The sequence below is a fragment of the Saccostrea echinata genome, unplaced genomic scaffold, assembly GCF_033153115.1.
Source record: "Saccostrea echinata isolate AGI-Se365-2 ecotype Australia unplaced genomic scaffold, CSIRO_AGI_Sech_v1 ptg000052l, whole genome shotgun sequence".
Taxonomy (NCBI): domain Eukaryota; kingdom Metazoa; phylum Mollusca; class Bivalvia; order Ostreida; family Ostreidae; genus Saccostrea; species Saccostrea echinata.
This window is the reverse complement of record NW_026889801.1, coordinates 2,312,596-2,384,684: the sequence shown is the minus strand read 5'-3', so window position 1 is coordinate 2,384,684 and position 72,089 is coordinate 2,312,596. Positions and strand designations below refer to the sequence as shown.

General features: G+C 32.5%; 1 protein-coding gene and 2 long non-coding RNA genes across 3 annotated transcripts in view; all 3 read right to left on the bottom strand.

The window, feature by feature from the left end:
* Nucleotides 1-16,709: 16,709 nt before the first annotated feature.
* Nucleotides 16,710-20,832, bottom strand: LOC133204160 (uncharacterized). The gene is made up of 3 exons (XR_009723564.1): nucleotides 20,748-20,832; nucleotides 20,538-20,666; nucleotides 16,710-16,788 (listed from the first exon to the last, which is right to left on the bottom strand). It is a non-coding gene; the product is annotated as an uncharacterized LOC133204160 (long non-coding RNA).
* A 22,607-nt stretch (nucleotides 20,833-43,439) lies between these two features.
* LOC133204262 (uncharacterized) lies at nucleotides 43,440-44,087 on the bottom strand. Its single transcript, XM_061340003.1, has one exon. It carries the CDS (start codon nucleotides 44,085-44,087, stop codon nucleotides 43,440-43,442), a length of 648 nt encoding a protein of 215 aa, XP_061195987.1.
* A 27,322-nt stretch (nucleotides 44,088-71,409) lies between these two features.
* LOC133204158 (uncharacterized) overlaps nucleotides 71,410-72,089 on the bottom strand; it is a 1,198-nt gene continuing 518 nt past the window's right edge. The window contains exon 2 of the long non-coding RNA XR_009723562.1: nucleotides 71,410-71,777. This is a non-coding gene — a long non-coding RNA (uncharacterized LOC133204158). The remainder of the gene's footprint in view (nucleotides 71,778-72,089) is intronic.

Sequence of the window (72,089 nt, the reverse complement as noted above, 5' to 3'; positions counted from 1 at the left end):
GGTATCTTTTTTGTGTCAGAACCTACTGCGATACGGGACCTCTGTTTATACAGTCTCATCTGAAGGACCGGTCTCCACGTCCCACAGTGGGATTCGAATCCGCGACGTAAGGTTCAACTCCTTATTCCGCGACTCTAGAGCAGACGCTCTAACCACTGCGCCACGCAAGCGACTATTTGTAATTCGTAAACTGACCCAAATTTAATTCATTTTTGCTTTTTCAAAGATTGTGTAAATTTCTACCTTATCAAGAAAGTTGTGATCAATTAAGCTGCATTTACCATTCCGGTAGATTATATGTTTTATTGATTGCTTCTTTATTAGGTACTGTTAAAACGAATCGACGGCTCAGTGAATTTTACTCGAAGTTGGAATGACTACAAAACTGGTTTTGGGGATGTCTTCTCCGAATACTGGATTGGTAAGGAAAAATTGGAGACGTTTTTTTCGGAAGATGGATAATGTTAAATGCAAAAAGGTTTAACTTCGTCCCTTTTTTCTGATTATTTTTTTTAGGAAATGACTTCATTCATCACTTAACAAGAAATGATACTTCCAAGTTGTACGTCTCAATAACTCATGTGGACGGAAGAACGTTTTTTGAAAGATACAATACGTTTTCGATTTCCGACGAAGCTAATGGATATTCGTTGCATTTTGGAGGTGGCTTTGGAACACTTGGTATAGTATAAAGTTTTTACTCTTAAAGTTACGCTTATAAAACATTCATGTACCTGCTATAGTGATTATTATCGTGCATTTTTAAAAAAATATGGAAATGCTTTCGGTGTAAATATAAGAATATCGCCAATTTAAAGACCGCTCGTCTTCATGTTAAGACACTAAGCAATTGAAATTACTTATGAATTTATTCACTTATTCAGCACCGTACATATATTTCACAGAGTTTTGAATTTCCTGCATCCAATTGACATTTTTTTTTATATTCTTCATACTCTACCCAATTTTGGATATGTTGCACTTGTTGTTGCACTTGTTGTTTTCAAAATAAAGCATATAATGAATAAGAAATGCATCATAAATGGAAATTTTATAAAGATGTACTTTTGAAATCAGGCTTGGGGCGAATTACTTTTTAAAGTAATGCCCTACATTACAGACCCTGAAACGTGCTACTATCCCATAAAAAGCGTGCGACTTTCGTGCGCTTTTCGTTTCGTGCAAACCGTGTTTCGTGTAAAACGTGCAGCGTGTTGTGTAAGCTTCAAAGCGTTTCGTACAAACCGTGTAGCGAAGCGTGTGAGAAACGTGTAGGATTCATTCGGAAGTCCTTTTATTTTAAATATGGCTATTGTTGGATCAACATGTCATTCTGTGTTGTTTGTAACTAATATTATTCGGATGTATCATATACCGGTGGCATTTTAAGAGTAAAAAAATACAGAAACAACAAAATAATATTACTCGGTAAAGTATTGCATATTTGTTTGATTTTCTTTCTTTTTTCTTTAAATAAAGATGGACAGTAAATGTGCTAAAAGTAATCAATTATATACACATCAATTTTAAGGTATTTTTAAAGGGAGCAATACTGAATATTTTTTTAAAGAAAATTCATTACGAATCCGGCCTTGTCCTTTTCATTCATTTATTTGAATCTCTTCACCATTTTACAATTATGGGATATAGAGATTACAAGAACATATCGGTGATTAATAGAAAATAATAGATAGATAAGGCAGACCTGAAAAATAAAATGCAAAATTTAGTGCGTTGCTATAAAATGTGAAGCATTGGAATTCTAGGCTGAGGAGTATAGTTAATTGATTTTCTGTAAAAACGAACATAATTTTCTTAAATTACAAGATTGTGATACAAATAATTTTGAAACGGTAAGTCATTTATAGTTCATTTTATGCCTAAAATTGGTTGATTAATAATAGTCATATTAATGAATTATAATTCACATGCATCAGCAGATACAGGTTATACAGGGTATATACAAATTAGGGGGGGGGGTGGGGTGTGTGTGATCAAATGGAAACACAAACCGAGTTTTTCTTATAAACAAGTGTTTTATATATAAGTTTCATTTCAAAGAAAATTATTGCTTTTTTCGGGGTGCGCCCGATGCACCCCTTAAAAAATATATTGGAATCTTCTTTACGCTTTCAACACTCTTCCTACGACTGTGATCAAGGTTATTTACAAAGCGATCAGGGATTCCGCGTGCCGGGACTGAAAACTTGTTCTGCTATTATCTCTTGTCAATCATAGCTTAGATGACACCCGACAACAACGATTGATTTTTAATTCGTGAAATTAAATGGTTTTATTAGTATTAAATGGTTACAAATAAATACCCGTGGATCTCATTTCTTAAATTTATCCGATTAAGTCTGTAAACTGTGAACTGATTTGCCAGTGTATTCGTGAATAAAAACAAGTTGTGTTTGTGAAACACTGATGCCCCCGTATGGCAACTTATAGCAAAGGTTAAACTTTCTCAAATGCAAATCAAATATGTTGGTACATAAAATAAGGTCTTGTCTCGGGGAGTACATTTGTGATATATGAAAGCCTTAGCAACAACCATTGAATAGATATGGAAAAGGTTGAAGTTTTTCAAAAGTAAGTCAAACATCAAGGTCAAGGTCAAATGGTCAAAATTAATGATGCCAACAGAATTGCCTTCTCACAAGAAATACACAAGTGAAATATGAAAGCCGTAGCACCAATTGTTCAAACGTCATGGCCAAGGTTAAAGTTTTTCGACAGTAGGTCAAACTCCAAGGTCAAGGTTAATGGATTATAATTGTTGGTATCCAAAGGAAGGTCTTGTCACAAGGAATAGACATGTTAAATATGAAAGCCCTAGCACCAACTGTTCAAAAGTTATGTTCAAGGTTAAAATTTTCCAAAAGTAGGTAAAACTCCAAGTTCAAGGTCAATGGTTCAAAGTTGTTGGTATCAAACACAGGTACTTGTGGACAGGACCCCCCCCCCCCCCCCGAATATACCCCAAGGGTCAAAAAATATTTTTATTTATTTTTTTTCATAAATTATTCTTCTAGTACACATTTAAAATGTATTCCATAAGAAAAATCAAAAAAAATAAAGCAAATATAACGTTTTACTAAAAAATCATACCGTGGTATTATAAAATAGAGAAGGTAAGTCACTTCCATTTGTTTACCCCTCTTGGATATCAGGCCCAAAATATCATTTACCTAATACATGTCACCCAAATGTGTCATGATATCTTGTTTCGGTAGATATTTTTGTCTTTAATCGTGCTATTTAATTGCCCAGGCATTCCATAATAATCCGTCTATTCATCGTCAAACGTGAAAAATGCTACAAGATTTGGAAATGTCAAAGTAGAAATTACGGAAGTGATGCAAAAACGACACCTAGCGTGTAACTCTCGAGTTCCGAGTGTTATAGAATTGAGGGAAAAGCTAGAGGTTCACGAAAAATTTCGGGAAAATTCTGATAAAGAAGTCGAAATTGATTCATTAGAATTTAATTCTGCTTAAGATTTTCGAGATGAGCGAGGGTAGTCGTCAATATTCCCTTTAAAGGATGTTATCACTGATACCAAATAGCGTTTTAAAAATCGCTTGAAAGGTGGTGGGTACATGTATATTCTTTTTATTTGATAAACACAATGCCTCAAAAGAGAACTAAAGAATCATAATACCTATCCCCAGACTTCTCTACCATATAAAATTTTAATGATAAATTAAAGTTTAACTCTGTAATGAAACGGTATATTTACCATTCTGAATAAAGTGCATTTCATGAAGTACATGTATCGGGTCCCACTGGAGATATGGATATCCTTAATTTTTTTTTTCCCAATGGTATACTTACTAAAACAAGTACCCGTTAAATTTAGCCATGTACAGATTTGAAGATACAACAGTAAGATCTCGGTAACCCCCCCCCCCCCCAACTTTAAAGTTGGAATTTCTAACATAAGAAAATTACTTGGCGCTTATACGCTTCCGTACTAAATTATTCAAATGAAATTATTTTTTTACTAAGTTAAAAAATGTTTAAATCAATCAATAATTAAAAAGAAAAGAAATGAAAATCTATCCATTTACAGAATTCATACGCAATTTTTTTTTTTTTTTTTTTTTTTTTTTTTTTTTTTTTTTTTCAAATCAATAACTGAGTTTATTTGTTAGTAATAAAACGACTTTTTAAAATCAAACTACAATTGTAAAACAATTAAATGCTGCAAAAGATTACGAATTACAAATATAATTATTTTTTTCACTGCGTAGTTTAAAGTCTAGTGAAAAAGGTTTGTACACAGAGGATGATAAGCATTTCATCGGGCGGGTAACATACACAATCACAACTATTTATTAATTTCAACTGAACATTGAGTATTTTATCTGTTAATATAGTACTGGTGTAGCGAGTTCTAATCTTAATCTGAATGATTGCTATTCTTAACTAATCTTTGATTAATCCGTAATAATTTAATTAAAGTCCGAGATATTCCGAATAGAAAAATTAGATCGAGGCCAAAGCGTGTGAGAAACGTGTACAAAGTGTTTCCTGCAGGCTTTCGTGTAAAGCATTTTGTGTAAATCATGTAGCGTTTCGTGCAAACCGTCTAGAGTTTCGTGTAAACCATGCAGCGTTTCGTGCAAAACGTGTAGCGAGCATGTACCGTGCGTGCAGCGTGAAAGTAGGATAGAAGCACGTTTCAGGGTCCGTTCCATTACTTCTAGAATTTGCATTGAAATTACCATTCCTCTAATGTCTAAAAGTAATGAATTGCATATCCATGACTTTGGTAAAGTAATGCATTACCATCATCATTACTTGTTTGGTTTTCAAAAGTAGAAATACAAAATCTTTGCAACTATTTCCATAATCAAACCGAACAATCAAAACTATATATGATGAATTGATTCAAGTTCGATTATGACGTACTTGTATTTATTATACTGTTAAAAACCTAAATATTTTTTTGTTTATTCATAAGAAGAAACTTTTTAATTGCCAATAAGATAAAACCATGTACGAGGGTTGTTCGGAAAGTTCGTAGACTAGCGGATTAAAATTAAAAGCGCTCAAGATACATCAATGATTTTTTTTTGTTTAAAATTAATTAGCATCACCTTTTTTATTTATATAATAAACTATACATCACTAGTTATATTTTTCAATAAATTGTTGATGTTTTTGAAAGCAACGGTATGTCCAGGCGGCGTACCTCGAAGATTACGTCTTTTTCTACCTAAATGTAACTGAGAAAAAACTCTTTTTTTTTAATATGAGCATTTGTCATCCAAAAATGCCGTTAATTCACTCATGTGGTATGACATAACTGTACCGTAAAATTTTCAATTTTTACTCCATTCAGTAAGTTCTATGAAATTTTATCGTAAATTTTATATGAAATGTCCAAACAATTAAGGGGTTGTAATGACGTCAGAAAAGAGGGTGGGTTTCTTTTTCATACATTCTATAAAGTTTCACCCCATGGGGAAATTGGCATAGACCTAGAATATATCTAAATGGGCCACTGAAAAATAAAATGCATTCAGAGTACTTGTTTTTAAATGCCGAAAAAGATTAGAGAGACGAGAGATGTAAAAGTTAATGTCGATTTGTAATAAGGGTGTTCAAAGTTTGTCACATCGAAAAGTGACGTTGTTCATGTGTTATTGATGTTGAACTCCGAGAAGCAAATATGCTTTTATAATCAAGTTAGGATCTTTCACTATGTATAGATTTATTTACAATATTATATGCATTGATATTAGCTGTTCATGACATTGTAAAATCATATAAGCAAGGCAGGATTAAATCTTTACTTAACTCCAAGGAATCTCATTAAGATAAGTGTATGAGGTAGAGAATGCGGACATTGAGAAACAATGACGTCATGAAACTAAATGGCGACAGCGCCGGGTGATCATATAATGACTTTTTTTATTTTATGATAATTAGGTAAATATTCAAGGTATCAAGCTAAATTTTTCAAAATTTCTTTAACTTTTGTTGTTTTATGTTCCTTAAAAATTTTGTAAGCATAAACTACATAATATATTTATTTTATCGCATCAGTCCACGAACTTTCCGAACATCCCTCGAACAACATACACTTTTGTATAACTATTGATGTCAGATAACATAACCTTTTTGTGTCATTTTCGCCTCCTATGAGTCATTTGAATTTATCAAACATGAATTGTTTTGATCTAGTTACTTTATGAAAAAAAAAAAAAATAGAAACACTTTGACAAGTAAAATGGGTTGGACTTTTTGCTCAAATAAAAAAAAAAAGAAGTGTGGCTGTCTTCTACTCCTTTTAGTCCAATGGATTTGTCATGGTCAGCTCCAATAAGAAAAGCTCAATGAATGTTTCATAAATAAAGCCAGGGGAAAAGGAGTTGGTTTTTGAAGCACTTCTAAAAACAGTGCATTGTTTGAATTGTTAGATAAACCAAGAGGCACTGTGCGTTTTGTTGACATTCAATTCATAAAGAAGCAGTTAGCAGAATATAGTGCACCTTAATTAGTGTATCTCATTCTAGAACTAATTTTTAAAACAACGTATTTCTAAACTTCATTGAATATTCTTTGGAACATAACCTGCATATGGTGTTTATATCTCCCAACTGATTCGATAAGAAAATGCCTTCTCTGAATACAATAAATTTTTTAACCGAGGCAAGCTACTGACAGATATGTTGATGTTACAAGGATTTCAACAACAACAACCCATTTAAAGTCAGCTTTTCGCAAATTCTACCGCCGTTACATGTATCACATTGTTTATAAAAATCATTGGGTCGTATTTTGTCTGACATGTTTCACACTATTTGTTAGGTCATTGCTTTATTCTTAATTCAACTACGGAGAACTCCGTCTAAATGATCAATACATAGTATTCAAAGTGGGGGTCCGTGTTTTTGCCCTGTTCATGATTGGTTTCGTTTATTGGATTGTAGAGACTTATCACTGTTCGTTACCTCATCTTTTACATTATCTAGAGCTTTCTAAAATAAACATGACATTTAAATGTTTGTTATTGTAATTTAGATAGAATATGTAAAAAGTAAAGTATATTCATGCAGAGATTTTAATTCAATACGTTTAATTCATTTTCATCATTATTTAAAAAAAAAATATTTATTCTAATTATGATTTCAATGTCCATTTGTAATTTAAAACAAAATAAGTACACAATAAGTAATGCATTGCAATTCTTTGTAATGCCTGGATTACTCTAGATTTGAGAAACTTATGCATTTCATCACTATTACATGTTACATGTATGCGAATGTTTTAGCATCGAGCATAACCAGGATTACTTTGATTTCATGTAAACCATTGCAATACATTACCATTACATTTAGCATTATTCCAAGCATGCTATACGTGCATTCTTATTGCGTCGTATGGCTTATTCGTGCTTGTTTGTAATTAGTGCTTCTCATTTATCAGGCGATGCGATGACTGCAAATGGGTTTCCATGGTCGAATCTGAATGGAATGAAATTTTCTACCATCGATAAAGACCAGGACGAGTCACCTGCTAACTGTGCTATAAGCAAGGGAGGAGGAGGCTGGTGGTATAAAGATTGTTGTAAAGCCCTTCTCACCGGTCCATACGGAAGCACAGATTGGGGGAAGCCTTGGAGTCCGACATTCAATAGTGGAGTTGACGTCCGTAGAGTTGAAATGATGGTAAAGAGGAAGGCGACAAAGTAAACAAAAAACCTCATTAAAAAAATGTGGCTTGAAGATGTAGAAAAATAGTAAATCATTTCTTTCCATTGTCTATTTTTCAAGTCATACATTTTAAACAGGGATATCCTGAGAATTTTATAGATAAACGGATGTTGAAACATAAAGAAAAACTGTTATAATGTTTGGTAATAAGTGATTCTATGCTGACAAATGTACGTATTGTATCTTTGTTTACCCATGGTGAGCCTCAATTATTTCACTAACACTGAATTCCCGTATGTTATCCCTTAGCAATACATGATTTTGATTGGATAAGACATAGAATTTTTTTTGTGAATGATAATTCAGGTAAAAATCTAAGACGCAGAGAATATTTTATTCAGAAGTTTTGTTTCCCCAACCTCCTCACCTAATAAACCCCATCTTTGTCCATTAATTGGAAACATTCGTTTGTTTGTTTGTTTAACGTCCCTTCGAGAATTTCACTCATATCGAGACGCCATCACTTGCCGGTGGTGGGCTGCAAAGTTAGACCTGTACTCAGCACTTACAGCCTTTGAGCATGGTTCTTTTTTTCGTGCCAGCACCTACTTCGACACGGGGCCTCGGTTTATACGAACTCATCCAAAGGACTGGTCATCGTGTCAAACAGTGGATTCGAATCTGCGTCTTTAGGATCAACTCCTTACTGCACGACTTTAGAGCGAACGCTCTAACCACTGCGCCACGCGGACGATCTATAAACAATTGAGCTTCTTATCTGTTGGTTTCATTCATGTTACATTGTTTTTCTAGACTGATCGGTACAAGGAATATCGGTAATACATTGTAGATGTGTATCTTATAATTATGTGTAATTCTAAACTTCTCTCATTTTTTTTCTCGGCAAATTTATATTAAATATAAAATCAGTATGTCCATTGTATGAAGATAAAGTGAGCTTTTGAATGTTTATGATTTGAAGTACTTGATTGCAATTTTGTTATTTGTTTTGCATCTGCTTTATTCACATTTGTACTGGATATATAGTTACATGTAGTCTTAGGAATACTTTTTTGTTTGTTTGTTTGTTTTATTTATTTTTTATTTATTATTTTTTTGTTCCGATTACATGTATCTGGCCTGATTGCTTATCAAGACTTTTTGTTCAATGAAGTTCATTTAAAAAAAAATATACCCCGGTATTGTTTTTTATGTTGTGAGGGTGTAAATAAAGGAAGAGGCATGAATATATTTTGATGTATGTATATAAAGGCGTCGATTAAATTAGTTACAGTTTAGAAACTTAATTTCATAACATTATCAACAACATTATAAGACCACTATTGGTTCCTTAACTTCAAATGTATTCAAAACTCATCACAAGTATGTAAAAAAAAGTCGCTCATAACTCTCTCATAACTCCGATTGTATCGAAGCATCAGATTTTTTTATTTTTAAATTTTCATTTACAATATCTAACACTTAGTAGATTGTTATAAACATTTACCGACGTCGATAGCTTACTTCAATTATTTTTAGTTTGATTTTCTTTATTTATTTAACTTATTTTTATTCATTTATTGTTTATCTATTTTATTTAATTTTCTTTTTCTTTTTTATTTATTTATTTATTTTTTTTTTTTTGGATGTTTGTTTGATTTTTTTATTTATTTATTTTTTTTTGGTTTTGTTTTTGTTTTTTTTTGTTTTTTTTTTTTTTTTGTTTTTTTTTTTTTTGTGTGTTTTTGGTTTTGTTTTGTTTTGTTTCTTTGTTTGTTGTTTTTTTTTTTTTGTTGTTGTTTTTTTTGGGTGGTTTTTTGTTTTTTTTTTTATTTGTTTTTTTTTGTTTGTTTTTTGTTTTGTTTTGTTTGTTTGTTTGTTTTTGTTTGTTTGTGGTTTTTTTTTTCTTGTTTCTTTTTTTTTTTTTTTTTTTTTTTTTTTTTTGACACAAAAGAAATCCTGTTTGACATACTGAAATTATTTTGTTATGTATTTTTTTTCATTACCAAAACTTTCTTTGAAAAATACGACTGCCATCGTCGCAAATCAAAATGTACGATCCTCTCCAATTCTGGCCGTGGTTGAATGGGAAGAGAATATTTCGTACCTCATTAACGTATAGAATAAGTCACATACGGAAAATGTACTTTGACGCGACCCAATCGCAGTTTACGTATTTATGTTACACGCGACCTAATTGCAGTTTACATAACAATTCTTGTGTGCTGTTGAATGCAATTGCTATAGGACCAATTATTTTCATTGTTTTAATATGATGACATACATAGGAGGCATGATTATGCATGATAGCGATACTTTATGTGATCAAGCAGCCGCGGGTAGAAGATAATATGCTATTATGACTTCACATCTAGGTAGTTGAGAAAAGTTACTAGAGCTGGTACATTGTGACATTTTACGGACAGCCTTATCCTAGCCGCGAATTCTCAGTAATAGCTTTTTTTCTATGCTTCAGTATGATATAAATCTCAGGTTTAATTATTAAAAATGGACGGAGTAGACCGATATCATGTTTTACATATAGAACTAAATAAGTTCAATTCTTTGGAGACTGGAATTGAATTAATAGGTTCACAAGCAAGTAATAGGTCGTCCTAAAGTCTAAGGAATAAAGTAGACCATTGCGTCATACATATGTGTACCAAATCATCATTGTAATCTGTCATTGTATTTTATTTTTTAGATTTGAATATTTAAAAAAAAGTATATAAATGTTTGATTCATAATTCATTACATAAACTTTTCGTGATAATTATGAAATCTAAATGAAATGTATGGAGATAACAAACAGTATTCAAGCTCAAAAATCCATTAAACAATACAAATTTTGAAGCAGAGCAAACACGGACCTCTAAAACATCAGAGGTGGGATTAGGTGTATGAACTTTGAATAAACACAGAGGGTTCATGTGACCGGTTGACAAGGGATGCTTACAAACTTCTAGGCAACTGATCCCACCTCTCGCATATCCATGGGTCTATGTTTTGTGATCTGTTCACAGATTTGTATTGAATCCCTAGCTTCAACATGTAGAGTTATCGAGACTTCGATTTGTAAAAGTTATGCGTTATCAAATAAATGCTTATGAGCAAAATGTTCTTTAAAAATATGAAAAGACTCATTATACCTCAATGGAATGTCAATTTTTTAAATGTATCGTACTGGCTACTGCGATGACGGATGTTAATTCCTCAACCACCCCCCACCCCCACCTCCATCGTTCTCATAGGAAACGTTAGACCTAGCAGTTAAGTAGTTGGTGGAAAATTTCTTTTACCATGCAGAAAAGTCTATCCACTTTCAATATGCTTTCTTACATTATACTATAGAACTAACCATGGATCTACATGTATTAAGAATGTCAGGTTTCCAGACTAAAACTTATGACTACAGAAACAAAGCAGTTTATTCATTTTGATTCATCAACCGTATATTCCTTCTCTAAATAAAATTAGTTGCTGGAAATAACAAGCTTATTAATGTCTGTAATCAAATTTAATTCAGTTTTAAAGACTTCGTTTATTCAAAATGATTGCTTATAAAAACAGCTTCCTGTATCTGCATTTTATTAATAATTGAAAACCATCTTGGAAAGCAATAAGACCTTTATCTATTTATTTTTTTTTTTTTAAATAATGAAACTTTTTTTCTCTGAAACGTGAAAATGTTGCATTGTACAAATAGCAAGGGTCTGAACTGTGAAAATAGTTTTCGCTCTTTTTACTTGTTTTCGTCCGTTTGACTTAAAAAAATACAACAATGATATATGAGAAAACATAGCTTGATGAGATGGTGCGATTTTGCGTGTTGAAATGCTGCAAATTATTTAATTGCCAGTAGAATAACTTAGAAGGATAGAACTGTTCATGAAAATAATGGATGTTAGTTCCCTTTCGAAATTTATCTTTTATAAAAAGCTCACGCAAAGATGTTGAAAAGGACCTTCATTTTCATTCCAAAATTTGTAATGCAACTGTCAGGGCTAGTGAATTTCAAAAGAGAATTCGCTTTCATGTTTTTCTTTTCTTTTAAATATTTAAATATTAATTTACATAATAATTTTCTCTTTGTATTTCCCCCACGAAAATATCTTGATGGGATTCTGTCCAGCATGATCAATATGATTTGCATTACATTTTGGAACTATACATCATCGGCAAAAATGAGCTTATTATTACCAACTCACAATTTTTACCAGAATGAATAAACATATTACAGGAATCAAGGTGAAGGTAAATAGTTGTATAAATTTGAATCGATCTTACTTCATGTTGATGCCAGGGCTTTACACAAATCAAAATGTTCTCCTATCAGTTTAAAAAAAGAGAAATTTCGTGATCATCACAAATTCATGATGCACATAGCGTAGAATCCTTTTCGTTTAAATTAGATTTTCTGATACCTTTAATTCAATAAAATAAAAAAAAAAAAAACATTGTATTTTTGACAGTATTTTGTTTATATCTTTAAATTAACGTGATAAAGACTTTGATTCAGTTTTCTTTGGGCTGAAAGAGTTTTAAGCAAGTAGAGTAACATCAACTTCTTTTGAATATTATATTCGCCAAACAGATACTGCATAGATATCTCTAATAATTCTCTTCCATCACATGAACTGCCTGTCAACACGCTCAACCTTTTAGATGAAAGGCAAAAATTATGCGAAAACAGGTAGATGCGCTGATCAAAGTGACAGATACATGCATGCAGATCGATTACTAATTCTTAACAATGCTGTTGAAGTATACTGAAAACAGAAAAGAAGTGATTGTTTTTCAAATTTGTTAATCTCTTATTTGTATTAATTTACTTTCTTTTTGTTTTTAATTAAAGTCATCATCTGTGGTATGTGGTACACTAAAAATTATGAAATTTATACGGGGTCTTTTAGAATTCAACCATATGTAAATCGATTTTCACCGATCGATTTTTTTTTCTTTAATTGTCATTAAAACTTGATTTAAAATACATCAGCCACGTAGTGTAGATATTTTGTGATAATAAAGAATACATACATTGTACAGAGAGAACTCTATTCCCCAATTCGAAGAAAACTGGACTTCTGATTCTCAAATAACTCTTATTTAAAATACAACAGTAAATGTTTGGTAATTAACTTAGAAAAAGAAATAAAAGGATCTTTGTAACAAATAAAAGAAATGGGTTGTATGAATACCTTTATTCATTAAATACATGTACTGCACTATTTATTCTTTCAAATGGTAAAGGAGCTTGAGAGTCAATTAACACATCCACCACCCTATGTTCTTCTTGTTAATGCAAATTATAGTTCTGTATTTTTTTTATCTAATAATTTGTCCAAATAAAGATACATGTATCATTTTTAGCCTGTGCACCTTTTTGGTAATATTGTTTGTTTGTTTTTTGTTTAACGTCCCTCTCGAGAATTTTTCACTCATATGGAGACACCACCACTTGCCGGTGGAGGGCTGCAAATTTTGACCTATACTGGGCACTAAGGGCCATTGAGCAGTGAGGGATCTTTTTTCGTGCCAACACCTACTGCGACAAGGGACCTCGGTTTATACGGTCTCATCCGAAGGACCGGTCTCCATGTCCCGGTTTGGGATTCGAACTCTCGACGTAAGGATCAACTCCTTACACCGCGACTCTAGAGCAAACGCTCTAACCACTGCGCCACGCGGGCGGTCCATTTTAGTTATACATTTAGACTTAAAGGATTGCGATATCGTACATTAAATTAGCCAAGTAAATACATAAACACCAAATAAAATATTTGTTCACAAAGCTAAATGAATTTCTTTAGATTTGCATTTTACGTGTTCAATGAGAAAAAAACAAAACAAAACAAAACAAAACAAACATTTTTGATGAAAAATCATTTTAAGTTCCCATGAATGGAATCTATGTTATTATTTTTATTATATTGACATTCTTGAATCGGTAAGACTGATCCTTAAGTTTTAAGCGAAACTGGATGGAATATGAAATTGGTTTTGGGGGATATCTCCTCCGAACATAGGATTGATAGGAATAGTCTGTTGTTTTATGGCCCGAAGTGGAATAATGTATAATAAATGTTTTATATATATATATATATATATATATATATATATATATATATATATATATATATATATTCTTATTTATTCATTTCAGGAAATGATATAATTCATAACTTCACAAGAAAGAATAGCTCATTGCTGTAAATTTCCATAAGACTTTTCAATGGCCAAAATTTCTTCGAACAATATGATAAATTTTCATTTTCTGATTAAAAGCGTTGGTTTGCTCTCCATTTTGAAGGATACCTCAGGATCACTAGGTTGTATATCATAAAAGTCTGCTTACCTATAAACATATTCTTTATCCTATTCAAAGTTTCTTAATGCATTCTGCTGTGTGTGTAATTCAAATTTAAAAACATTATATACATATATTTTTATAAAGTAGTAGTGATTTATGTATTTCTTTAACTGGAACATATCCTATATTTTGTATTAATTTACCAAGTAGGCATTCACCAATTATCACATTTTATATATCCATTAAATTAGCATACAGGGGGTAGATATGTGTACATGTTCTGTGATCTCAATGTAAAAAAAACTCTTTAATTGTGCTTGTAATTATTTTTTTTCGTGGCACCATAGTGTCAACATTTCAATTTTGTATCTGCATTTTTGAATTTAATTACATGATAATTGTCTATATTTCCTTCGGAAAAATCCCTTGATTCAATGAAAATAGTCAAATTTTAACACATGTTTCTAATGTGATAAAAAGTATTAATTTATACACCTTAATTAATAATCTGGAACAACAGCACACAAAAATAGAAGCTTTACTCTTGTAGGTAATAGAATACATCACCTCCGAGCTGTGCAATACTGGATGAAAGCAGGGCACATGTAATCAATTAAGAAATTTTAAAAATAAAACTGCAACATTTCAAATTCTCAAAAAAGTCCATTTAACACATGACACTCTGTTGAATATCATTACTGAGAAATTTCCATAAGATTACCGACATGATGTATTTTTCGTTTTAATAACACTTAAAAGTTATTTTTTTTAATACTTTTTCCCACATTCATAGTAGCCACAAATCTGTTATCTAGTACTAGTTAGAATATTTTAAAATTGACGACTAACTTGTTAATAGTTCTTTACTAAGAATATTTTCACAATCAACCTCTTTTGGTGGATGCACTACATTGCACCTGTTTCGGGTATAACAGTACTAGTAGACGACAGAAATCGATTCCTCGCTAATTATGAAAAATCTGCCCGTACAGTAATTTCATTTGAACATTATACATGACTTCACCAATAAGACTTTGCACGTATATCTGTTATCATTCTCTGGAAGCACATTAACTACTTGCCATCCATTTTATTTATAGGTACAAAGGAAACATTTAGATTAAAAAAAAAGGAAGGCGGGTTTTCTTGTGCCTATCAAACTGACAAATATGTTGCCATTAAGCAGTTCGAAATGCAAAGGGGCTAAACAGTTGCGCTGCAGTTAATAATTAGTTAACTTTAGTGCGGCCGTATGGGTGTATTTTTTTCTGGTGACTTTAGAGGTCATTTTCAAACTTTTCCCCATATTGATTATATCCTCAGAATCTATATCACAATCGTATTCAGACTGCTCCAAACTTAATGACAAACCTGACACCAGTTCTTTAATTGGAATGTTTTTTTCCCTGGAAGTTCGAAGTTAACATGTGCTGGTGGATGCAACGAATGAACATTGTACCCACTTTCATCTTTTATTTGATATCAGCTAGAATTTTTAGCAGTAGTAATGCTTCAAAATATTTCTGTAGATTATTTTAAGAAATCATTTCAACATTGTGCACGGAAATGAAAAAAAAAAATATAAAAAGCATTTTATTTTTGGGACAAAAAGTGTAGAGATTTTGTGTTCTTTGAGAATTTCACATTTCGCAAAAAAAAAAAAAAAATCTGCTTTTAATAGTCATGACTATCCTTCGTTAAAATCCAATTCCTACAAAACAAAATATAAATGCAATTATATTAATGCAGTATTTTACTAGTCCATTAACCCATATATTTTTTGTGAACCGCTCTTATTACTAAGACCACCATCTCTTATGCACCTTCTTTTTATTCACTGATTAACTTGCAGTTATTCTATGTCTTTTATATATAATTACTTTATAAAATTTAAACAAGAAATTATAGTTTGATAAGAATGAAAAACTGTTCATATGTGTAAGGAATAGCTGACATGCATTTTGGGTCTAAAGTAATGAAAAGTCGATGCATGCCGTACCACGTACGAGAATTGCCCAAAAATCTGTAAGTCGATATCTCATTGTTTTCCTTTTGCTTCATTTTCCAATGATATACTTTGTTATAGATACTTGTAAACAGTTACATAATACAAAAATCTTCACAGAAGTGTTACCCTTGAAATGCACATATGTCTTTTATTCTTAAGAATAGCTTTTTTATGTTAACAAAACATGGGTCTTCCGTCCATCGCAGGTATAAAAAACTCAATACACTAATTATGACAGATTCCTCCAGATATTATATTCTTAGATTTCCTCCCGAAAACTTCTTACATGTAATCACATGCTGTTATGCTAAAAAAAAAATCAACAAATAATTTTGATGACTGAAGAAAATTGTTTACAGACCCAACTGATCAACGTTTAATTCATACGGCAAACACATTTTAATTCAAAAAAGATATTAAATAAATAAAACTGGCGGCAAAATTGTCATTATCATGCTTTATAATAACATTACTTGCAACACGTTACATTCATTCCAGAATTACGTCTCATGAAGAAGACATGGCTATACAGGATTAAAAAAAAAAAATAAAAAAAAATAAAAATAAAAATAAAAAAATGAAAACACTTCACATCTCTGTTGTTACACGCATTCCTGGATTACGTCTCACAATAAAAGTTAGCATATAGAGGATTATTAAGAAGACCGCAACGCCTCCAAGACTGATAATACCATTCACCAAGTAGTTCAATTCTGTCTTTGTACCCGTGGCTGTGTCAGATAGATGATCCTCTACTGCATTTGAGTTTCCGAGCATATGACTGGGGCCTCTTGAATATATTGCTAAATTGCAAAGGGGTAAATTGATGAAGATGAGATAAGATTTCATTACGTCTTTTCAATTATGCTATTCATAACCAAAAACCAAAATGACAATTTCTTTATAACCTGCGTTATAGAAATTTTAAATGTTGATATTGGAAAGAATGAAATACATAAAAATCCATTTAATCATTTTGATTGCTCAATTACATTGCAGTTTGTTGTATTTCCTTGTTTGTATTTTTTTAACAATAAAAAAAAATAAAAATTGTTTCACAAGATATGTAACATGTTACTGTGATAGTTGAGTAAATTACTTCTGATAAAATTCCTTATTATATTTGTATTTAATATAATTTTATTTTTTTGAGAAGTGTAGACCAAGTTCTTCCCTTTAAAATATTGTGATATATGTATTTAAGGAACTTTACTGCCTTTTCATTCAAGGTAGTTCATAACAGGTATTTTCCCAAAAATTCCTCTTTTTAACTTTCATTTTTGTTCATAGAACTTTATATATAATATGAAAGAAATTTAAACTCACATTTCTGCCCACAAAATTTGAAATATTGTTTATCAGACCTCTGTGCAGCACAGTAAAGGCTACAAAAAGGAGCTGGGGCCTAATTTATACTGGAAAAAATAACTATGAAATGAAATAATTTGCTACTTTATATTGTAGGAGACCATCAAACTACATCAAAACTTACTACAACATGTTGTTTTGTGGTTAGTTAAATCCCACATAACAAGGTATAATCAAGTCACTGATCGCAATGTACTTGCCGATGTGACGTCATTTCGTAAAACTTGACGCAGTTTGTATGCAGTGAGAGGCGGATCCAGAAATATTTTCTCAACGAAAAATGTATTCTATAATTAAATAAAATATTATTTACAGATATTTTACATGCCATTAACTTGGATTCAATGTCTTTTTTATGATATTATTCATATATTTTACTTACATTTCCTATTTAATTTATACTGCCGTATATTTGTATGCAAGTACATCGGTGGGTAATGTAAGGGTCTCAAAAAATCGATCTAGTGCAAGGGCATACACTCAATGGATCATAGTAAGCTTTTACAAATAAACTCTAGAAGTATTAAGGTATTTGAAAAGTGCTGTGATCCTGTTGAAATCTTGAAAATAATTTAATTATATCTATATTTAATGTCGTTGACCAGCATAAAATACAGCATGCGGTCATACAAATACGTTTTTAACAATGAAATAGCAGAATCTATACAGAATCGCAGCACTTTTCAGAAACTGCAATGCGTGTTGAAAATATTCATAAACTAAATTTCGAATTTTGATTTGATTATGCCCTTGCACTAGTGAAATTTATAGGTGACCTCAATACTGCAAGTAAATGTACTAAAATCACGTGACTGCCGCATCACGTGACATGTTTAAATATAAAATCTAATCGTCCTCAATATGTAGTTTTTAACCATAATTACATTTGTCCGATATAAATAAAGTACTAAAAATAATCGCCATCCTGATTATGAATACATTTTTAATCACAAAAAAGTTGTCGATATTTCCATTGCACACCTTAACTGTGCTGCGTTAAAAGGGTAAAATCAAATATCAGACATTAGAATGTGAATTACCTATGAATTTCCATTTTATATATAACAGATGAGCGTGATGAATTAAGAAAATTTACCTTTCTGTTAAAAAAAATTAGCAAAAACATTGATACCACTATATGTGAGTTTACTGTGACTTAGGAAAAACAGAGGTTGGGAATTCCAGATTCACATGTAAATGTGATATACTTAATGTTTTCTTAAGCGAAAATGATTGAAATGATACAATGAATGAGATATGTCAAGGGGAAAAATAAGGGGTTTCAGACATTGTAGAGATTTGCAGAGGTCTGTATGAAAAAAATAGAAGAATCAGTAAATGACGTCATAATATTTGGCCTTTGACCTCCTAACATGACATTGACCTTCACTGTATATGGAGAATAGAGGCTCCATTTCAATATGTTTAAGTGTTAGATTTCTACTGTAAATGAATCACGATGTAGATTTTATTAATGTCAGAGAGTAAAAGGGGACAAATCCTCTGATAAGAGAGATAATTTCCCAAGTATTTAAATAATCCTGAAAGTACGCATAGTTTGTCATAACAGAATTTAGTGGTGGAGATCTTTCGATAATAAATTCAATCAAAACCAACACAGGACTGAAACATTGACATATTTCCTTTTGCCTACATTTTTTATAGTTCTTGATTATATTTTCCTTAGGGTGGATTCAACTTTTATCAATTCTAAGGTGTGCTTAAAATGTCTTTGTAGTATTAATGCACTCCAAAACAACGGTAGAACTTCGCAATTACCTTGTTATATGAAATGAGTATGAGTTTTGGCATTCTGATATCGGCTTATAGACAGTTTTATGAATAAGGAGTAACTTTAAAGCAAACAATAAATACGAATTAGTTTCTGTATCTTGCAGTATGTAAATCATGAGGGATATTTTAATATAAAGTTTTTATAGCAGACTCTCAGGTTGTAATATCTTATATATTACCAGAAATATGCACACGAGCTCTGTATAAAACAAATACAAGTATCCAGAACTAAGACTAAGGCTGCTATGATTAAAAACTCAAAGATACAAAAACATTTAGGATTTTTTTTCTTGTTCCTTTCGCACAAATATTTCGGGCGCTATTTCCTTGTGATATATCTGCAAGAGTAAGGTTAAAATTTTTTCTCTACATAAAGGAATATTAAATATACCATTTCCTCAATTATGTTGGAAGTATTTTTGGTCGATTGCTATGCATCAGATATACATGACATATTTGAATATACGAGGGTTGTCCCAAAATTCCGTAGACAAGCGTCGTTTTGTAGTAACCCAGTGTCATAAATGAATGAAACTTTCAAAATAACTATAACTACTAACAACTAATATTTTTAGTGTAAAACATTGCGTAATTACGCAGATTTTACCTATTTAAATTAAATTATTCAATGTATGGTGTAAAGAGGCGGCGCAATATCAAAATTTGCTATTAAAAATCGGTATATAAAATGTAAAATCTCGCAAAAAAGAAATTTCTTGCCAAAATTTCTTAGGATAAAAATGATAGTTTCTCAATTTACATAACGATTATAAATTATTATGCCGTCTTTGGTTGTCTTCAAACTAGTATATGAAGAAACTCTATCAGATACAGCTAAGGTTTCTGTTGGAAGGAAGGGACTCGAAGATATCCCCGAGAAGGTAAGGCTAGTAGAAGCGGATCCTAGATATAAAATTAAAGGCATAAGACATATTACGTCTTGCTTTAAGACACCAGACTAAGAAAAAAATACCCCTATTCCAATGTCACCGACTATTGCAAATAACATTACATTGGTATACTTCATGCCTAAAAGAACTTAACATTTTAGGTTTTTATTCTTTCTTCTTATCTTTTTTATGATTTAAACTTTAAATTCTGCTGAAAAATATCCTGTGATTACATTATTGGATTTTCTTCCTCCTACAAAACCTAAACACTGAAAGGTAAGTATTAATGGAATATTGTTTATTAACGCAAATACAATCAATAGTGTGTCGTCCAGTTTTAGCATTTTTTGTCAATACCAATAAGACCCCTACTCCCTCTAGAGGAAATACATTCTCGGAAATAAAACTGTACGTATCAACAAGATAAAAGAAAATACGGAAATTTAAGCATTTCATAAAAAAAAAAAAATTAAAAAAAAATATTTCTCCATCCTGTTTACCTTTACATCCTTTAGAGGGATTACAATGTTCCTCGGTACAGTTGCAATATAGTTGACATTTTTTTCCGTAGCTAGGGTATCGGCAAATCTTCTCACAATAAGCACCATACATTCCAGATTTACACCCAACTGTAAATACGTATAATTTATAGGTTTTAACTTGGAATAACTATGGACAAAATCATTTATTTGAACTGCATACTTTAGTACCTGAATTTGTCTTGCAGCCGTATGCATGATGGCAGAGTTCATTAGAACAATAACATTTTGACTTGCACTTTTCACCAAATGTTGGAGGAGGGCAAGTTGATCTGCAATCTTTACCCCAAAAACCGTTCATACAAGCTGTGAAAAGATATCAGCAAGTAAAATGTGATTATGATTTAGCACCTAATATTTTAATCATAATGTATTCATTTTCCTTTTCTTCTGTTTTTTAAGGATTTTTATGATATACTTATTCGCTTTAACAGAGTTACAAACGTGTGCATTCTTTCAAAGTCTCATTCCACATATTTCCACTGCAACATATTAGCCCAGTCCTCCTGAAAAAAAGTATGCATGAAGTCGCATAATCATAAACATACCTGTATGTAAGATTTTTTTCCCTTAATAATAAATCATCACTCAATAGGTCAATATTTAATCTAATATCTAAATTTAATTAAAACAAAAGCAAACTATCAATTCATTTTTGGTCTGTAAATGTCGTTTTATAAGATTCGATAATATTCCTCTGTGTTTTTAACTGTATTAATTTTTAAATAGTGTCTCAATGTTAAATAAGGCTGATATTCAAATTTCCACTTACCCTCCGCATAATTGTGATGTAGAAACTAGGAAAAATTGTAAAATAAAACATGAAAAAAACAACAAAACCCAAACAAAATACATTTCAACGTGTTATACGGCACATTCAAGTTAGGCTGTATTTCCTTGTAGTAATATTTCAATATTGATCTGCACATAGAAATTGTTTACACTCTACATGACGTAACTTTTATGAATTTTTCTCCCTAAATAGATTTAGGATATTTGTTTTATATGTTAAAGCAATTTAAGGATAAACATATGTAAATAAATATTTACTGTAATGAAGGAGAAACTTCAGGAGTTCTCTACAACAGTATATTCGAGAGGTGGTGTAAATCAGACGTGGATACTTAAAAAATCTCTAAGGAACTTTGAGAAAATTTGCAATCACAAAGTTTTACTAAAATCAGTAACATCAAAACTTACGACTTTTCAATACTTTATACAACCATATGCATTCCCCATCATAAATTGAAGTCCAGGCTTTCTGACACCATTTACAGTTGCTTTTTCAATAAATTTGGAACTCGTAAATTCATGTATACTTACCCTTGTCATTGGTCATTTGCAAAATCATTTAGTTAAAAAACATTCTGATTGTTTACAAAAGTACTTTGAAATTGATATTAAAAAGTTGCTTGAGTTTCTGATTGACAATATGTGTAGTTTTTGGAGACAGGTCTACCAACAATCTGTTTTAATTCCAGTGGGTATCAATTGCGCCCCGTTATAAGCAGAGCTATATTTTGTATTCATACGAGGCAGAATTTATTCAAATTTTCTACATGAGAAGAAGAAAACACGTGCTGTGGCCTGCAACTCGACATTTCGATATATCGACTATGTATTATCAATTAATAATAGTTATTTCCATTCATATGACGACTCGAAATATCCCAGTGACTTGAAATAAAAGATACCACAGAGTCTGACACATCTGTTTCATATTTTGATATTTTACTAGAAAAAGACGTTAATGGTAACCTAACAACAAAGCTTAATGATAAACGTGACAACTTCAATTTTTCAATAGTCAACTTCCCTTACTTATGTAGCATTACATGTATACCCTTATCATCTGCTTATGGGGTTTTGGTCTCTCAGTTGATTCGATAAGCAAGAGCATGCTCTACGTATGAAAAATTTCTAAAACGAGGTAAACTATTGATAAACAAGCTGATGAAATAAGGATATCAACAGTCTCGGTTGAAGTTATGATTTTGCAAGTTTTATGGTCGATAAATAACCTTGTCAGCACATTCAACCTATTATTGAGGAAATTGCTGACTGACGTCTTTCATACTAATTGTTAGGCCATTCTTTATACACTGGACTGTTTACGGATTTTCCCCGGCTTTTTTTTTTCGATCATGAAAAGGTGCACACGGCGGGTGTGACCTGTGTGTAAGGGATGCTCACTCCTCCCTGGCACCTGATCCAACCTCTAAATTTTGAAGTCGATGTTTGCTCTGCTCCAAATTTGTATCGTTTACTTGGACTTTCGAGATTGAAAACTCTTCGTTATCTTCATATTTCATGCAAACGCAAATTCATTCCCTTTTTTGTAGGGAAGAGCACGTTTTGCGTACAGTTCAAATTTAAACCGTACAGACTATGGACAAATAAATTCTTAATCAAGTTCCAACAGTCTCGTATAAAGTCAAAATATTGAAAATTCCAGTTCTTTTAGTGTCCTTTCTGCAATAACAATCTTAAGTTGGATTGAATTTTGAGTGAATATAGGGTAATTCGCAATATATATATATATATATATATATATATATATATATATATATATATATATATATATATATATATATATATATATATATATATATATATATATATATATATATATATATATATATATATATATATATATATATATATATATATATATATATATATATATATATATACATATATATATGTATACATATATATATATATATATATATATATATATATATATATATATATATATATATATATATATATATATATACATATATATATGTATACATATATATATATATATATATATATATATATATATATATATATATATATATATATATATATATATATATATATATATATATATATATATATATATATATATATATATATATATATATATATACATATATATATATATATATATATATATATATATATATATAGATTAGCTGCCCTTTTAAGAAATGATGAACGATAATTGGTGTTTTCAAGAGATATAGTAGCATCGAGGGCACAGTTGCCTCAAAATAAAAAAAAAAAAGTACAGAAACATTTGATTACATGTGATTTACTTTAAAAGGTAAGAAGTTGACAAAAATTTTAAATTTTCAAGTACGGAATAAACGTTTATAAAACAATCCTTTAACATCATTATGTGCCTCTTTTTGTTTCTATTCCATAACTTAGACAGGCGAAGAAACTGAGTTGTATAAACAATGGAAACTTAATTATTTAAACATTTTTATTAAAGTATTTAAAAAAAAGATAAATAAAATAATCTTCTTGGAAGTAGTGAACAGATTTTTTTTTTTTTTTTTTTATAAATTATGATTTTTTTATGAAACTTTAAAAAAAAAGTTTACAAATCATGGCGTATCTGAGTTTAATTCCCATTAGAATTACATAGGGTGTTATTATCCCTTCGTAACAAAGTTATAGGGGATAAAGAAACGTGCATATATATAGGTGAGTGAATGTGTGCTTATATCGGAAAATATATTTTTTTAATATCGGGATCGATGTGTTCTTAGGGGATGCCCCGCTTTAATTGCGCGAGGTGCCCTTCTGAAACTTCTATATAGATCTTTTTATATTTTAATATTACACGTGTTTTATATATTTTATAAATTGAGGTAGAGTATTAATTATAAAAAGAATAACCTGTGTGGAATTCAACAAGTATTACATGTAATTTTTCGACTGAATAAAAACAGTTCCTAGATCCTGTCTAGACCCCAACCCCTCCATTACTAGATCTGCTCTATTATAGTATGAAGATAGTATGCGACTTTCCTCATGAATAATTACATACTAGTTGCTTAGAAGAAAAACAACTCTCAAGTTGATATGTGTCAAAATGATTAAAGTTATTTTAAAAATGTAGTTTATTAAGAATGTTTGGAAACTGAATTTGATGTATGCGACGACATTACGTTTTCAGTAAGTAATGTCAACGTTGTTTTGAAGCAGCCTTACTAAAATGCTCATATAATACTGAAAAAGTGAGATATTTTTAAAATTTGTTTGTTTGTTTGTTTGTATGTTGTTTAACGTCCTTCTCGGGAATTTTTCACTCATATGGAGACGCCACCACTTGCCGGTGGATTTATATTTTATAATTATATAGATGGTGTGTGATCCTAATTTTTTTTTTTTTTTTTTTTTTTTTTTTTTTTTTTTTTTTTGCATTAGATCATTATGTGCAAGATGGCCTGGATCAACTCATGATGCTAGAATCTGGAGAAATTCTGCTTTGTCTCAAGCATTTGAAAATGGTAGGTGCTAATTTAAAATGGCTTTGAATTGAAATAAAACATGTGAAATACTGTATAATAACTCGATTATTGATTTCAAAAGTTTTAAAATATAATGTACATACTAGTGTACAGATATCAGTATAACCATTAAATAATTATGGAAATTTCTATTCATTAGATGTACCATTAACATTCTCCTGCAATTTAATTTACCTTGATTTAATTGAATTTCACTTAGGATAATTTATATATAATATATTATATAGGTACTCATGATGGAATGCTGCTCAGAGATTCTGGATACCCTTTTTCCAGGTTTTTTTATGACGCCCTACAACACCAGCGGAAGAAAGATTTAACGCAAGTCTATGTCGAACAAGAGTTTCCATTGAACAGACTTTTGGTGTACTGAAGAGAAAATTCCACGCTCTACAACAACAGGGTTCAGAACATCCCCTGATCAAGCAATGATTTATATCACTGCATGCTGCATTCTTCACAAGATCAGTATAGAGAGAGGGGACAAGTTATTAACAATGACTGCAGAGACATTGATCTTGGAAATGTTAGGCACCAAGATGTTCATTGTATACCACAAAGAAATGATGGGATTTTGAAGAGAAGGGTCCTCACAAATGCATTCTTCTGAGACTTTTTCTAGATAATGCCACAAAGATTTCAGTTTCTCAAATTTCTCTGTATTTGAAAAACGAATGAGCTGCAATCCTATAATTGTTTGTCTTTTTTTCTCATGTAATGAAATTATTGTAAATTTTAACTCATGTATATTGTATTCTTTTCTTTACCTCAATATTACATAAAGGTTATCTTAGCAAGTGAGGAATAATGCCTGCTTTGTCTGTTGGTGCCTTATTCACAATAATGATTTGGACAGTGTAGACTCTTACATTGTACAAAAAATACCCAGATATGGAATCTATCCTATGTGCTGCTTCAAGTTTGTTCAACTGAAGGACAATACCCCCTTTCAAAGGGAGATAATTAAGAAATAGTGAAAATTTGGTAGGGTCATTTGAAAAAAAAAAACTTCTTTTCAAAAACCACTAGACCAGAAGATAAATCTAATGCAGAGTACTCCTGACATTATGTAAACTGAAGTTCTTTCGAAACCAGTTAGGAATTAAGGATGAAATTCTAAAAAGAGCTGCCATCACCAGTGGATTTCTCTGAGCTGTTCTGCAGAAGATTTTATGTGATATTTCTTCTATATATTCCCATGCAAAATTGCGTTCACCTATTGATGCCCCTCTCTAGCACAAAAAACAATGCAAATATAGATTTAAATTTCATTTACTTTGACCTATCTAAATAACACAGAATAGAATCACCTCTTTTTTTCCCCTGCTAGATCTTTCATTGTTACCTTAATATTCTCCAGAAAATGAATGTGGCATCAACTATACATTAATGAAGATTTAAGATTCTGTTGACAACTGTTCTAAAAAAATTGATAGGATGCTTGCATTTTGCAAATGAGTTTTTGTTTTTGCAATAATAACACCTCCTTCTTTAGACATATTACATGTGTAATTCCCTTTCATCTTTGATTCTAGGAACTTCCTCTTCAAGCCTCTTGTTATCTAAAATGAGATTTTTTTCCTCCAATTCTTCTAATTTTCTTCTTTTTGACCCATATTCTATAAAATTAATTTTAATTTTAAAGACTATTCCATAAAAGCTTTTGAGTGAATGCAAATTATAAATGTTTAAAGTGTACAAACCTTTCTTCTCTTTTCTTTTGATATCGATGAGCTTACATTCCTCACCCTGAGGTGTGCAGTCTTATAAAAATTGAAATAAAAAAAATTAAAACAAAACTTTAAAAAAGAAATCAAGCCACTATTACAAAAAAATTCTAAATCACTTTGAAAGGACATCTTTTACCATTCATGAAGGCTCTGGGAAGTAAAAGAGTTAATCAGTTATACTTTTTTTATTTTTGTGCCCTTATGTTTGCACAGAGAGAGAGAGAGAGAGAGAGAGAGAGAGAGAGAGAGAGAGAGAGGATACACTGTACCTCCCGATGTGGAGTTTTCAACAAGCTTAGATGCAGGTACAAGTGCAATGCTCATTGATGAAAATGGTTCTTAAAAAATAGTTCAAAATGATTTGATTAGATTACAAACTTAGAGAGGTTTAATATTAATTACTTAAATACAAAAGCTATTTCATCTACCATCTGTGTCTATTACTCCCTCCAATTAAGCCTTCCAAATGTGGTTCTCCACTAGAGAGCTTGAGGAATGTCTCCTCTCCAGGGGTAAATGGTGGGAGCAGGGGACCTCCATCAGTTTTCGGTCTTTTCACCTCATCTAAATTATCTTTGCCTGTTTAAAAGAAATCATCTGCAAATTTGTTGGTGAGTCTAGGTATGGGTCAGAATTTTAGAATTGACTCAGTCATATTTCATAAATATTATGCATGAAACTCATTGTACACTAACCTTACATATTTTTTTTTTTTTAAATTGAAATCCTATTGTACCAATTTTGATCAAGATTAAACACATTGTTAAAAGAATTGTAGAAAAACATATGTACAACAAAGATTTTTTTTCTTTTTCAGAATAATTTTTAGAATTCAAAGCATTTAATATTTACCAGTGTCATACACAGAATTATAAATGTATTAAGTGTTTATTATGATATTCTTACTTCTTGATTTGATACTGAATTACTGTAATTCTTCTTTACTTCTTGCACATCTCTTCTCATGGTGTCAAATTGTCTAAAAAAAAGAAGAAGTAATATACAGTATTTAACTATTTCTGAACTATACATTCAGTCAGGCTATAATAAAACACTCAGAAGTGTATATAAGCTGAATTATAAATATTACATGTAATTAATAATGAAAAATTGTATGCCTATGGGTCAATGTAGATGAATAACAATGCCAATGACTTATCTAAATCCATAAATTTAACCATTTTAAAAACACGGTATATCTAGCATTATAGTCAAGCCTACAAATGTAGTTCTACCCTAAACTATGTATAAAAATTTGATTTTAAATTCTTTTTAAGATGATTCCTGACTAATATAAATCTTTGACTCAATCCCAATTATGACCAACCTATAATAATCGAGGAATGGGAGTGGGATGGGTAAGGTGGGGGGGGGGGGGCTTTCTTTTCTGTGATTATAGTCTTTTGCAAAAATAGCACTTTGAAATTATTATTATTAAATTATTATTTGGTCAAAGTCCCCCTCCAATGTTTTCTCGTTGGGGGGGGGGGGGGTTGAGCCCCGTTCCCCGTCAGATACACTTTGAAAAACGACCAGCAGCGTCCCTCCCTGTATTTCAGGACTGACATAATTACAAAAAAAAAATCCCCATGTAGTGAGTTCTCGTCATTTTATTTAGTACATATTTAGTAAATATAAATATTTTTTTTTTTTTTTTTCAGAACTGCACAAACTGAAGTCAACTACATGTGTAACTTTAATGTGTTAAAAATAGATTTAGAAATCCCAAAGTATAAAAATAAATATGCAATATATACAGTAATGTCTGGTAGACCTTGTATTTACAATTCGCGACAAGTAAAGTAATTTCTACCATTCTTACGAGTTAAGAGCATCGGCAATGCACTGCCACTCCCTCTCCCTTAATTTAGTTTCCCCTTCGCCCCACTTCCCTTCTAGGACACAAACAACGTGTCTGCACGTCTATTAGGACCACCTCTTCCCCACTGTTCCAATTTTGAGACCGCTTTCTCTTTTCCATTGATGTCAATATATAAAGCAAACAACTTTTTTTCACATATACGTATTTTACCCCCCCCCCCCAAAAAAAAAGGCAGACGATACGAGTGACGATACGTGTTATTTACAGTTAACCAATGTGGTCTTACCTTTAGACAAAAAAAGAGCTCCTCTTCAATCAGCGAAAAACAAAATCCGCAAAAACAGTCTCGCAAAAAAAAAAATCTTGAGAAAATTCTCAACTCAAGTCTTGAGAATTACTCAGCTGAGAATATTCTCAAATCGTTTTATGGTAATTCTCAAGACTTGAGATGAGAATTTTTTTTGAGAATTCTTAAAATTTTATGGCCGTGGGGCCTGATCAAATAAACTTAAGAACAGAAGGTTTTGATGCAATTTTGCTGATGAAAACATCAGAGGTTACAACAGGTTTCCCCGTCGACCGGTAAAACCCACTGTGCTCTCTCTCTCTCTCTTTTTTTTTTTTTTTTTTTTTTTTTTTTTTTTTGAAATACATGTATGTCGACCACCAACGAATGCAAATGAGATTTAGCTGACCCCGCCCATTATGTGACGTAAGCGGTCCAGTATCTCATCGAATGGACCAATATCTCACTCTGCGGTCAAACATCGAGTTTTTATGCCCGCTCAGTAAAACATTGGAATGTTAGACTTTTATTAGTATTGATTTGTATAGGAAAAATTTTTAAAGGTATAACAAATAGCTGTATTGACCATGAAATTTGTGAAATGTTGAATTTAAACGAGATTGGAGATACCCTTGTAGCATAAACATTTGTGTCAGTAGCGTCTTTGATTTAGAAAATTAATCGAACAAAGAACATGCTCTTATGTATCAAATCAACTGTGAATCATGAACTCTTCATGAAAGTGATAACGGTATATTGCTAAATATATGATTTTTAAATTTGAGATGGAAAATTGAACTTTAAATCAAATGTTGAATATAAATGATTTTCTACAAGTTTCACTTGCTTTCTGATTGCGATATTGTTTCTCTACAGCCAGACACGTGATGGCAGCTCTTACTATTACACTCACAGTTACTTTCACATTTCCAACCAAACTTTGGGAAAGGACAGGGGATAGAACAATTCACACCATAGAATCCATCCATACAACCTTACAAACACAAAAATACTAAATAAAATAAAGAAAATACAGAAAGAAAATGATATGATGAAAAAAAAAAAAACTAATAGAAACTAAATTGTTCCAACATTCAGAGTAAATACTACATACGGATACAAACATTCAGTGTACCATTCCACATATAACAGATGGTTGTTCCTTTGGGTCTAAAAACATATTTTAGGCTATATATTCAACAAACAGCAACGGAATGCTTGAATGCACATTAGTGAAGATATTGTTTGGAAAGCCTGACACAAACTTTCAATTTAAAGACTGATGATTTATACAATTGTCATATTTAGGATAGTAAAAAAAAAACTCACTCATCACATCTTTGTGAACTTGATACTTTCCACGCTGTTAAAGGCATATTAAAAAAAAGATATTTTTTCGAAGCCATCGCTGCATTGTTTTTTCAAGCTCCTTTCTCCGAAAGATGATATATTTTCAGTTTATTTTATTTTCTTTTGTCATTTGTAGTATATTATTAGAAACAAAGCTTATTTACTGCTGTGTCTCATCAATAATAACGCCTATATTTTTAGGAAGCGGGACTAGAAGTCTTTCTTAAGCCTCATCAAATCTAAATTGAATGCAAAAATTGCGTCTTATGGGCATGAATTACCAGTAAAATTTGCTTAGTAGCATAGCATACTTTACTTCCATTAGAAAACATAAAGTATACCTATGCGCATGAGGAAGAATATACCTTTGGTGTGATAGGTAAATTCAATGGCTAAAGCTCTGTGATTTTGTTCTCAATTCTTAATTTATACAGACTATCTTGTTACAGCAAATAATATCGGAGTGTCAGTATTTGTTATAAACGTAAATATATTATGTTCATTATCGGTAAGTTCATCATTCTTGAAATATAGGGAAAGAAAATAACTTTAGTGTAAACGAACATTCATTATACTAGTAATCTCGTTAGCTGTAACTGTATATTACTAAGTCATATTCTATTTGCTGCAATAATGAAAAAAAAAATAATAAAGACACGGTATAAAGGTGTCAGAGCAGGGTAAGAAAGTGCAGGACAAAGCATGGAGCATACAAAAGATTACCGTCTTTATGCATGTTTTGTCCCTATTCATTTAAAAGGCTTTTGGTAAACGCAGTTGAAAAATATTAGTGAAAAGCACTGTGTATTCATTGCTGAACAGTGAACATGTAACACATATAAACCACTTGAAAGACTACTTTTAAGTTTATTTATCAATAGGTGCTCAGTTTAACGATCTCTCAGACTTCCTCAAGTCACAAAATACTGCAAGTTACGAACCCAAATCCATACAAGATCCCTTTCCTTACAAAATCCATTTTTTTTAATATTAAGCTTGAATGATAAACGTTTATATGATATGAAAGAAGGATATCATGATGTCATACACGTGCTATATATTTTCTTATTATTAATTCTCTTCACTTCAAAATTTAACGGATCTAAGTAACATTAACAGCTCTGAATATGTTTGAAAAATGCGACAATATTCAATGTCAAATAACTTTGTTTAACGACAAGCATTGAACATGCTAGATAACTTAGACAGTTCACATGTTTCAGATAATATAGTGTTTTCCGAGGTTATATGAACTATTTTAAAAAGCAGGTCAGAAGCAAAGATTAAGGTTTTCAGTTACCCTGTTGTTATGCAAAAGGCTATTGTGACTAACAAAAGTGAGCAAAATATTTTAGCTCACAGTTCAAAAGATACAATCGTATAGGGTGCAGCATCCATAGAGAAAGCTACAGGGATTGACAGAAGGACAGCTAGGCGGACGGACAGATAATTTTTTATGCTAGGCAAAATGATCCATAAGTGTGGGTCTGCTTAGCATGGGATAAAAAAATATTTTAACACTCTGCTGTAGGGATTGAATACAATGTGCAGAATAGGTACGCATATGCAAGGTTATAATTGAAGGATACTGCAACTACTCAACGATTGAAAGAACTAAGCACTACAGAGTTTAATCCTTTTATGTACCTGTTGCCGTGTCAATGTGATGCGTCATTTCTTCACTGGAATTTCTGAGCTTGTGACTGTTTGTGCTTGAATCTGTGACTACATTGCAAAGGAGAACATGAAGTACGATTATTTAAAAAAAAATATTTTATTAGGCCCTATAAAAAATGTTCCCATAAGCGTTACTTCGAAATGGAGCACTGAGCAGGTGTTTTATCAGATGAAAAACTAGATTCAGGTTATTACAATAGCTCCAAATTTCCTTCCTCAACTCAGGAATATACTGCAAAAAGTATTGTCATGTTTATATGCATGATTTCTTCTTCCATACGATGTTTAATTATACCTATATCGTATGAAATAAAACATAAAAGTGGTTTTTCATGCAAATGTTTCTTTGGTTTGTATTGCAGATATAAAATTCATGTTTAATTTGTTCAAGCGCGAAGATATAATTTACTATTTTTACCATTTAATCAACTATGGATTTTAAAACGTAATAGTATTTAGAATGAATTCAATTTTAGAATTAAAAATTAAATACTGATAGATGTGTGATAAAAATGTCATTTGCCTTCTGATTGCGGTGCTTGTTCTCTACAGCCGAACACATTATGACAATCCTCTTTTTTACATTTACAGTTCCCCTTACAATGCCGGCCAAATGCTAGGAAAGGACAAGCATTAGAGCAATTCACACCATAAAATCCATCCACACAACCTTATAATTATGTAAATAAAGGATTTAAAGAAATACTTATAAAACACAGATTGGTCAAATAAATTCTAAAATTCGGGAATTTTCAGAGAAGATACGGATACAGTCTTCCAGTGTATCATTCTCATTATACCCGAAACAAAAAAATATTGGCTCCTGTTGGTCTGTAAACAAGTATTAAACAATAACCAACACAAATTTAAATGTTGCTTATATACACATAATGATTTTGATTGAAAATAAATGACCGAGATTTTCAATATTGATTGAAATACTTTATACCTTTGTAATATTAAGACAGATAAAAAAAAAATACTCACCCATTGCACCTTTTTAAAGACTAATCATGTTCTCATTTCATTGTTTTAGGAAAAGCTAATCTATTTCCTGTTGAGTGTATTTCCTGAATCTGCTATGAACGGTCATAGAAATGCACAGTACTCACAAAAATATATTCTAACCAATAAGAAATAAATTTCTATTCAAGTGTTTTTCTATCAAATTACGCTCAGGCTAATTGATAATTTAAATATCAAATGAAGTACGTTTGGAATTACTCATAAACTGAAAAGAAAAATAAACGATTTTTTAATGGTCTACTTTAATTGCGTATGTTCATAGTTAGAATAATTTTGAATTTACAAAATGTACTTGAACTATAAATAATGTCTAGAAATGGACATGCGATAGAGAATCACTTAACCATGATTCCAGCATGTTCTATATGAGCACGAATCTGCATATGAGCTTCGAATTGAAAGTCATATAGTTGGAATTTAAGATATGTTGAACCTTTTTTGCAATCTCCAGTACTTTTTTTTTATGGATATCCGGCAAGATTTTGACCCTGAAAGATTCCGAGCCTTACCGAAATTCTAGGAGGTCTGGTTAATGAATTACTGATGAAAAGACACCATCAGAATGAAATTGCTGAGCAATTCAATGTGCCCCAATTCACAGTATGGCGCTAGAACAAAGCCTCATGTTAGCTGAAAGCGTTTAAATCCGCCCAAAAAGGGGACGTCTTCAGGAGGGCAACGGAACAGGTTTCAAACTGCAAGTGAAACTGCTAGTAGCATTCCTGGGCCCTGCAATGCCAGAATTGGATAGAAACGGTACGCAATAGTCTTATTGAGGTAGGCCTCAAAGCACGCAGGCCATTCCTTTTAGAACCTATTTCCACATGAAAAGAACTCATGTTGCCAGGGTAAGCCGAGACTTCCATGTGACCAAAAACGTACGGACACAGAATGGTCATCACTAAGTCTTGAATGGCCTCTACTTGAACAATCATGAATCGAGAAATTTGACTTCTTCCATATTCGATTTTAAACGCCATTTATAAGCTGAGACAAACCTTATAGAAGAGTGAAACATCATCCCAATTCGAAGAATCCACTATCTGATCAATTTTTGCTTTAAGTGATACCAGTTGCTGTAAATGCGGGATTAAGACACACGCGATATATATTAACTTTTGAGAATATTAACATTCTGACCCCTTATCCTCTATAGTCAGCCATTGCAGTGCAGTGCTAAAATGGCGTTTGATTCGAAATTACGTCTTGATTAAAGAAATAACCCGTAAAGTTGTATTTCGCTACCATTGTGTCGCATAGTAATAAATGCATACCTTTTATATGATTTGATTTATTAGAGATTTATTATATTGTACATCTTGTTCTAATTTTAGAGAGATAGAAATTATGGTTTTTTTTTCTTTCAAGGAATATATGTCTTTGATGTCTATAGGAAACATAATTCATTGCATGGTTTACCATGTGCAAGAATTGCCCTTCAAATCCATAATTCATTGTTTCCCTTATGTCCCATTTTTTAATTAATAGGCGGAAAAAACATGCATCCACACAGTAAGTTTATCATAAACTTACAGAATATACAACAAATTGTATTCGTTTTGTTGCTACCTTACTTAAACAACAAATTGTAGTCACTTTGTTGCTACCTTACCTTTCTTTCTAGGGAAAAAATGTAAATTACAGCTTATTATATAAGTATAGTGTTTAGAACGGATAGTTTATATCGATATTTTCAATTACAATATATGCGTACAATCTACATGTAAAGTAGTGATGATAGACAATATAAAAGAATTTTATTATAATCAGTTTTAGCCAATAACATTGCAATGTAATACAAGTCAATCGAAAAAAGATGAAATTCATAAAATTTGCTACTTTAAGTGAATGAATTACTTGATCAGGGGATCTAACTCCACGTACATTGTACTATGATTTCTTTTGTCAGACAGAATGTATCATTGTATTGTATCATTGGAACAGTGATCTTTTATTCATGCAATTGTTTAAATGGAACATGCTTAATCTTTTTTCCAGAAATATTGCCATTTTGAAAGAATATATTTCCTTTTCTCAAAGCCAGAGTTGGGATCAGGCTCCTAGGAGGGGTAAGCATCCCTGTTTACCGGGCACGTCAGCCGTTGGCCCTGTGTATTGATTAGGTATACGGAGTATGTCAGACAAAATACAGCTCAATGATAGGTTGTAATTACAAAGTCTTTATAACGATCGTAGACTTTGCAAGAAGCTGACTTTAAAAGGGATTCTTGAAATCTTTGTGACATCAACTTATTTCTTAAAAGCTTGTCTCGATTTAAAAATTGATCCTACTCAGAACGTGCTCTTGCATAGAGAATCAGTTTGAAGACATAAAAAACATTATGTATGGGTTGCTAGAATATTACATCATCAGTAGACTCTTTTTTATTTCAATTTCAGAGTTTTTAAAAGCAGAGTCAAAATGATTTTTAAGAATGTAATTTTGTAGACGACCAAAAACAAGATAAATTCCATCGAGGAAACAGTTTTCTTTGATGTCAAAAAGCTTTATATTGTGAGGAATTTTTGTATAAAGCGTACAGGAGACAAATGTTTTGATAGTTTTGATGTTTGGAAAATTTGTGAGTTTTGAATTTTTCAAAAGTTCCTTGTTTTTTCTAGAACAGAAATTTGATTTACATCTCTTCTTGAATATGCTGTTACACAAAACGTCTGGGGTTTCTCCTTGAGAGCGGTTAATATTTTTGTAAAGAGTAAGGATCTGGGCTTGGTTGAAATATTTCCTGGACTCTACTATGTATCTTTGTTTGTAAGGATTTGTATGAAGTTTTAGAATCCAGTGTAGGTACAGTAAATCAAACTCACAATTATTGAAATTTTCGAAACTGCAGCTCTAATAACGAGCCTTACAAACAAAGATTTTATTGATACAAGCTTTATCAGCTGGAACCAAAACATATTTTTCGTTTAGTTTAATTAATTCTTTCATCACTTTGTCTTCTGAAAACGGAATAATAGTTTGCACTTTGCCTTTTAAATTCTAATTTTATTCTTAAATGTATATCTAAAACTCTTAATCCATTCTTACAGAGTGTGAAGGTCTTCCTCTTCATTTAAGCCCGTCGTCTAGCATACTAATCGACAGAATAAGAATTAGAAATGAAGTTTTCTTTTCGCCATTTGAAGGATCTGGTCTCCCTGAGTTTAGAACCTTTCAAAATGACATCTTTTAAGTCATTCTGATATATTCTTACATCTCAAGTATAGATTTGTCGAGTTGGACTACAGTCGAAAGAACAAGAACAATAAGAAGGATTTTGTTTTAGTTGATCAATATCTACATGTACGCACTATAGAGTTTGTTTATAATTAAAAATTTTGGATGCTTCGGTTAGGGAATATCTGAAGGAAATAAAAGAGGTATAATTCAACATAAAGTATAGTGGAATGGAAAACTGAATGATTTAATGATAAGGAATGTTGCCATTGTTTGCAGCATTTATACCTTTATTATTAAATTTACGCTTACAGAATCGATGGGTACATTCGAATTTATTATCTTCCGCATCACGAAGCGGTTTAAAGAGCCTATGCAGCATCCACAATCATAGACACTACTCTGTATTCTAATGTTGAAGAATCCACAAATGGACTTGCCTAAGTTTTTTTCGAAAAAAAAAACATAAATGTTTCAATGGCACAGAGTAAACTTTAGTGCGAATATAATATAGACCTAATTGTTATTGACGAACGGTAATAGCGAAACAAAGGAAACATCATGAGAATTTGGCATATTGTACGAATGATGTCCATGACTGCTCTTACGTTTTGGTGCACTAACCACAAGTCTACCTACATTCACATTGGCAATGTTCGTGCTTGAAAGATTTCTTACATTATTGATGTGGTCATTGCAACCATATGAAAATGCAGAGCCCTGTTTCCTAATTCTGTAATCTTTTAGCTGTCTACGGAATTGTGTATTTAGATAAGAGCTATTTGTGGGATGGTAATTTTTTTTTCTATAAATCTTTTCCTCATAGATATATAGAATGGTCTTGGTAATTGAAATATTTATAAAGATGTTGTTGGGTCCCATTATTTATTTCAAACCGGCTTCTCTTGTTTAGTGAGCCACTGGTTTCTTCAATATAAATAAGGCCACGAAGATTGCATTCTATTCAAAAGATAATGCAAGAAGACTAACAACTCCAATCTTTACAAATTATTATATGAAATTATTAAGTGAAAACTCTGTCCTGTGAAATTGCTATTGAAAGAAGTTCCGGTTCAAATTCTAATTATTTAAACATGGATTTATTAACGAATTCCAATTGATATAAATATACGTATTATAAACTACATTTGCAATTAATTTCATATAAAATTATGAATATATTTCAGTTTGAAACAACTACAGACTGTTCTCGTCATGTCAATGACAAAAGAATCATCAAAGGATGATGTGCCAAAACTACTTTCTGCAGCCCCTTTTCTACTACGAATTATATTTATATTCACAACTTTTTCATTAAACAAATACACCCAACATGTTAAATGCCTTTTCCGAAGCTAGTTCTTGTTCCTTAAACAGCTGAAGAAAACAAGAAAAACTTGAGTTGAGTGAATATGTCATTTATTGTCAGATAAATGACAAGAGTGAACAAAAGCACATAAATTATACAATTACCTACAATTATGTAAATTATAGCTGGGATAAGGGCAAATGATGAATAATTTCAACTTTGATATGTTACATTGCGACTTAGTGCTTATCCCAGCTATTGTTATATAATGATTACAAAGTTTGTGTAACAAGAAGGTGGCGTAAACAAAAGGCACCTCTTGTACATATGTATATAATTCAATGAAACAAAATACAAATTTGAGATAAGTGTTCGATCACAAAGAGAAACCCAGTTTATATGACTAGCAAGTGTTTAAAAACCAATAAAGTAAAGGATAATCAAGGCAAAAAATTTTCAATGACCCAAAAACTTTGAAGTGTAAAAATTGCCTATGGGAGGAGGAAGGGAGGTGGAGGTTAAAATAACCACAACCTCGTGTTTCCACCGGATTTCATAATTGGGAATTCGATCCCGATCAAGCTGAACCCGATCTTAATACAACATACAAATAATTACCGTACATTATAAGTTAACTATGTCAATTACAATGTAAAAAAGCTTGTATATAAAACATTTTATGGGACATAAAATTGTATTTATATTCACAACTTTTTCATTAAACAAATACACCCAACATGTTAAATGCCTTTTCCGAAGCTAGTTCTTGTTCCTTAAACAGCTGAAGAAAACAAGAAAAACTTGAGTTGAGTGAATATGTCATTTATTGTCAGATAAATGACAAGAGTGAACAAAAGCACATAAATTATACAATTACCTACAATTATGTAAATTATAGCTGGGATAAGGGCAAATGATGAATAATTTCAACTTTGATATGTTACATTGCGACTTAGTGCTTATCCCAGCTATTGTTATATAATGATTACAAAGTTTGTGTAACAAGAAGGTGGCGTAAACGAAAGGCCACACGGCATGCTAAATGCTTGCATGACGCATGCAGCGCCACCCAAGGAAAAGGCATTTTATGGAATTACTTTGTACAGACAGTTTGCCAAAATAAAACTAATTGGTGAACCTTATTTGATTGATTTCAGTAATAGGACAATATTCATTTTAATATTGCTGTAGAAGATTTAAATGTATAACCCTGTTTTTATGAATACAATGTACACATACTGGTGCAAACACCTGTACCAAACATATGCAAATAACATAACATTGCATACCTCAATGACTAAACATGTACATGCATGGACTAAATATGCAAATATATGGTAACCCCATGCATATAGTTATCTGACTATGTAACAAAATTAAAGAGCAAAGGTTGCTAAAACTTATGACTAGAATACAGTACATACGAGCAGTCATATTCTGACCTCATACATAATATTTAATAACAAACTTATGTTGAGCTAAAGACTAAAATACAGTTTATATGAGCAGCCATATGCTGACCTCATGCACATTAGCTCACAAACTACACAAGCAAAATTTATGAGTAAAATATGTGGAGCTCATGACCAGAAAAGATATGAGCAGCCATATGCTGACCTCATGAACACAAGCTCACAGTCTAAGTAACGCAAAACTGGCAAAGATCAGTGACTAGAATACAGTTTACATAAGCAGCCATATGCTGACCTCATACAAGTTCAAATTCAAACTGAATCATATTGAGTTGATGACTATAAGAGGTTTACAAATTATCTGTGCAGCCATATGCTGACCTACGACTTAATTTATACATTTAATTAAAAAAAAAGGAACCAAACATAAGTTTTCATCAGAAGCTAAATACATTCTGTAATCTTACTTCTTAATATAGAGAACAGCCATATGCTGACTTCTCTATTTATGATAATCGGTGGCAGTACATGTATAAGGGGAAATATTTAACTTTGCAAGCCTTAAGACCAAGTTTGAAAATTTAGAATTTGAAAGCATTTATTCTAATGTAGCGTCTACTTGCATTAGAATGCCAACGACCAAGTTGTTGGATGACATTTTCAGATAGTCCATTCTTTGCTGCCTCTGTAGCAGCACCGATGCGAAAACTATGACCTAGGTAAAGTGAGGAGTCCAAGCCTATAAAATTAATGGCATGTTTCAAGTGAGATGCCACAAAACTATGAGGAACTGGATCACCAGATTTGAAGGTGAATAAAGGACCAGATGTGTGTTTATATTGACCAATGTATGATTTTAAGGCTTGAACTGGACAAAATCGACAATTCAGGTTATTGGCTGTCAAAGTAATTATTACTGGCTGTCTATCATTCATGATTTTGGAGTACCTCAGAGTGATCTGTACTGAATTATCATCATTGAACATGATGTCTTGTCTTTGAATTACTTTGGTGTTGAACGTGTTGTTTCTAGGAACTAGTTCACCTAAGCGCATAAAGGCATGAAAGGCAAGAAGAAAGACTGCTGATAGTAAGACTCTTGTGTCTGCTTCCTGAACAGTGTGATATAAAGCAGATATTAGTTTGATAAGAATGGGTTTTGTGATTGGAAGTCTGGTATCAGCAGTTCTTGCTAGGTTCTGGGCTCCTTTGATAACTTTTCTCACTATAAAGGAGTGGGTGGGGTCATGAAGGTCACAGAGTTTATGAACGTAACTAATAGCCGAAATATGTGAGGTGATAGTGGATGGACTTAAGCCCCGAGTAAATAAATCCCCAATAAAATTGCAGATAATTCCTTCTGAAAAGGGAAGAGAAAAGGGCAAACTGTGATCAGCACAAAATTTCTGTAATAAGCTCCAGCTTCGGAGGTACAATTGCTTAGAAGATAGAGACCGTGATGCCTGGAGTAGCTGCTTGCTTGATTGGCTTAGATGTAAATCAAATGTTCTGGGACTGTTGTTGGTTTGGGGTCCAACCAAGGTGCAAAGTTCTTGGCTTCCTGGAATTTAAAACGGGAAAGGTAATCTGCAAGTATATTTTGCTTTCCTGGAATGTGTTTTGCTTTAAATAGAATGTTAAATTTCATTGCAGCAACAACTAAACGGCGTATAAGCTTCATCAAAGTTTTGTCCCTGCTTGACTGTTTATTGACAACCTCAACAACTGCTATATTATCAGTGAAAAAGAGAATTTTTTGATTGCTCAAATATGGACCCCAAATTTCTACCAGCAAAACAATAGGAAAAAGCTCTTTAACAGAAATATGATAGTCTGTATGGATATCTAGCCAAGGTTGAACAAACCATTTTGACCCATATACAGCTGCATAACCCAAACTACCAGATGCATCAGTATACATATGTAACTTCTGTGAAGAACACCACTCATCTTGATGAAAAATAGACTTGCCATTAAAATGATCAATGAAGAGTTGCCATGCTTTGATGTCAGCACGCTCCTCAGCAGTTAATTTAATGTACTGATTTGGTTTAGAAACATGACATGTCAAATCTATTAAGCGTCTCAAAAATGCACGACCAGGTGTGACCACTTGACAAGCAAAATTAAGTAATCCTATCAAAGACTGCATTTCTCTTAATTGTATTTTCCTCTTGCGTACTGTCCTTGCCAGCAATTGTCTCATATTGATTAGTTTGTCTTCAGGTAATCTACTTTCCATTAGAACAGAATCTACCTCTATTCCGTATATAGTCAAACAAGTTGTTGGCAAGACAGTTTTTGACTCCTTAAGAGGAACCCCTAATCTCTGACATAGGCTTTCAAAATTTCTGACATCAAAGAGACATTTTTGAGATGATGGTGGTCCAATGAAGAAAAAATCATCAATGAGATGGGACATACCAGAGGCCTGATATTTATTTAACATAATCCACTGCAAGGCTGTACTTAACCTCTCAAACAACTGACATGATGAACTGGCACCCATTGGTAAACATTTATCAAAATAATATTGATCGTTCCAAACAAAACCTAAAAAATGATAGTCTGAAGGGTGGATTGGAATATTTCTAAACCCGTCCTCTATGTCTAGCTTAGCCATAAGTGCCCCTGTCCCAAATTTCTTTATGAGCTGTATTACATTTTCAATCGAGTCATATTGCACAGTTGCATTCTCTCGCGAAATGTGTTCATTTACTGAATTACCCTCTGGAAAGGATAGGTCATGTATGATTCTAAATTCTCCAGGCAGTTTCTTAGGCACTAGCCCTAATGGTGAACAAATAAGATTATCAAAAGGTTTAAATGCATGAGGGCCTGAAATACGATTGAAACCTAATTCCTTATCCAACTTTTTATTAACTACCATTGGACTTTTACTAACGGATGAATGATTGTTCTTAACAGAGGTTGAATGAAACTCAGTGCAACCCAGTTTAAAACCATATTTAAAACCATCGACAAGAAAGTCAAGTAAAACCTTGTCGTAACCTTGCAACTCTTGATAAAGTACTTCATGCTTTATTGTTGTTGGAATTGTTTGGTTTGCTGTTAGATTTGCTTCGGTCTGATTTGTTACATTTAATTCTGGGATGCTGTTCACTGCATGTCTGGCAGATGTGCTTGAAATAACATGGTGAGTATTTACATTTTGTACCATTGTTGTAGTTGAAGCACACACGCTCTCGCTGTGTTGCTTTTGAACGGTTTGAGGTGTACGGAAAGGAGCGAAACGAACGAGTGAGGGTGCAGGCTTTGACCATGTATTCGGTAATAGGGAGTTGCCAAGGGACCTTATTTGATTGCCGGAGTTTTCTAAAATTTTCATCATAATATCTCCAGGCACCATCCCCATTAGAACTCCCAATCTCCCTAACAGTGAAACAGTATTTAAGCAGATTGGCATACTCTTGGGGTGACTTCTCTGTGTATATTGACATGAATATCAAAAAGGCTGATGTCCATTGGTGCAAAGACATGATTGACTGTTTTGTTGACTGTGGGTTTAACTGAATGGCATTATTTTCTATTTGAATTGAAATATTCTCATCTTTGCTATTTGGAAGTAAACATTTAAGGTCAATGAATTGATCGTTCCAAATTTTATTTTTTATGCGCACTGGAACACTGGCGCCCAGGGGGATGCCATTGGCCACTGATAATGGAACAGAATGTGAATTGTTAATGTTAAATGTATCTGCCACCGACTCACCTGAAAACAACTGCTGAAGTGTGTTGACAAAATTAGAATTATTCAAATCGCTAGAAGAAGCTGTAGAAGCCTGTGATGCAATGGTAGGGGCCTGTGTAGTGGTACTGGCATTCATGGAAGCACTGTTGGATGTCAAAGCCTGTTGCTGTTGCTTAAGAATTGCTGCTGCCAGCTGATCGTAGTCGATTGAAGGGTTGTTGGGGCAGCTTACTGAAGTCGATGATGAATTGGCATCAACAGAGTCGCCTATAGCCTCCTGTGCAGGAGGGGCTTCAGCATGTTGAGTATGCAACCTCTTCTTTCTTGGTGGCTTTGGGTCTGCCACATTTTTCCTTTTCTTTGGTGGCATCTTATTCTACAATGAGTCCTAGCATGTTGTAATTTCCATATTATGATGAAAATATAATAATATTACTAATTTTAGCCACCCAAATATAAACACAATCTGATATGAAACAACATGCTAATATCTTTTCTTAATCAAGTGAAAAGGGTTAGCTCTTCATTGCCAACACAAACTGTTGCCAAGATATCAGATATCAGTATCATTTTAAGTGTCAGCTGAACAGGTCAGTCATAGGTAAGATTTATCATTAATTGCAGCTCATGATAAATAAAAGTTCAAAAGTATATTCTCATTTCAGATAGAAATGAGCTAGAAATAAACAAACTTAGCTGCAACTGATATATGATAATTATAGGCAACCAACTTTAAATAAATAAACAATTCCTCCCACAACCTCAATAGATTGTCAGGAAGGTTAAAAATAACAAACTTGTTGCCTTTACATAAATATTTATATTTATAAAGGAATCCATTAGTGATTCCCCAACTATCTGACCAATACTGACACTGACAGCATTGCTATAAAATCAGCTGACATAATGTGCAGAGGACCTGCTAATAAGGATACCTACATAGACTACAAGCACTAGTACTGTCTTGCATTATATAATATAAACAAATAGCCAGAAAAATTCATCACATGTATATTAATCTAATAACCATTTGTGCAATGTACTAGTAACTCTACTTATCCTTATTCCTCTCCCGTCCTATCAGATGGGAGGCATGGAGGACAGCACTTTTAATGCTTTGTAGGTACTTGTTCATGAACCGGTGGTCATGGCTGCTGTCTTTTAAGTGAACCCCATCACGGGCCAAGTATTTCATGTCAGGGTCCCAGAAACCACGGTGGTGCCAGAATATAAGATTGCTGGTGGAGGAGTGACACTGATCATGAAGGAGTTTATTAGTATCAATCACTTTGTAATTGTACTGACTGCCTACTTTTGATGGATTTCTACGAAGCAATTGTCCAATTACTACATAAGAAAAGTTCTTGGTTAGAAGCAAAAACTGCGCCAGTGCCATGATTTGTCGAACTACGATGTTTGGTGTTGACCGTGGATCTGATAAATCATTCCCGCCAATCTGAATGAAACAGATACCGCCCTCGGTATGAATATCTTGAAAGTCCAGTAACTCTCTTGAATTAGCCAGCTCGTGTGTCCTGAGGCCGCCCCTGGCACGAATTATCACTTCAAATTTATCTTTCTGTAGACGTAAATTATTGAATTCTCGTTCATTGTTTATTAATACACCGAGCCTCCTAATGAACGAATGACCTATCAGCACTACTGTTCGCGGTTTGGAATATCCAGCGCTTACCTCCATGCCGTCTGCTTGACACAGTCAATAATGCACAATCAAAATGTTCTAATTTGTTTACGTACCTTTACTGGTATCACAGATATAGCAAAATTTCAATTGTTCGATATATAGATGTATATAGATGTATGTGTATAGGAAGCAATTCTTCAGTTCAGTTAAAATAACCACAACCTCGTGTTTCCACCGGATTTCATAATTGGGAATTCGATCCCGATCAAGCTGAACCCGATCTTAATACAACATACAAATAATTACCGTACATTATAAGTTAACTATGTCAATTACAATGTAAAAAAGCTTGTATATAAAACATTTTATGGGACATAAAATTGTATTTATTCTACAATGATTTTGATAGTTTTTAAACAAAAGTGAATAAATACGACGCCTTTGGAATAGTTTCAATAGTTCCAACACATTTTAATTATGAGGATTACTGCATTATTTATGATTTTTAGACCCCATGAGAACGAAATTCGACTTGGTTTTATGACAATAGGATCTTTTATGAAAAGAGGATAGGCGGGTCTTCCTACAATGGAGGGATATGCATGTCCGAGGAATCTACCTTTTATGGCCATTGTCATTATTTCGCACATTGTCGCTTACCGAGAACAATTGTCCAATCCAATGACTGAACGACAAAACATGCTGGTTTACTAGATGTTTACATTTTATCACAAACACGTGGCTTAGGTCAATTCACACATTATCTCTACTAAATTTCAAACTTATAATGGCCAGTAAAGGCTTTTTATACATGATAATACGTATGGAACCTCGGTGTTTACCGTTTTGGGTCGAGAAATTCACAATGAAACGTGTATTCACTGATTTTCGGGAATACGTGTAGCCAATTGCCCAACGACGCTTTACAAAATTATGAAATTATACAATGTACATTCATAAAGAAAAATTGTGTGTAATTATGAGCACGGAAATTTTAGATAGAAAAAAAAAATATGCCTTTTTTCCAAGCATTAAGTTTCCTTAGACATTTTGTAGTACTTACTCGTAATACAACTCATTTAGCTGACTGGTCGGTTAGAGAGTCTCGCCGATGCCTCGATTAGCATATGAATTTCTTCTTACGTCAGGAAAATTGCTTCGTCGATCTGTTCGTAATGGGGAAGACCAGCCAGATTTTACAATGTTTTAAATACAACATTTGAGCGCAGTTGGGTACAATTTTCTCCTTTCACATATAGGTAGATTTCAATAAAATACAGCGACCATCCAAAGGAGAAAAATGTACCTACTTGCGCTCGTATATTTTAAGGGCTTCAAAGAGCCAAAATTTAATGGGAATTGGATGTAAACATGGTACCCCTACTCAAAATAAAGATAAACATCTTCCAAATCATGTTTCTATTTTCGGTAAAAGCAGTATTCCATGACGGTGCACATATTAGTGATGAAGTGGATGTAAAAATTGGAGTAAAATTTAGATATTTCATTTATTTATTTATTTATTTATTTATTTTTTTTGTCAATTTACCAGGGGCCGTATGGCACATCATCTTTTTTTTAACTTTCAATAAGTCTCGGTCTAGCAGCACAAATGATTTGTAGCAAATCGACAACTGTTAGAAAGTAAGTTACTTTATGTGAAAAAAAAATGTTTTTGGGGTACTGTAAAGGTACTTTGTTCCAAGGAATATAATTCTGCGGAATTATAATTTGTGTTCAATTTGCTGGTAGAATTTTATTCGGACTTCTTAGAGTGTCATTGCACGTCTTAGTTGCACTTTAAGAATTCTGTCAAAAGTTTCCATAGAAACTTGTGACCGTGTATCGTAAAATAATCCCACACCGTAAAAGTGCGTCTACAGTATTCAAAACTGCGGAAATAACATAGTTGTCTTATGTAGCAATATACCCTTATCACCTGCATATGGGATTAATGTCCCTCAGTTGATTCGATACGCAAGAGCATGCTCTACATATAAGCAATTTTTAAAACGAGGCAAGCTGTTGACAAACAAGATGACGAAACAAGGTTATCAACAGTTTCGTTTGAAGTCATCTTTTCGCAAGTTTTTTGGTCGATACAATGATTTTGTCAGCACATACAACCTATCATTGAGTCAAATGCTGACTGACGTTTTTCATACTAATTTTAGGCCATTACTTATACACTGAACTGTCTACGGATTTTTCCGGTTTTTGTTTCCCGATCATGACAAGGAGCACATGGCGGGTGTGACCGGTCGGCAGGGGTGCTCTCTTCTCCATGGCACCTGATCCCATCTCTATATACTGAGGTCCGTGTTTTCTCTTCTCCAAATTCGTATCGTTTCATTGGACTTTCGAGATTGAATACTGTTCGTTATCTTCATATTTCATAATTCAGTTTCTTCTAGAATGTAAGATTGATTGATTATTATTGTTTTACGCCGAGTCGGCAATATTTAAGCCATATTTAGGCGGTCTAGAATGTAAGAAGTGTTCAATGAAACAGCAATTGCACTTGAACTTAAATATGATACCAGCTACTTTGATACAAGTGTTTTACTTTATATTCGATCTTGACCCACTAACAATTGCCTTTAGGACAGAAAAATTAGATTTTAGGAAAAAGCTTCTCACTGTGATTTTATATCTATTTGATAAACATTACTGTGCAAGTTTTAGCTTAACTACTGAACATGATATCAATATACATGTTTTAATGAAATTTAAGATTATTCCTTCCCAACTTGTCTTTCGTGAATGAATTCAACGTCAAACTTATTTTATCTTAATCATATCAATGAAATGAATATAGTGATTCTGTGCATAGTTCGTAAACTTTTTCTCATACATGTGGCTATGATACTGTTTAACTGTTTTAGCATTGTTCCAAAGTCCTGAATATATAGCTGCATTTTTGTACGTAATGCAGTTTACATCATGTGTATAAATGTGAATGCCTTTTTTTAATTTAAAATCAAATGTTGTAAACAGATGAATTTAGTAATTATTATTAGTTCTTGTCATTTAAATCATATTGATGCAATTTAACAGAGATTTTACTTAAAAAAGATGGGTTAAATGCAAAACAATTGATGTGTTTTGCAGGATAAAGGAAACAGGGTGCCAGAACTATATCCAAAACGGGAAAGGACGATGTATATATTTTTCTATTTAATTTTGTCCTCGACGCTCATAATAAAAATGTTTTGGCCTATTTCTGTCTTCATACGTTCGATTTTGAGGCATATACAATTCGCTGTTATTGCAGCTCACAATATTTAGCACTAACATATGTAGATTTTTATTGAGCTTCCTCCGCTTACAATACCATACTTAACATAAGATAAATGTTTCTGGGAGACAGACAGACAGAATCCTTTCCTCTTGGAACTTTTTTCCTCTGGGGTTTCTTAATACAGTAATTTGTACACGAACTATTCCCTACGCAGAACATGAATTCATTTTTTTCTAATTATTTTTTTTTTTCTAATCAACCACATGTAGTTGTATATGCATCTGTGTAAATTCCAATCATGAAAACCAGTCAACTTGTGATCTTTTGGTGACATTATATATAATTGTTACAGACTATTACAACTACACTCTTTTCCGAAGATGATATGGAAGATTAAGCCGGAGAAATATTCAAACATTTTGCATCATGCTATTTTTTTAATAATCATAACTCTGTTATCGTATTTTTAATCAGGAGCGAAATTATAAATAAAGGCCTTTACATTTATATTTAGTTTGCGTTCGTGATTATTTCTGTCAGACGAAAGGGTTATTTAATTTCCTGTTTTGTCAAAATGCAAATGTTATGAAATAATATTTACATTTGCAAACGTTTTCTTTAATATAACACTATTAAAAGCAACGCGTATCTATATCCGTATATACACGGGTTCCTCGCGTCATAAACGTTCGACGAAATTTCTCAGTGACGTCATAAAGGGTCGAAGCGCAATCAATGGATCATATACGTGCCGTTGAGTTTGAAAAATAAAACATTTTACGCGTTAAAGATTATAATCAGGAAAATATAAAATATGAATAAGTCATAAATGTAAATATAAGTAATAATTTATCATTTTTAAACATCTATCGGGATATAAATACGTGTTGGTACGATATCAAATTTACCATAAAGCCCGAAGGGCTTTATGGTATTTGATCTCGTGCCCTACCCGTATTTATATTATATCCCGATAGATGTTTAAAAATGATACATAATTTCTTAAAGAATGCTGTTGGTCACGCAAATCAAAACATAAAGCTATCTAAAAAATGAAAATGAAAAATGGATCCTTAAAGTAATTATACTTCACTTTGCAAACAAAAAAATTGGTCAATATAATTTATTGCTCAAAACTTTGTGAAAGAAATGGAAGCACTAAATTTTATCATTTATATTATATATTTATTTTGTCAATTCCATACAGTGGCAATACAAGCTAATTTTATTGTAAGCAACTTGACCTCGGCAAACATTTTTCGCCGTCGAAAATATATGCAGTGGAAATATATGCCGAAACACGAACAAGTTTACTTTTTCAAAAGTAACTTCTTTTTCTTCAAATAAAAATCATTTTCGGCCGGGGTTATATATTTCCATACACACTGCACCTAAACTTCACCATTCCCTTATTTGATTTATCACACTGATAGTCTGTCGACATCAGCCATACTATGATCAGTATTCTACATTTTGGATTTGTATGTCGGATGACGATGCGGGTACAATTGTTGCCCAGCAAAAAAGTCAACACAGTTCCTCATATATTTTTATTTGCTCTCATTTCTGCAAACTACTGCACACTGAAATTCTTTGGGAGATCTGAATTTTGCATATTCTGCAATGTATTTTTATCAAGTATGAAAAGTATAAATTTACTTCTATAAGCTATTCTGTTGTACAAATGTAAACGATATGTAATTTTTCTCCAGATATTTCATATCTCCATTGATGATGTTATATTTCTATTATTGTCTCTAAGAAAAATGTACCAGCGTAGATGAATAATAATAAGGCACCGACTACACCGAGTCCAATGATAACTGCAGCCATAGGGGAAATTGTTCTTGTCGTTGACAAGACGCTTCTGTTAAAATCTAGTTTCACGGTGTTATGGTTAGTATGTTCCACTGAAACTGTTATATATCATTGTAGTAGTCAAATTCTAGCTAAGCTACATCAATTCAAACAAATTATCTCACTTTTCATCCAAATTTAAAAAAAAACTTTGTAACTAAAACATGTCATAATAAAACGCTGATGTTTGCATTACAAAACAAAATTAAGATATTCTTTATTGTTCGTATTTTCGTCATTATGATGATACATAATTTTAATCTAATTAAAGCTGTAAATAAGAAAACGTATTCTTGGGGATTCCACAAAAGTGTATTTTAGTGTTGCAAGATAAAGTAAAGAAATCCTATTTTGTTGTTATTGTTAAACTGTTAAATTTTCCATTTGGAAAATGCTTACAGTAATTATTTAGATTAACAATGAACCGCAAACAATTAACAATTAACACCTCACATACAATATGCAGAACTATATAATAAACTTTAATATTACATTTTCCCCAAGCTTTGACTTCAAAAAGAATTTCTTTTTTCGCGTCTCTGACTAACCTATCTATTTAATTTTTCTTAATGTTAACATCTCTCTTATAAAGTCAATAAAAATGCCCAAAACCTGGCATCTACCTACTACTTAAAATAATTAAAGTTTGAAGGTAACAACATATTATTTTATATTAATTCATACTTGTACCTTTATCTCTGATAGTGGATTTCGCAGGAAATGCATTGTTTCCTAAGGATATATCACCAATTTCAATGTTGATGAGAATTGAAGAGGGACGTATAGAAGATGGAATATCTAAAAATAAAACAATAATTATACCCATTTTATTACTGTATTTTGAAAGTGCTATTTTTATCGCTAGAAATCAAATATCGTATACAGGCATGTTCTAGATTGGAAATATTCTATCCTAAAATCCCCTTTTAATCTAAACCATTTTTTATCGACAATTACTTATTTTCTTCTCCTAAAGTACCGTCTATGGTACATGTAGCTCAGTCGGTAGAGCGTTCGCTTCGTGATCGGAAGGTCGTGAGTTCGAATCTCGGCCGCAACTGACCTAAGCCGATAAAAGAAAAATGGGTAGCAACTGTTCCTTCGTCATGCGCTCGGCAATTTGAAGTGAAAGTTGCAGGTCCTTCGGATGAGACCTTAAAAACTGAGGCCCCATCTCACGACAGGCGTTCGCACGATAAAGATCACTCACTGCTCAATGGCCCTGAGTGCCGAGTAAAGGTCAAAATTTGAAGCCATTCAACGGTATATGGAGACGTCTCTATATGAGTGAAAAATTCTCGGATGGGAGGTAAAACAACACACAATCAATCAATCAGTCTTCTCCTAAAGCATATACATGAAATTTAAACAATCTTAATTTTAAATAGGTAATATTGGACTTAAAATTAATAACACAATTTAAAGGAAAGTAAAGGATACATATGCATAATTAAGAAATAAGTAATCCGTTTCAGACGCCTGTGCTTTACTACCTGCAGCGAATGAACTAGTCATAGTATTGTTACATCCTTTAACAAAATGGCACATATCTTGTTCACAGTTACAATATCCTTGACACATGTTCCCAAAATTAGGATACAATGTATCTGCAACGCCTCCCGCAAAAATGTCCATAATACCCGAGGCCACAATCTACAAATTGCATGTACTTTACTTTATATTTCAAGATGATCTTCAAAGTTTACTTCATTAAATCATAACATAAAGGATACCTTTAGGGTTTCGCCGACATCCCAGCTGGTGGTCACATTTAAATTCACTGCAATTACACAAGGACTGACAGTCTTTCCCAAAAGATGGGTACGGGCAGGGATCAGAGCAATATGGTCCATGAAAGCCCACATTACAAGCTTTTGAATATATAAAGTTATTTTAATCACCAATATGGTGAATCAATTTGATGGACTGATTAGACAACTTGATTAAGTACTAGATTTGCAATATAAACATACGAGTACAATTGCCTAAGTTGTTGTTCCAAACATAACCAGCGCAGCAAACAGTACCCTTCATTCTGTGAGCATTAAAGACAAATCGATAAGGATAAGCAGTGTATTAAAATACACTATATGATACTAACTTTAAATCTTGTTTTGTTAATGTTTTAAAATGTGTTTTTAAAATATTACTTCTTATGAAATTCATTATAATATATGCATACTTAAGTCAGTAATAATTATAAATTCTAATACAACTATGAAAACACTTACCCAGTGCAGCTAAACGAAGAGGACAATCTTAGCAAATTCAAAAACTCTAGAACTGCTGAGATAATAACAAGATAGATCGAATTCATAATTAAGGCCAATAAAACGAAACGAAGGTTGATTATGGCAAATCAACTTCTGCTTAGATAATTTTTTTGATGAAATATAGCAAACGTTTCCTGATTATGACGCAAGTAAACGATATTGAAATTATAATGGATCATTTTTTTTTCGTACCAGTCGTTAGTTTAATCAATCCATCTTCTTCATCTTATATGGTTGCATAAAACTCATATTTGCATCTATATTAGGAGATACTTGCAATGTCACATTATTTTTATTTTTGTTGAAGATCATGTGTTTGTCTTTCGCTCGGACTCGCATTAATTTTTAAACGGATGTTCCATATAAGTTAGGGCAAAGAATAGATACTTTTAAATCACATAAGTCTAATACTAATTGTTTAAAACCTTAGCGTAAATAAATATCACAATGCAAACAGTTTCAGATTGATAAAGGGATCAGTTCAGCAAAATTCGTGTCACACACTCTTTCTTTCATTTTCATCTCTACTTTAATATATATAATTTTACAGTGGCAATAGACAAGCTCTTTACAGTTCAAACTTGACATAAGAAGGTCACTTTAAACATCGCAAAACTTGTATAAAAAGTGTCAAAAGACAAAAAATAACCCTCAATATTGACCTGGGATATAATTTACCATAAGATTGTGATAATCAATTTTCTTTTTCCAAATACACCAGTTTATCACAGTTATTGTTCAAATTACAGCAAAGACTGGTATAATCTCTACATTGAATGTCATAGATCATACCCGTGCTTGCCACATAATATCACGAATTCTATTATTTGTGTTATTTCGATATTCATGCTGAATCATTTGTGATGACTTCAGCTGCGGTACATACTTCATAAACATGTTAATTTAGGAAATGAAGAGGGGATAGTATTCCTAGTACAGGAAGTGATCGGAAAATGCAATATTCAAAGGTCGAACGCATGGTCTACGTAAAGGAACCTAATATTCGGAACAGTCGATAACATAATATTATATCTACGAGTTGGACGTCTTCAAAACACATTAAATAGATAACTACTAAAAGCTTCTGTTTAGCAGGTGAATGTTAATCTTGTGCACAAAGGGAAAACTGAATTTACATGTATATGTCATGAAACAATCTCATATATTATGAGATTTGCTGTCATCTCAGGATGACACAATGCAACAAAATGTGTCACATAAAAATGATATTTAAAGTTTGCATTTAACTATTTATATTCCTCAATAGCGTTTTTTTCCCAATAAAAAGCTTCTTTTTTTTTCGCAAATAGATTATTATGTTGGCATGATATTGGATAACCACATGAAATGCAACCTTCTGTTCATATTTGCCAATTCATGAGAAGGGTTGGGGTCAATTACTTTGAAATGTAATTAAATACTTTCAAATACATTGAAAATTTTTGTCAATTACTTGCAATTACACTTACATTGATATTTACAAATGTAATTAATTACTCTCAATTACTTTGAAGAATGTAATCAAATACATTTCAATTACTTTTGTTTCATTTTCAAAAATCTTGAAGAACAAATACACGTCAATTTAAGGTAATGGGAATATCTAAAATAAATAATGTCAGGTGACTGTAATGTTTGTATGTTTCATCAACATTAGATCTAGTCCTACATGTACATTTATCAATTAATTGACTGCCTTTATGAAATATGATTAAAAGCAAGTTTTCAAGACTTTTATCAACCATCAAATACTCTTTCAGCTACAGGTAGACAAGCTAAACACTTCAGTTTGGAAAGGTTGACAAATAATACTTGTTTTATGTAATAACTATTCTAGATACCAATGCATACATGTATATAAAGATCTGTTTATATGTTAAAATAGTGATTCAATATATATATATATATATATATATATATATATATATATATATATATATATATATATATATATATATATATATATATATATATATATATATATATATATATATATATATATATATATTAGAACATTCTTAATAGTATTTAACAAATCACCTCTAACGGTCATAACTTTTAATTTAAACAAAGCATGGTATAAATTTATTTAAAATTTTGGAGAGTTGTTTTGATAGCAATTTACAGCTGGCAACAAGGCAGGTCTTAATGACACATTAAATTAATTTCTATTCTTTTTTGATAATCAAGCAAAAAAAAAAAAAAAAATGAAATCTTTCATGCCTAGTATACCAATGAAAGGTAGTATATATTTTTTGATAAACTAGTATTAATTATTTATATGCATTATAATTACAAAACAAAGAAATATTTTCATAAACTAGCCAATATATATATATATATATATATATATATATATATATATATATATATATATATATATATATATATATATATATATATATATATATATATATATATATATATACGAGGGTTCTCCAAAAAAGTTCGTGGACAATGGCGTTTTTGTCAAAATGAATGGTTCAATATATACTTATCGTATACCAAAATATTAGTTATGAAAATCCAAGTCAGAACAGTTTAGTTTTAATTGTTTGAACTTAATATTTTTGTAAAAATCGCGGTCATTCAAGGTCGTCGATAGTGAGCTCGGACCAGGGTTAAAATGCCATAAACTTTTTAAATAAAGTGTTCTGATTAAAATGATTATTTTCTTTATAAAACGAGCCAAAGCTTAATAAAAATTAAATGTGTCGCAAATAAAGCGACTGTCTTCATTTTCTGATGTGTTTAGTATCGCTTACTAAATAGACAGTGAGAATATTAAGCGAAAACCGCAAGAAGTATGTTTCAATAATTGACAGAAAAAGCGACGTCAGCCATCCGAACGGGACAGCGTCCAATCATACAATTATGTTTAAATATGGTTGAAACGAAGTCAGACACAAAATATTTATTCAAACAACTTGAATTTATTGGAATATATTTAGTTTATTGATTTGTAATTGGTGTATATGATTTTTCAACGGTGTGTTAAATTTCGGAGACCTTGTAAGAAGTGGAAAATCACTGTTATTTGATGAAAAATAGGATATTCCTATACATTACGTTGTTATAAATTTAGCGCCGTCGGACTGGGCTATGCAGCCTGTGTATATGAAGTTTTTATATTGATGACGCTCGTAAATTATCGTGAATTTTAAAATTTTTTGAATTTTAAAAATTAAATCAATTATGGTCTATACATATATAATATTGCACACACTTGGCAGTGTGGCATGATAAAGAAAATTAGCGTGTGTCCTTCAACATGTGATAACAATTCAAAATCCATATTCTTGGCGTTATCGTGAAATTAGCGTTACGTCAGACTGGGCTGTGCGGCTTCCATATACAAAGTATTTACACCTATAATGCTCATAAATAGTGTTTTTTGTTTTAATTTTTTTATATAATTACTAAGTCATGGTCTATTTTAAACTATTATTGTACACGTTTGTCTTCGCGGATTTTATTAAGAAAATTAAGTATTTGTCCACGAACTTTTTGGACAACCCTCGTGTATATATATATATATATATATATATATATATATATATATATATATATATATATATATATATATATAAAGCACATTTTACAACAACTCTTAAACTAACATAACTGCCCTAAGTGAAGAAATATTAATATAGAAAGCACAAAGAAATTCACTTTTACATGGATACCCACTTCCGCCCCAACCCGGGGTTGAACTCTCGACCTACGGAAGTGGGTATCCATGTAAAAGTGAATTTCTTTGTGCTTTCTCTATATATATATATATATATATATATATATATATATATATATATATATATATATATATATATACAGACCCTGAAACGTGCTACTACCCCACACGCACGCTGCACGAACGGTACACGCTCGCTACACGATTTGCACGAAACGCTGCACGGTTTACACGAAACGCTACACGGTTTGCACGAAACGCTTTGCACGAAAGGCTGCACGGTTTACACGAAAGCCTACACGAAACGCTTTGTACACGTTTCTCACACGCTTTGTACACGATTCTCGCACGCGTTGGCCTCGATCCTGATTTTCTATTCTCTCGGACTTTATTTTAATTATTACGGATTAATCAACGAGTAGTTAAGAATTACAATCATTGAGATTAAGTTAAGATTAAAACTCGATACACCAGTACTATATTAACAGATAAAATACTCAATGTTCAGTTGTAATTAATTAATAGTTGTCATTGAGTATGTGGCCCGCCCGGTGAAATGCTTATCATCGTCAAACTTTTTTCACTAGACTCTAAATTACGCACTAAAAAAATAATTATATTTGTAATTCATAATCTTTTACAGCATTTAATGTTTATTACAATTAAAGTTTGATATTAAAAAGTCGTTCCATTACTGACTTTATTACTGACAAATAAACTCAGTTTCACAGTTATATTTGAAAAAAAAATGATTAAATTGCGTATGATTTCTGTAAACGGATTGATTTTCTTTTCCTTTTTTTAATTATTGATTGATTTATACATTTTTTTGATTTAGTAGGAAAATAATTTCATTTGATTAAGTTAGCTCTCTTTATAATTTGCAAATGTAATATGCACACTGCATGAAACAGGAACATTGTGCAGGAAGGGAAGGGGGGGGGGGTTAGATTACCGAGATCTTACTGTTGTATCTTCAAATCTGTACATGACTAAATATAACAGGCACTTGTTTCAGTAAGTAAACAATCGGAAAAAAAATATTATAGAAACAAGTGCCCGTTCTAAGAAAAAAAAAAGATATTAATGTCTCCAGCGGGACCCGATACATGTAATTCATTAATATGCACTTTATTCAGAATGGTAAATATACCGTTTCATTACAGAGTTAAACTTTAATTTATCATTAAAATCTTACATGGTAGAGAAGCCGGGGGGATATGTATTGTAATTCTTTCGTTCTCTTTCCCGGTATTGTGTTTATCAAATATCAATATATATATACCCACCACCTTTTAAAATCCTTGATTTCAAACCCTGTCTAGAAAAAAAAAATCATTAATTACATTGTATGTAATCAATAGTCGCGGCTCTTAACAATACATTCAATATATGTGTATACATATCTTATGTCCTAAAAACTAAAAAAAATTATGCTCTAGAACTGCGTGATGAATAAAAACAATTAATATATAATTATATAGGATTTATTTCTTTATATTATTATATTCACGAATACACTGGCAAATTAATTCACTGTTTACAGACAATCGGATAAATTTAAGAAATAAAATCAACGTGTATTACCGTTTAATTAATCGATCGTTATTGTCGGGTGTCATCTTAGCTATGATTGACAAGAGATAATAGCAGAACAAGTTTTCAGTCCCGGCACGCGGAGTCCGTGATCGCTGTTGTAATGACCTTGATCACAGTCGTAAGAAGAGTGTTGAAAGTGTAAAGAAGATTCCAATATATTTTTTAAGGGTGCATCGGGCGCACCCCATCGAAAAAAAGCAATAATTTTCTTACAAAAGAAAATTATCAATAATACACTTGTTTACAAACAAAAACTCAGTTTGAGTATTCATTTGATCACCCCCCCCCCCTGAAATATTTAACCTTGTATTTGCCGATGCATGTGATTTATAATTCATTTATATGACTTTTATTAATCAACCGATTTTATGCATAAAAAGACAATAAATGACTCATCGTTTTCAAAATTATTTGTATCACAATCTTGTAATATAAGAAAAATATGATCATTTATAAAGAAAATCAATTAACTGTGCTCCCCGGCCTAGAATTCCTATACTTCACATTTATAGCAACGCACTAAACTTTGCATTTTATTTTTTATTGCGCCTGCGATACATGTTTCTACCTATTATTTTGTATTAATCACCGATATGTTGTTGTAATCTCTATATCCCATGAACAATGGTGAAGATATTCAAATAAATGAGTGAAAAGGACAAGACCGGATTCCTAGTGAATTTTCTTTTAAAAAAATATTTAGTTTTGCTCCCTTTAAAAAAATGTATTGAATCAATTACCTTAACATTTATGTGCATATAATTAATTACTTTTAACAAATTTTCTGTCCATCTTTATTTAAATAAATAAATAAAGAAAATCAAACAAATATATAATACATTACCGAATAATTTTATTTTGTTGTTTTCGTATTTTTTTTTTCACTCTTAAAATACCACCGGTATGATATATCCGAATAATATTAGTTACAAACAACACAGAATGACATGTTGATCCAACAATAGTCATATTTAAAATAAAAGGACTTCCGAGTGAATCCTACACGTTTCTCACACGATTCTTGCACGCTCGCTACACGGTTTGCACGAAACGCTGCACGGTTTACACGAAACGCTACACGGTTTGCACGATACGAAAAGCGCAAAAAAGTCACACGCTTTTTTGGGGTAGTAGCACGTTTCAGGGTTTGTATATATACGAGGGCATTTATTGAGACATAAAAGAGTTTCAATTTTGAAAAAAAAGAAAAAAAACAGAAGGGCCTCTTTGAATAAATTAAAATTAAAATAACTGTAAAATGTGAATGTTTTGGAAATATTTCCTATTCAATACACATAACATGTATTATGAAAAGTAATTGAAATTACAGGGTATTTTGTTCATTGTAATTAATTACATGTATATTCAATTACAATTAATTTAAAAAATGGTCAATTACAAATTACTTCCAATTACTTTGAAAAATGTAATTAATTACATTCAGTTACGATTACTTTTATCAATTACCCATCCCTGGAATTGGCAACTGTAAAAATGTTTTTATCGTGACTTTAGGGTTTCGTATTATTTTTCCTTGAATAAATTAATGACCCAAAGCCAATGATGTTTTGCCTTTCATATACATGTATAATGTACATATTGAATATTCAATATACATGAGAAAAAGTCAACACTCCCTCTAGCATTCAACTCGACATTTAGATATATATTGACGTTTGCCTTTGTCATCAACCTCGGTACACAATTTCGACGATTTGAGCGTTATTTTTTTTTGTTTGTTTGTTTGGTTTTTTTTTTTTTTTTGGGGGGGGGGGGGCATTTAATCATGACGTCAATTTAGTCACAAAGGCGACGCTGCATTGCTTCCCGTTTAATTCCCTGAAAATAACTTTAATTTTATAAGTAACATAGTCCATACAAACCAAAGATCAATACATAATATATGTTATTGTACGTAAACCTCGTAAATGTATGAACCAAAAGTAATATAAATATTTATTTTGCTTTGATTATTTGTAATGTTTTAGAACAAACATATAAAACACTAGAGCCGAGCTCGTTGCAATGCAACGAATAGGTCTTCCGTCGGAGCAGACAGAACATAGCGACCTTGAGTCAAGGTCATGCAACATTTTAAGGTTATAAACAATCCTGTAAGGGGCATCAACTTGCAATGTTTCAACAGTAGAAAGACAGTAAAAGAATGTAAAATTCCCCTGTCAGTGAACTTGAACTTGTCCAAATAATCGTGCGTCAAGCCAGGACACATTCTGCAGCTGGTTAAGAGCAAACACCATCTGTATGTCACCGACATAAATAATTCTCAGTCACGCATTCTTTCAGACTATTCATCCAAAACATCATATTCTAAGTGACCTCGAATTTAAGTCAAGGCCATTACATACTCTGGATGATATATTTATCATCCTTTCAGTGAAATGCAAATGCATGCAAATTTTCTATTACAAAATTATAGACCTTTTTGTTTGTTTGTATGTTGTTTAACGTCCCTCTCGAGAATTTTTCAATCATATGGAGACGCCACCATTTGCCGATGGAGATCTGCAAATTTTGACCTATACCCGGCAATCATGGTCATTGAAGAGTGGGGGATCTTTTTCGTGCTAGCACCTACTGTCGGACGGGACCACAGTTTATACAGTCTCATCCGAAGGATCGGTCTCTGTGTCCCACAGAGGCATTCGAACCTGCGACGTAAGGATCAACTCCTTAATCCACGACTCTAGAGCAGACATTCTTACCACTGCGCTACGGGGGCGACTAGACCTTTTTGAATTTTACACTTATTATATCAGTGACCTTGAACTTGCCTAAATGACCTATGTTAAGGTCAAAAACAACCTTTGAACAAATTATGAGCTTCCAGTGATACTCAATGACAAAGATATTCCTGAAAAGGAATATTGCACTTTTCTGTCAGTGACCTTGAACTTGCCAGAAAGACCTTAGATCAAGGTCAAAACACATCCTTAGATCATAAGCAATCTCTGTATCAAGTAAAAGCTTCCAGTGATTTTATATTACAAAATTTAAGCATGAAAAAAAAAAAAAATAATATTTATCTGCCAGTGACCTTGAACTTGCCGGGAAAAACCTTTGTTCAAGGTCAGGAAAAACCCATCTCTAGCAATCTGAGAAAAAGTTTCTTGTGTTCCTCCCACCCCTTATAAATTTATAATCCAGGCACGAATTTTGCCACTTCTTCTGCCTGTCTAGTGCTATGTTATCTCAAACCGGTGGATCATAAGCAATCTTTGTTCCAAGTATGAGCTTCCAAAATTATAGCACATACAGTAATCTCACACTTTCATGTCAGTGACCTTGAACTTACAGGAATGACGTTGGATGAAGGTCGTGGCAAACCCTTTTGTCATAAGCAATTCCTGTATCAAGAATGAGCTTCCAGTGACTCTCTATTACAAATAAATGGGTCGGACAAAACTTTGCTATTTTTTTTCCAGTGACCTTTAACTTGCCGGAATGATGTTGGATCAAAACCATGACACACCCTCAGATCATTAGTAATCTTTGTACCAAGTATGACCTTCCAGTTTCTTCATAACAAAGTTATATCCTGGGCAAACTATCACGTACAGACGGACAGCTAGGCAGATGGACAGTGTGATTCCAAAAGACTCAAAACACCCCCACCCCAAACCCACACACTTCATTTGGGGGATATATAAATTCCTATGTTAAATTATGAACATTCTTTCCGGCCCAAACCTTCTCCCTGGAATCAAGATTTGAAAATAACAAGATGTGTTTGTGAAACACTGATGCCCCCGTATGGCAACTTATAGCAAATGTTAAACTTTCTCAAATGCAAACCAAATATGTTGATACCCAAAGTAAGGTCTTGTTTCGAGGAATATACCTGTGAAATATAAGAGCCCTAGCAGCAAACATTGAATAGATATGGAAAAGGTTAAAGTCAAGGTCAAATGGTCAAAATTAATGGTGCCTTAGGAAAGGCCTTCTCACATGAAATATACTGGTGAAATATGAAGGCTGAGGCACCAATCGTTCAAAAGTTATGACCTAGGTTTAAGTTTTCAAAAGTAGGTCAAACTCCAAGGTCAAGGTCAATGGATTACAATTGTTGGTATCCAAAGGAAGGTTTTGTAACAAGGATTACATATGTGAATTTTGAAAGCCCTAGTACTAACGGTTCAAAAGTCATGGCCAAGATTAAAAGTTTTTAAAAAGTGGGTCAGACTCCAAGGTCAAGGTCAAAGGGTCAAAGTTGTTGGTATCCAAAGGAAGGTCTTGCCACAAGGATTACATATGTCAAGTATGAAAGCCCTAGCACCAACGGTTCAAAAGTTATGGCCAAGGTTAAAGTTGGGTAAAATTTTGCAAAACTGGGTCAAACTCCAAGGTCAAGGTAAAAAGGTCAAATATGGTGATACCCAAAGAAAGGTTTTGTCAGAAGGAATACACATGTGAAATATGAAAGCCATAGCTCAAACCAATCAAAAGTTATCGGCAATGTTAAAGTTTTTGCGGACAAACAGACAGACAGACGGACGGACAGGGCAAAGACTATATACCCCTGAATCTTCGATACGGGGGCATAAAAACTGAATGTATGCTATGTTGGAAATTTTCTCATTCTAGTCCAGGGGCTCTTGAGAATACTATTTTCAAATGACCCCATGCGCGGATCTAGAGGAGGTTGGGGGCAGTTAACTGTATATACTAAACCAAGTAAAAGTGGCCATGCCCCCCCCCCCCACCGCCCCTAGAAAACGCGGACCCTTCCTCGAAAACACGGATCTGTGTTAAAATGGTATGAAAAGTCTTAGGTATGAAGCTTTAAAAGTCAACGACCCCCCCCCCCCACACACACACACACACACGAAATATGTTTTTCACGTTTGGGAAAAGAGTTTCTTTTTTGGCTCGTCAAGAAATTTCTGGATTGAAATATATTTTTTTTATTGGGATCACCCCCCCCCTCCCCTCGCCGTGGAAAAAAAATCCTTGATCTGCGCCTGGACCCCATATAATTTTTACTACATGTATCCGTTAAAAGAGGATGTGACCCTTCATTTGAACAAAACTTTACCAAAAATATTCTATGTTAATTTTCGTTGTTATGGCCCAATGGTTCTTGATAAAATAAAAATGAGAAAAAATTACAAGTAGCTTTAGAACGACAACGACGATAACCCTTATATACACCAAGAAAGCAAACAAAGATGAAGAATTATGAACAGAAAAGCTTACTTGGGCCTCTGGCTTGGGAGATGAGATCCTTATTAAAAATTGAAATTATTTTGTCATTTTTTTTACGATCGACGGGCCTGTATTTCAAAGAGAGAGAGAGAGAATTTCTAGCTAGGTCTTTGAATAACAGTGACATTTCAGAAAACCAGGTCCCTAGGAATGTACATGTATATAAAATAGGCAGTGCCTTTCTCTCGGAATTCATCACCCGCTTCTGTAAAGTTCCATCCTCACTTGTACTTACATAACCGACTGCGAAGGAAAACATTCTATTTATTTCGGGGATGGGGGTATACGTATAGTGATGAGAGGAAATTTATTCACCTATATGTTCATTAAATATGAAGGATTGCTTTGAGTATTTGTACATGTTGTATACGATCGCACGACTTTCGTGTTAATTTATTAAAGTTAGATTATGTAAGCAAAGAACTAAACTAACATTTGTTCTATTCAGTCGTTTATAAGTTTTTTTTTAACATTTGTAAGAACCACTTTATTCTAAAAAACAAATAATCGTCCTATTATGGACGCCCATGATATATTAGACAGGATGTTTAATTAAAATATAATTCAGATATCGACATCCAGGAGAACAACACATTCTTTTTCAGTGGCGGATACAGGAATCTTGAAAAGGGGGCCAGACTAGTTAGAATAATCTAACTGTGTCTCGGGACTGGCCCTCACCACAGTTAGAATGCCTCCAATATACCCGTAATGTAGCAGAAAATTGCAGAATCGCTCCGGAACAATTTTTGAGAAGATTAATGAAGTTGAATTGAAAATAACAGTCAAATTAATCATAACAAACCTTTTTGAGACAGTAAATACCTTTCATTTAAAAATTTAATCCATATAATGGAAGAATTCAACACTTTTTCACCAACGTTTTTTACTCGTTTCAAATTTATACACAATGTTGACATTCGGAACTCTCGGGATTTTTCATAGTAAATGCACTGAATTAGAGTTATCTCCCGTATTTTCTTTGCTACATAGACAATACACGGAACGCATTCTATCGTTAAACTGGGTCCGTAGGACATTTATCATTTTAACGATAGAACATTCTATCTAGGGGCCCGACCAGTTTTGGGTCGGAGTAGGGGCCCAAAGCCACATAAAAAATTGATTTATTAAATTGATTTATTAAATCTTGTGTATATTTTGGATACAAAAAGGAGGCAGGCCCCCTGAACCTCCTCTAAATCTGCCAGTGTTTTTTTTTTTTTTATTATTATTATTATTAGTCAGCCCGCGGGCTGACTATTTACGGTGGGATGAAACTGCAAGTGCGCTTGCGTAATTTGGAATTCTGGGAAAAATATTTACACTTTGCTCCAACCAGAGGGCGTGCTTCTTCACACACAATACAGTCTATAAATAGATCGAGGCCGTGAGTGTGCTTCGTTCTCGACGAAAAATTAAAGACATAGATTGTTCTAAGTAGGAAATTTGCACTGTTTTATATAATTCTATGAAAATATTTCAGTGCTTCTTATAAAAGATGCGAAGTTTGTATGTTGAGCACATATAACAATTGGATATATATAAACCCTCAATTGCCGTTGCAAGTCAAGGATTTGTGTGTACCTGATGCAAGACTCCCTCGATCAATACCTTGCATAAGACATGTACGGGGCTACAAAGGTCCCAAAACAGTGAAAAAATCTCTTTTCACTTTAATGATGAAAGTTATGAAAATATCAGAGATAGATTTTTATAATTCACATGATGATGAAAAAATGACCACAGTAGAACTGCGGTAGTTGAGAGAAACTGCGCGGATTTATAGACAGGGCCCCCCCCCCCCCCCCCCAACGAGAAAGAGTGAGAGAGATGAAATCCAGTATGTTAATTAATCTAGTTTTGGTTTGATGGTAGACATCATCAGTTACATTTTAGGGTATATACGCACTGCATGTATAAACATATTTTGAATTTCCAGTTTGAATTGTTTTCCATGGCTTTCACTACCTTATTCTGGAAGCAATTCTTTTCTTTCTTAATAACACTAAAATGGATGCTTAAACTAAGAAATTGATTTAAATATACATGTACTATGCATCCCCCCCCCCCCCATCATGCATTGCCTGGAACTTGCACGATTAAAAACTTTTATTTGATAATAATTAAAACAAGCTAACCCAAAGTCTACCTTCTTTTTTTGTATCACAATCTATATCATTTATAGAATTTAACAATGAAAATGTACGAGGGTTGTTAAAAACGCGAACTTTTTAAACATAAACTACCTGACCAAAATTATTCATTTTTGCATAAAGTTGGGAAATTATTTTTTTGTAATTTTGGCTAAATATAATAAGGTTTCAATGCCATTTGCATTTTTAAACATCATTCAATGTGTTAAATATCGGTGGCCGGCGCATTGACATTCAAAAATAGCATTGACAGCAATGTTTTCTTTATTACCAGGCTATACGGATATATAATGTGACAAAAATTATAGAAACTTTATGATCTAGAGTACTCGTGTGTAAAAAAAATCAATACTCTGACTTCATAAATAACAAAAATATTACGTTATATTCACAAACACTTATAATTAGATATTGCCAAAAATGGCAATGTCGAGCGATAATGCGGCGCACCAAATTATCACTATGTGTTGTGTGGAGCGGGGTTTGACTCCTGTTCATACGGAAAAAGAGCTGGGAACGAGGGAACGACACAAATACATGTATCGATCACAGGTTCGTACATAGTAAAAGAGGTTCAAATATGAATGGACTGGTTATCCGATGGAAGAAGCGTTGACCAACAAAAAAGACGATAAACTGAAAAGGCTAGAGCTTTGGGAATTTTTTTTATTAAAAGAATTTAATCCTTGATTTATTCTTAACTGCAGTACACGTGTGAAATAAATAACTCGGTAACTAAAAGAAAATAAAATGCACTATCGAATTTATGCATAAACGATTTTTTAAAGACGCACGATTCCTGAACAAATTCAAAAACTCCACGAATTACGTTTTGACGTCCTCGGTGTTGCGCCGGCATCTGTTTTGAATGATTCCTTTACCAAAATAAAAAAAAAAATCTATTTATAGATATTATTTACTGAAATTTCTGTGAATTATTTCAAAAATGTTGATTTTAATGCATGCCAATTTTTAACTTTATAATATTAGTGAAACAAAAAATATTGAAAATGTTCGCGTTTTTTTTTTTTGTTTTGTTTTTTTTTTTTTTTTGGGGACAACCCTCGTATACATCCGTCAACGTTCAATGACTGGGCTCTAACTGGCTTTGTTCATATCTGAGACGAACTTTATCTGATGTCCGCGCCCAAGAGAAGTTAATTGGAGGTCATTATAATGATCACGATGTAGTCTAACTAAAATTTATTCTATGCTTTATTATTTATACAACATTGTGTTCCAAGTAGGAAAACGATTAGACGAATTTAATGTAGATTACAATGACTTTTAAGAAACACAACATGATGAATAAAACAAGTCATATACCATCACAAAACTTTCCGTATTCCAGTGGCTGACTCTCAGCTTTTTTTAAAAAGCTAACCTTGTAAAGACTTGCAGAATAAGCGAAATACTCCAGACATTTAATAAAAATCTCGAACCCGAACTAAAACGCGTTGACAAAGTCAAACCAGACGGTCTTAGTTTTTATGGCATTTTTACAGTGATGTGCGAAAAGTCTGATAATTGCTGTTAATTTTAAGAAATAAAAAAGTTCGTCATTTTTCAACCTCGTTCGGTATAATATAATTTACTGATATTTTTTTTCTGTTAAGGAGGAACACTTGCACGAAGGATAAAAAAAAAGCGGTATTCTGCATGCACATGTACACATCATTGCTATTGTGTACTCGGATTAAACCCAAAATCCTTCGTAACATTGTATTGGGTATAACTTTCACGTGTTCTCAGGCGGATATTCATTTATTTTTATCTGCCTAAAGACAATAATTTCAGTTAATAGAGAAATGTTTTTATTTCATCGTTTTCCCCCATCCTTTTGATTTATACGTTTGCTTTGTACACAAAAGCGTGTGTCATATACCGCTGTTTCTACACGCTATCGATATGATCACGGAGAACATGATATTCTCCAGCAATTTACTTCCAATGAAAACATGTGAGCTGAAAATATATATACCCGTTAGTATCTTAGTACCTGTTTAATTGCAGTATCACCAACCGTAACGATCGCTGGCCAGGACTTGAATATAATTTATTACCGTTATTAAAACAACTCGTCAGCTGAGCGGACCTGTGATTTAAACAGGAAAATAGGGAAATTACAGAGTTCGAAGTGTATTTATTTTGGGCGCTCTTCCACATAAACAAATAAAACCGCATTTACACGTACTTACATGCATGTACCAGTAATTCATATCATGGGTTAATTCAGTTTATTAGATGAAATAAAACAAATGCATAAGATTAATCTTCCTAAACAACATGTTTTTAAAACAATCTATCTGATATAACTGACGGTATAAAATAACAAAGAAAATAATGGGTTTGTGTTTGTATTTAATTTGGAATGAGAACAAATCTTAACCTGCCAAATCATTTATAAAACATACTTCGTTTTCCAGACACTAATTGCCATGCGTAATCTTCACATGCACTGACCAAGATGTCACAAGTTTGAAATGTATGGCTTCTCATTGCGTGAGTTTTGTCAACACATGTCGGAGTAGACTTATCTAAGTCAATTGATTCCCAAAGAAAACTGCATAGGATGGTTTTTTTTGTACACTTCTTAACGGGTAAAATTCATTTGACGCTCGATAGAATTTTCAAATACAAGTGAAATATTTAGGTTATTTGCGTCCGATCTAGTATTTTGTATGCATAATATTGTAAGTTAGGAAGAAAATAATACAAACTCAAAAGTACTTAATTTTATTTTCGATTTTCCTGACAATTAAAAATATGACCTCTACGTACAATTATCGTGATAATTATATACATGCTGTTTAATGTTCATGAAAGAAATAGCAACTCGTTAAATAATACTATTAGAGAGATAGATAAACTGTTTCTTTAATACGCAAACAAAGTGGTCTTTTCGGCATTAAAAATGCATTGAATTTGAAGTCAGTTAAGACTAGCTGATTAAAACGAGCGAGTGATAAACAGTAAGACGAAATCATATGAAAAATTCGAAATTATTTTAAAGTAATTTTCCACAAAGCGCAATTATCTCGATATCGAGAAATACAATGTTTATAAAAATAAATATGCAACTTTCTTGTAATTCAGCGAATAAAATATAAATTGAACTGTACTAGCGACTTAATCAAAGATATGAAATAATCTGAAAGATTCAACATTTTTATCCACTCATCACTTAGTTTACAAAATGTATTTGGAATGGCCATTCTATGGTTTGTTTTGTGTACGACCTTAGGTCGCTGGTTCACACGCCGATTGATCCTCGGTGACCTCCTTTGCCAGGCGCTATCGAGGGAGAGGTTACATAATTGTAAACACAGAAGGTGAATGTAAAAGGCGTGTACTTAATGGCTGTGAATAGTCTATGTTTAAAGTTTTGTTTTATTTTCTAACTTTATTGTTTGTTTTTATATGATAAGAAGAAAAGGTTATCTTTTTTTCCCCTGTTTAGTAGACTGGTTTATCCAAATTTGAAAACAAACGAAATAAAAAGGGAAAGTTGTCAGTAAATAATTTGGAAATAAAGCTCAGAATACTTCAAGAACCTGATTCTGAAGAATATTAGCATCTAATGTAGCTAGGTTTATTATTCATAGTAAGTTTATTTTAATTACAGGAATGAAGAGCTCTTGTTTACTTGCTGAATGAAACACTTACCTGTATATGTGTTATGCTTCTAGCTCATTTAGAACACAAGATTCAAACAAAATAACGTTTTCTTGAGATCAATAAGATGTTAAATAACAACTTTAATTACGACAGCTTTTTCGAAATATTTACCGTTTTTGAGTTATAAAGCAAAAACTTTAAAGGGCCCCAGGTCCCTAATTTTAGGGGCCAGCCCCTTTTTAGTGGTGTTAAATGAAAGGCCTTAAAATTGTGCACAACTTTTATTCTACATGTTTTATCAAAATATTTTTAGTTTAGAAGATAAAAAAGAAAATATGTGTAAATTTTCGGTCTTTTAGGCGTTCTAATTTTGACCCCTCTCTAGCGCCAAATTGAATACAGAAATTGAAAAACAAAAACCGATCTGCACAACTTCAATGCTTCTATTATTTAAATTCTGTAAAATTTCTACTCCAGCTCTTGTAGTCTCTGAGCCTTTGTCTGGAAATGAAGCCCCCTAAATTTTCATTTAAAGGGAAATAACCCAAAATCGGAAGTGGATTTTTGAAATGTTTGACAGCATTCTGATAGAGTTTTGTAACGTCTATAAACACTGCAAATTTGAGCAAAATCCGTTGAGAAATGAGCGAGATATGAGGTCTCAAAGTTGGCGTCTAGGAAAAAAAAAAGAATAACTAGAGCCGAGCTCGTTGCAGAGCAACGAATAGGTCTTCCGTTGGAGCAGTGACCTTGAGTCAAGGTCATGCCATATTCTAAGATGATAAATAATCTTTTAAGGGACTATCAACTTGCAATGCTTCGCCAGTAGAAAGACAATAAAATAATGTACACTTTCTATTTCGTGACCTTGAACTTGTCCAGATGACCTTGCGTCAAGCCATGACACACTCTGGTTATGACGCAAACCTATCTGTGTCACCGACTTGACAAGTTAACACATGTTCTTTCAGACCACACATCCAGTAAAAGCATCTTGTTCTTAGTGACGTTGAACTTGAGTCAAGGCCATGACACAGTCTGTATGATACCAACAATACCCATTCTGAGTGTTTCCAATTTGACAAGTTTACATATGTTTTTTTCATTTCGTTTCCATATAGTTGTAATTTATTACTTTTAACTAACTGGCTTCAAATTTTATTGTATATATGTTTTATGTCCAATTTCGATATTGAAAAACGTCGGCATCTTTGAGTACGTGTACAAGGTGCATTACGTTACCCTATCACATCATGTTTTATAACGCAGACCATACATGTATATATAGTCAGCGTTATAAAAAAGGTTTAAAAAACCCATTTTATTCATCAAAAATCTCTGCTTAATTATCTTTGCTGATTTCTTACAGAACTAGAGTGTTCCCAGGAACGCATGTGTCGCCTGCTTTTAGCTTCATTAAAGATGTAACTAAGTCTAAAAGTTATCAGCTATTTATTTGCTAAGGCATTGAAAAGTTCATGCCAAAAAAACAAAACAAAACAAAACAATCCAGGGATAGTAAGACTGCGATAGAATCTAACAATCAAATAGAAATGCAAATCCTTAACCCCTGAAAGCTAAAATGGATATTAATGAAATTTGAATAAATTTATTATAAATAATTATATATAAGTTATTTAAGTACGTGATTTCAACAATCCTTCGAAAGAGGCTTCAGTCTTTCATATCAGCAATTGTCAGTCTACACCATCCATTTTGGAATACCGATCCCGTTGTATTTTCATAGTACTTAAATTTCAGTTTTTGTGGTTTCTTTATTTCATACAGTGTCAAAATACATTGTCATGAGATCATAAACATGTATAACTGTTAATTATTAAACCCTGCCTCTGTAATTTCAAAAGACATAAGTTAAATTTAACCCTCCGCAGTATATTTTACAAAATAGGTCAAAGGTCAAGGTCAAGTGAACTGTAACGCTGGTATTTTTCAAAATGTTTTATGACAAACAGTGCACACTCTAAATAGCATAGACTTACCTCATAAATATCAAAAAGAAGTTGTATATCGGCATTATTGGTTATTTTGAAAAGTAGGTCAAAGGTCAAGTTCAAGGATATCTAGGTCGGAAGCCATGGAAAAATACAAAAGCCATAGTGTCAAGCTATATGTGCAAATTATCAAACCCATACCTCTTATATTTCTCGAGATATAAGGTGTGACAGACAGACGGACAGCAAGACAGACGCCAGGTAAATTGATCGCTAAGTGCTGCTCTGCTCTGCAGGCGACACAAAAATGTTTGTTTGATTGTCTGTTTGTTGTTTAACGTCCCTTGAGCTGCCAGCATTTGCCAGTGGAGGGCTGCAAATTCAGACCTATACTCGATACTGAAGGCCATTGAGCAGTTGGGAATTTTTTTCATGCCGGCACCTACTGCTAAAACGTGACCTCGGTTTATACGGCCTCATCCGAAGGACCATACTCCACGTTCTGTAGTGAAATTGTTTGTTTGTTTGTGTGTTAACGTCCCCGTCGAGATTTTTCACTCATATGGAAAAACCACCACTTGCCGGTGGAGGGCTGTAAATTCGACACTCAAGGCCATTGAGCAGTGAGGGATTTTTTTCATCCCAGCACCTACTGCTACACGGGACCTCGGTTTATACGGTCTCATCCGAAGGACCAGTCTCCACGTCCCGTAGTGGAATAGTTTGTTTGTTTGTGTGTTGTTTAACGTCCCTCTCGAGATTTTTCACTCATATGGAAACGCCACCACTTGCCGGTGGAGGGCTGCAAATTCAGACCTATACTCGACACTCAAGGCCATTGAGCAGTGAGGGATCTCTTTCGTCCCAACATCTACTGCTACACGGGACCTCGGTTTATACGGTCTCATGCAAAGGACCGGTCTCCACGTCCCGCAGAGGGAGTCGAACCCACGACGTAAAGATTAACTCCTTACTCCGCGACTCTAGAGCAAACACTCAAACCACTGCGCCACGCGGGCGACGTGGTGGTATTCGAAACCACAACTACGAATCGTAGGGGTAGAAACATTTTGATAAATGTATTATCATTATGAAAATCATGTTCTGACTTAAGCCTGTAGAACGCAATTTCATTTTTTTCTGGGACGGGGCACAAACAATCAAATTTTTTTGATATCTAAGTTAAAAAAAAAAAAAAATTAATAAAGATAAAAACATAATTGCGGGGGAGGGGGGGGGGGCACGACCATATAGCTTTAAGCTATATAGTGACTAAGAAGGAATAACTTGTCATTTGTCAAAGTCTTTTACCTAAACTCTTCACTTTTAATTGTCAATGACAGATTCTTGTTACAAAGTGAAAAGTATACATTTATATGTAGTACAGCTATCCCACTGCATGAAAATTTGGCTTTACAAAACAAGTAAAGATAATGTAAATTTAATATTTACAATGCCTTTAATTGGCTTTTCTGAAAAAAGTCAAAGTTGGAAAAGGTAACCTTTACATTAACTTTACATGCACTTAAATATGATGTAATGTCCCACTTTTTCTTGACTTTACAAAAAAGTAAAGTTAATATTTACAAACAATAAACACAGTATTTGGGGTACATTAAATCTGATAATTACAAATATTAAATTTAATTAAATACCATCTTTAATAGCCACAAAAGTTAATAATTACTGTTTTCCATTCTTCTGAATAAAGCTTGTGCATATGATAAATAAGCTTTTCCTTCCTTAATATACTAAGTAACAACAAATTGAATTAAACTTTGTTTATTACTATACCAAACATTTTTATACAAACATATAATCAAAAACATCAAATTTCGTGACAGTATCTGTTGTTCATAGTCTATCCTGCAAATCCCATACACATAAATAAGTATCCAGGACAGAGTACATTTCACCAAAATCCTTTTCAAACATGTCATTTTGTTTTATAAAGAACCAATTGTTCATCCTTGAATTTAAAGATTTGAACTGACATGAAACTGTGCTCCGCTTTCTTGTTACTGGACATGTGTTTCTGTGGAAATCAACAACTGTCCAAATATATATTTTGTCACATCTTCCTTTTCAGAGTCCAAAACTTTTATTCTCATGCAGGCAGTCTTCTACTATTTTCCTTAAAAGAAAAAAAAAATATATTTTCAGTGACATGAATATGAATATTTTCATAGGCATCTGTGTTATAAATTCAAATAAACTGTGATATCAGTATTCACAGTATCATGACTAATCAAAATTGAAACAAGATGCAACCACATTAATAAATAAAAATTTCATACATGACCTTTAACCTCAAAAAGAAAATATTTTGAACCATTAATGTCAGCCTTTATTTTTACCAAAAAGACAATGTTAATCTTATTAAATAAGACAGATACAAACAGATGAACATGTTGTTATTAACTTATTTTATGATATAAATGGACTG

Coding starts and splice junctions, on each gene's coding strand:
- LOC133204262 (XM_061340003.1), bottom strand. CDS start 44,087: ATGGAGGTAAGCGCTGGATATTCCAAACCGCGAACAGTAGTGCTGATA.